The sequence below is a fragment of the Talpa europaea genome, assembly GCF_964194135.1.
Source record: "Talpa europaea genome assembly, chromosome: 2".
NCBI lineage: Eukaryota > Metazoa > Chordata > Mammalia > Eulipotyphla > Talpidae > Talpa > Talpa europaea.
The window spans coordinates 19,924,237-19,985,184 of record NC_140068.1 but is presented as its reverse complement, the minus strand read 5'-3'; the positions used below and the strand labels follow the sequence as shown (position 1 = coordinate 19,985,184).

At 40.2% G+C, this 60,948-nt stretch overlaps 1 protein-coding gene across 1 annotated transcript; it reads left to right on the top strand.

Moving 5' to 3' along the window:
- Positions 1 to 6,924: 6,924 nt before the first annotated feature.
- Positions 6,925 to 49,095, top strand: HECA (hdc homolog, cell cycle regulator; the record flags this gene model as incomplete). Its single annotated transcript, XM_084227899.1, has 4 exons — positions 6,925 to 7,195; positions 37,876 to 38,916; positions 45,803 to 45,957; positions 48,705 to 49,095. 4 exons carry the CDS (start codon positions 6,925 to 6,927, stop codon positions 48,867 to 48,869), a joined length of 1,632 nt encoding a protein of 543 aa, XP_084084025.1. The 3' UTR covers positions 48,870 to 49,095.
- Positions 49,096 to 60,948: the final 11,853 nt, after the last annotated feature.

Sequence of the window (60,948 nt, the reverse complement as noted above, 5' to 3'; positions counted from 1 at the left end):
ATTCATAAAATTTTATTCTACATTATCACCAAAGATTGATTGAAATAGTGAGAAAGGAAGAACTAGTGTAAATTCATACTTTTCCCTACTATTTTTTAACTCCCAACTTTATTGAGGTGTACCTAACAAAAAAGGTATATATGTACAAAGACCCCAATATTTTAATATACACATACACATTCTGGTATAAAGAGAAATGGCAATAAAATCTACCTTTCCTGTCCCTTAAACTAAACTAGAAACTCTTAGGCCTTAAAATTTAGATCTCAAGAAATGTTTCATGTAGGTGTCATAGGCAGTTTCTAAAATGGGCTTCAATGGGAATATCCAATCCCTCTCATGCTCCTGAATAATTTCCTCCCCTTGAACATAGTGACTTACTTCTAAGAAATAGAGTGTTGCAAAAGTGATGTTTGTTACTTCTGAGATTAGGTTACAAAAAAGGACTGGCTACTATTTTGCTTATCCTCTCCTGCTCGCTTCTTACTTGGGAGAAGCCACTTGCCCTTAGCAGATGCAAGGAGTTGAGGGAGGGAGGTCTAAGGCCAACAGACCTGAGGAAGGGAATCCTGTCAACAACATTAAGAGAGAGTTTGGAAATGGATTTTCCTCTCCCAGGTCATGACAGGACTTGACTGCAGCCCTGGCTGATGCCTTGACCTTGGTGTTGTGGGAGATCTTAAGCCTGATGACCCAGCAAAGCCATACCTAGATACCTGACTCACAGAAACCGTGCGATAATAAATGTTTGTTGTTATAAGCCACTAAAATTATGGGGTAATTTGTTAGGCAGAAGTAAATAATTAGTGCAGTAGTAAAAGAAGCATTTAGAGAAGGCCAATCCTGAATTATCTGGGTCAAACCCTGCAGACAGCTTAAGGAAGGACTGGTGAACTCATGCTTCGGAATGGTAGCATAGAAAAATACTGACTTAATTGGGAAGAAACACAGAGGATCTTGAAGAGGAAATCTAATAAAATATCTGAATTTTCAAGACCACTTTCAAAGAAGATATCAGAAATACAAGGTATAGAAATTGATAGTTGCATGACCACTGCAATTGCTGAGGAAAATATTGCTACTGTATTACTTCTTGATATTCAAAGCTGGCCTAGACTAGTATTATATAGTTCTGCTTAAATATTATGCTAGCCGTGGGGGAAGGATATTAAAGTAAATATACATAAAAGTAAAAAAAAAAGTAATTAAGTAGTATTGGGGAAAAAAGGAAGCAAGGAAGAGAGATAGGGAGGATGTGGTGAATTCTTGTTTCCTTACCTAGTTAAAGCAGTGTCTATGGCTTCCTTTATCTCACTCTATGCTCCATACTTATTCTTGTTCTCATGCCTTTTTAAAAAGCTGATCTTGAAGGCTTTCCCATGAAGTTGCTTTAACAAATTTGCCTCCACTCTTTATATTCTGTTCATCTGAGTGATCCACACCCAATACTTCCTTCCACCAAAAAAAGGGAAACAAAATGAAACACTCTCAACCCATTTTTTTATTTAATTTCAGGCTAGAAGCTGATTTTCATGTCTTTCATGTATGTGTGTTGTGTTTCTCCCTGCCCCCATTAGAATTTGGGTCTTTCAGTTTAGTTTGTTTTTTGCATATGCATGGAACTTGGAAGCAAAATCCTCTTTTTTTAATTGATTAAACTTTTTTATTTTCTTGCATTTTTGTTCATTTTTGTACAATATTTGATTTCTCCCCTCAGGTGTAATCCCCATAAATCTCCCACCACCATAGCAACTGTTAACTCATCACAATAGTTCCTTGTGCTCTCCCTCCCCTGTTTTGACCCCTCTCCCTCCTCTGCTGTCTGCCTCAGATCTATAGCTTGCCCGCAAGTGTTGTCTTTTTTTTTTGACCCTTTGTTTGTTTTCCCTATATTCCTCCTCTAAGTGAAACCATCTGATATTTTCTTTTTTTTTTTTTTTTTTAAATAGTTTTTTTTTTTTTTTTTTAAATAGAGGCATGCTTTATTTATTTGTTTGCTGGTTTGTTTGTTTGTTTTGTTTACACATGCACTGGGTACAGTCAGAAGCGCGGGAGGGTGAGAGAATTCACCAGAGCCAGAGCGGGGAGCAGAGCAGGCAGAAGGACCGAAGTACACTGCTGAGGGGAGCAGCGGGCGGCAGGAGAGGTCTGCACGCCATGTGGGACCCTCCTCTGGTGGCCGGGGAGCAGCCGGGGATCGAACCGGCGCCGCAGAGGCCGCGCGCAGTTTCGCAACCCAGCGCTCAACCGCTGCGCCACCGGGGAGGCCCTGATATTTTCTTTTTTCCTTCTGACTTATTTCACTGAGCATGATCCCTTCTAGCTCCATCCATGTTGCTGCAAATGGCATGAGTTTATCTTTTTTGATTGCTGAATAGTATTCCATTGTGTATATATACCACATCTTATTGATCCACTCATCTGTTTCCATATCTTAGCTATTATAAATGGTGCTGCAATAAACATAGAAGTAAAGGTTTCCTTTGAAATTAATGTTTTTGTGTCCTTTGGGTAGATTCCCTAGGAGTGGAATCTCTAGGTCATATGATAGATCCATTTTTAGTAATTTGAGGAACCTCCACAAGGCTTTCCATAGTGGTTGGACCAGTTAAGCAAAGCCCTCTTGATGCTAATGTCACAAGAAGATAAACAAAAGATGAGAGATATGATCCCTGTCTTTGGAGAATTTAAACTGTTCTCCCTGAGGTGAGAAGACAATAGAAAGATAACCTACATAAATCAGAAATATGTGTGTGTGCATTAACTGTATTTTACAAAATAAAATGGTTTATAAAGCAATACTTAATTTCTGTATGTAATGCATTCTGATACTTTAAATTTTGTTCCAGTTTTTAAAAAATGCTCATAGAAACTCTCTGAACTGACTTTACAACCTGCTAACCATGACCAATGGCTTGGAGAGTATTGAGTGGTACAAGTCCAGGGAAAGATGTCTCGGAAAAGATTAGACTTGATCTTTCCTTTATAAGAAACATCCTGTTTAGATTGGGGGACCAGGACAATGCTGATACTGAGTTGGGACAACCGTATAAACAAAGAAGACACAGATTGGAATAAGCCATAGCTCAGGACTCACAGAACAGAATTCCTGTCTTTTAAAATGACTACTTTTATAGATTATGGAAATAAGTTTAAAGTCACAACTAAAGGCCCAAAGGGAGATTTTTGAGAGCACATACCTAACATATATTGATAATATCTTGAAGGCACAATAAAAATACATTGATAATTGGGAATAGTGTAATGGTATTTAGTAATCTATGTTATTATTTGTGTTAGTATTCCATTTTCATCAAAGTTCTTTATATTAAACATGTGGGTATAGAAGATGCTATTTTCAGAAAAGAAAAACTTATGCATAGAGATAATACAGGTTGCTCAATTTACTTGAAATGACTTTAGCAGACCAGGCTAACTGTAGCCCAAATGACTTACCTACACTCAAAAATTCAGAAGACAGTCACAAATGTTAGCAAAAAAATCAATCAGAACAAGAGACCTGAAATAATGACCACTCATTTTGTTTGACCCATCTCTTAAGATTAACTTGTCCTTTTTCTCAAGCATGTTGTTTACCTTTGATGACCTTGATTTGTTGCTGTGCTTTATTTACTTTTTCAAAGACCTGACTGTTGAAGCCGGGGGAAAGCTTGGGTAGAGATATAATTTTATTGAAATTCATTTCAGAGAATGTGAGTTGATCAGGGAAATTAATAAAAGAGAAGCCAAGCACATTGACTAGTTCCGTTTCCTAGAGCTCTTCATATTTCTTTCTGGAAGCATCTGAGGGGAAGGCTTTGTGTTACTCTTTTACTATTTAGGCAGATTCGCCCTTTCTCTCTCCCTTTCTCTCTCTGGGGGCCTTCCCTTCTCCCCATTCCCTTTCCTACTCTTTCTTTCCATTCAGAAATTGTGAGAAAAAGGGAATGATAAAAAGGCTAAAACAGCAAAATTCCTGTGAAATTTTTGCAAGTCCTGTGGAAGTAGAAACTGAAGTCCTTTCACCTCACTTAAATTGTGTTTCTAACATCTTGATTTTAGTATATTTTTGGGTAGCATATAGTCAAAACTATTCCTCTGCATCAAATTTGAATAAGCCTAAAAATAGATTAGCATGGGCGAAGGGGCCCAGCTTCTTTTTCCTCCTTTTCATTTGGTTTCAGTTTGAATGAGAAAGAGGTAGCTTACACAATTAACAAGAACAGCAACTGGCTGAATGTCTGTGTGTATTGAGCCAAGTATGGTATTTTTGTGGGAAAGTTTCCAATTCTTAAGTCTCATTTATGGAGAGGTGGGAGGCAGCTGGTGTGAATGTCTGTCTGCAGGGTACATGCACACTTATTCTGATCCAATATGGCACGACAGCAATGTGTTTATTCAAGAAAATAATTACCTCAATTTTCTTGTACTCTAACTTACAGTTTCTTCATTCTCATCGCCTTAAAAAAAAAAAAAGAAAAGAAACAAGAAAGACCAATGCCAAGATCATCAAAATACTTTGCTATCTCTCATCACCTCTAGTGGGGATATCAATAATGAAGTTAAGTCTAAGTGGGCTATTAACTCAGTATCTTCATGGATAGCTTCTGAAATTTCCATTTAATTTATCATCGTCATAATTTCCTCCAGTTTTCAGAATGTCTTGACTGAATTCATGCTTTCTTTCATCCCTCATATCCAAGTAGGCAAACAGATCTCACTAGTTACCTTCAGAGCATTTATCCACTTATTTATTCATGCATTTGTCATACATTCATTATATACCTAGTGTGCACCATGTAACTGTACTAGGTACCGAGAATACAATGACTATGACAGACATAGCTCCCACCATCATTAGAGTTTATAGTCTAGTAGGGGCCCAGCCAAGAGACAAGGAATATATTGGCAATTTCACAATCAGGTGTACCAACTGTTAGGGAAGGTACAGGGAGCACAGGGGTGGGGGTGGGATTGGAAAAGGGGGTGAGTCTAGCTTTAGCTTGTCAGAGACAACTTCCTTGAAAACTGATGATTTAGTGGAGGCTTTTAGGTTCAGAAAAGTGCAACAAGATTAAGAGTGTTTTAAGCAAACACATGCTCTGGGTCAGGCTTTCTGTTAGACTCTAGAGTGAGCAAAATCCTTGCTCTCCTAGTGCTTAGAGGACACTAGGGTAGGGGAGAAATAGACACAAAAAATAGTCACAAATCCATCCATCCATCCATCCACCCATCCACTCATCCACCTATCCACCTATCCGTCCACTCATCCATCTATCAATTAGTACAGTCCTCTAAAGGGTCACTTTCCTCTAATGAATATCAGGGAATTAAAAGTTTCATCATTTTGTTAATGAGAAGTCCAACTAGCATTTGCTCCCAAGAATCAGGAACTTCTCCCTTCTGCTTCAAGCATTGTTGTGGACTCCACTGTGAATATCCAACACTCCTGGTCAAAAGCCTCCTGGTGAGCCTGGGAGGGCACTGTGCTTCCCTACCTACCTCTTTATGCTTCTCAGCACAGCTACAGAGTCTTTCCAAAGAGCTAGCTGGATTCATTACAGATTACACTAGAGAAGGGGAAAACTGTACATCACCAGCTAAAATAGTTTGGGGAAACCACTTATGGGGAAAAACCTAATTTATACATTCAACAAACAAATGTTAGCTGTTTCTTGAAGTTTCCAAGATTGATAAAATCTACCAATGGAAATTTCATTGAGTGTGCTTTCACTGAGTATTAGGAAATCAGCAATCATATAAATTGACACCATGATTAGAGCTGGATGAGGGAAATAAACGGGGTTATCCTTTTGATAACTCTTTGGGGAAGGTGTCTGTTATAGCTGCCTGAGGGAAATGAGATGCTGGGACCTGTGGATGTGAAGTCGCTGATCTGTGGAGAAGGTAGAATTCATTTTCAGGAAAAGACCTTATGAAACTTCTCGGGGTCTCCTGCCCTCAGATCATCGCCTCTCTTCACAGGTGTCTCCTTCTCATCTCCTGCTCACGGAGGGGGTCACCTATCTTTCAGGACAGCTCAGCTGTCTCCACCAAGGCTGGGTTTCCTCCAAGGCGGGGGGGGGGGGTGCTCCTCAGTCATGGCAACATTTAGTTTCATCCTGGGATGGCGAGCCCAGCTTGAAAGGGCAGTTTCACCCCTAGACCGTGTCCCCTTCCCATTCAGGGAACCTGCTGTTCATGCCCACAATCGCCCAATTTCACCTGCTCCCGAAGGGCAAAATCTTTCAAGGGATCATCGAGCCAAATCCTTTGTTTCGCATTCCTGTTCGACTACGTTTTTGAACCAGATTTCACGTCTCACTCGTGTTAAGGTGGGGGTCAGGGGTCGGGCGGGGGGCGGGGGGGCGGTCACAGAATAACTTCACCGGCCTCGGGTTGCCCTCAAGGCCGCCTCAGGCCCGGCAGCAGCGCGCAGACTCCGCGAGCTCCACGGGCCCGGGAGGAGGGGGCGCCCGAGGAATGACGTCACTCGGGGACGGCGCGGGTGGCTGGCTCTGCGCGTGGCGTGACGTCACGCGGGCTGGCCGGTTCGGCGTGAGGTCACCAGGTGGGCGCGGCCAGGCCGGCTCTCGAGTGACGTCACGGCCGGGGGCGGGGCCAGAGCGTGTCAGCGAAGCCGAATCAAAACAAGCCGGAGACCCGCCTTTTCCCTCCCGCTCGGGAGCTCCTCGCTCGCGCCCCGAGCCCGCGGCGCCCGCGCGGCTTCGAGCCTCGGGTGGCCGCGCGCCGGCCCCTGGAAGCCGGGGAGGGCGCGGCGGCCGGGATGGCGCGGCGCGGGCCGCGCGGCTAGACGGGCGCCGGGGGAGCCGCCGGCCCGCACCCCCATTCTCTCCCTCCGCAGCCGGCCCCGCGCCGCGGGGCTCCCCCTCCGCTGAGTCGGGACACCTGGAGGCTCGCGCCATGCCCAACCCCAAAAACAGTAAAGGCGGCCGCAAAAACAAACGCGCCAACAGCAGCGGGGACGAGCAGGAAAATGGAGCCGGGGCCCTGGCCGCGGCGGGCGCGGCTGGCGCGGCGGCCGGGGGGGCCCTGGCGACGGCGGCCGGCGGCGGAGCGGCGGCGGCGGGCGCGCCGGGCACCGGGGGCGCGGCGGGCACCGGAGGCGCGGGCGCTGGCGCCGCCCACGCCGCGGCCGCCGCGGGGGCTGCCGCCGCGGGCGACGCCAAGAACGGTAAGACGGGGACGCGGGGCGCGCGCCAACTTCCTCCCCGACGGGCACGGCGCGGCGGCGGGGCGCGGGGCGCGGGCGGCGCGGCCGCTGCGTGGACAATGCGAGTCAGGAAGTGCGCGCCCCGCCCCTCCGCCCCGCCGCGGCCGCCCCTGCCCCGAGCCCACGCCCGGCCGCGGGCAGGCGCGCGCGGCCCCCGCCGGGTGTCCCTGTCCGCCCCGGCCGCGCACCCTGGGCGCGCCCCGGCCTCGGGGCGGCTCTCGGGGGGCCGCGCCGCGGGAGCGCTGCCCTCGGGCCCGGCTCGCGGGGCCCGCGCTGCCAAAGCGCGCCGGGTGCCTGGTCCGGAGGGAAGGAGGGAAGAGGCAGGAAGGCAGGAAGGGAAGCGCTGCCCAAGTTGAGGAGAACGATCCGATTGAAACTTGGGCACCAGTTCATTCTGCTCTCTGCTCCGGTTACCCCCGCGTCCTGCCCCCCATGTGAGGAGGAACCTGAAATCCCTGCAAATCCAGGCTCGCTGTGTTGATTGTCACAGGTGTAGAGGCCCCGAGACATTTTTACTGTAGGGTGTGTGCGTCTCTGTGTGTGTGTGGAGGGGTGTTCTTAAATTCTCTTGCTTGCTTGAGGAAGGAAGAGAATCTGAACTTGACTTCCGTTCCCAGCCTGTACTTTCAAAAAATCATCCTCTGTGTAATTCTGCTGCACGTTTTAAGAAGGAGCCTAATAATCTTAGGTAGTGCCTGAATGCTGTTTTTGAGGGGACACCTAGGGAGTTAGTGCAGATGTGATAGATTGTCATTCTCACCGCAGAGACCTGGTTTTCATTATAGGGCCCTGGGCAAGCACTTTTTTCTTACTTGGACAATTTGAAATCTTCTGGGCAGGCAGTTTTTCAGGGAAGGGAGTATAGCTATATTTTAATGAAGGGAGCTTTATATCTGGCTTTTAACTTGTCTCTTTTAGTTTGGAAGCCATTCTATATGCAGATCAGTCACTTTTTAAACAGGGCACCTGCACTTAGAAGAACCCCACAGCGCTGTGAACACAGGCTATTGAAGTGTAGCCTATTAGACACAGAGCTGTAGGGCCCACTGGCTGTGTCTGCAATTTTGAAATAGGAAGGCTTTTTTCCCCCCAGGAGCAAACTTAACCCATTTGTGAATGTTTGATAATACGACTTTTGGCCAGACTGTATTTTCCATGTTCTTTTGTTTTCCTAGCTCTAAACTTCATTCTGGTATTGATGTGGCAGAGGGGAAGGAAGACAGACTCCTGGCTCAGCCATTTAGAGCTTTGTCATCTTGGGAAGGTCAGTCTTTCTGAGCCTCAATTTCCTCACTTGTAAAATGGAAAGAATTGTATTGGTGATATTTGTCCTCTCCTAGGGTTATTGTGAGGCTCAGTGTCCCTTCCCTACCCAGTCCCTGGGTCTTGTTTTAAAAGCTTATTACAATTGTAACAAGCTTAGGGAGTTCTTCAAGAAAAGTATGTGATTAATGAAAGATAGTTGTCTTATTCATGCATTCATTCAAAAATATTAAGCAGGAAATAGTGTTAAAAGTGCTGTCTTAGATATTAAAGCATATAGTCTTAGTCTAGAGAGGACATCCTGTCTGCATTGGGCTTGCATTCCTGTGCTGCTGATAGCTTTGGCTTACTGTGCTAATTTTTTTAAAAAATCTCTATGGAAGCTTAAGTTGACTGTTTCCTTTTCCCTTTCCTCCAAATGATTAGACTACTTTAAGGTAGTCTAGTTTTTAGGCTAGTGGTATCCCCTCATTTATAAACAGTAACCTGATTATGCTGTCCCTATTATTATTTTCCTCTGAAATGGCAAATTCAGGTATATTTAGCAGTTCTGTGAATCTTTATTTCTGAATTGGAGCTTTTTTTTTTTTAATGAATAGGGGGAAAAAGAAAAAAAAACCAAATGTTGTTATAATTGTGGCTAAAGAAGGTACAACTTAGAGCAGAGGGCTGAATTTTCTGATACCAAGTTCTTGGTTTTGATATGGTGTGAGGTGATCCACCTTAATCTGAAGAATCTCTCACTGTAGTTGATGATAACTGAATATGGATGCTGAGCCTTTCTATGTGCAAAATTGATAAATAAGAAAATTTCAGGTATTTTGCCACTTAAAGCTGTGCTTTATTAATTTGATTTATTTGATGTAATATTCGTTTATATAGTTGGTTGAATTTTGGGAGTATAAGACCCTCCCTGTCCCTTTCAAGTGTTATTATTACCACAGTGTACCCACCACCAAAGCAGTCATGGTCCACCACCTTAGTCACATGTGTTTTAAAGAGTGGTGACTTTGGTGAATTTTTTTTTTAAAGATTTATTTATTTATTTATATAAGAACTGGGGTACAGGCCAGATTCGCAGGAGGGTGAGAGGATTCACCAGAGACAAAGTGGGGAACAGAACAGGCAGACTGACGAAATACACTGCTGAGGAAGCAGCGGACCAGACAGGAGAGGTCTGCCGCACCATGTGGGACCCTGGCAGGTCAGCCGGCCGGAACTGGCCGGGATTGAACCTGCGCTGCAGAGGTTGCGGACAGCTTCACAGCGCAGCGCTCAACCGCCTGCGCCACCAGGGGAAGCCTGACTTTGGTGAATTTTTAAGGAATTGCAAGATATTCAAACTCTCAGATTCAACTGATAAGGCCCAATTATATTTGGTTTTTAAAATGACATTAATTGTTGACTTTCTAAGTATATTTCAATTTTTTACTTAACTGTGACATTACATTTTGTAGTCATGAATATTACAAATTGAGCAATTATGCCAGAGACCATAGTAAATCTACCTCTTATTAAATTTTTTGAATGGCTTGTTCTCAGTGTTCAAGCCAGTTGTGATCTACTGTGGCAGGCGTACAAACTGAATGACTTCACTTAAAGTTAATAGTATTGATTTGTAGTTGTTTAGTTTATAGAATGTTTTTATGTCTTGTACTTGTTGGGCAGTGTGGCCACCAGAGCAGTGTGGCCACCAGAGCAGTGTGGCCACCAGAGCAGTGTAATATTAGCTCTTAGTTTTCTGTTTGTCTGTGGGTATAAATAACTACTTATTCTATAAAAGAAGATTGCTTGCTAGGGAAAGCTTTGGGAAGCTCTGGTATGGTTGCAGTTGAAGGAGTTGAGCTGGTTGCCAGTTACGCCTCTTGAGTTAGTTGAACGTTAATTGTAAGAACTTTGTACCCATACTAAGAAATTTATTTGTACATTTTTAGGGTCTGGTTTATGAAGCTTTTTGCAAGGATTGGACTAAAAGGTGAGGAAGCACTGTCTTCCCCCTCCAGAGTAAACATCTGTCTATACTTATTGTAGCATTTTGATTGTAGGTGGGTAAGATTTGCCACTCATTTTTAGGATCTAGTAATCATGCAGTAGATTATAGCTATGTAATTTCATTCTAGAATTCTGCTTCCATTAGGCCTCCACTCTTTTGCTTCAGGCCTAAAAATATATAAACCCGTGATTACATTATCTAGTTTTCAGTGGACCTTGATCCCAAGTCTTTATAAATTCCTGCTTACCAATACACATAGTGAGATATCTGTATCATCTTTTGTATATTATATACATGACTATGTATATATACATGCATGTAATATATACAGTCATATGTAATATCTGTATATTTGAACTGTGTCTGATTTAAAATATGGGCTTTCTAAGTGTTGGCTATTTATCTTAGATCCTAGAAATAGTCTCTGAGATGGAGATTTACTTGCAGGAGGTTTATTGGGGATCCCTATGATACAGTGATACTGGGAGCTCTGGAGCTGGGATGGTATGGAACCCGGCCTTTGAAACCTCCCACCCCTCACTACCTGGTCTTTAGACATGGACCACAACGTGAAGAGGATATCACCTGGGAGGTGGCATCTTGCCAGCTGAAGAGCCTCTGTGGAGAGGAGGGACTCACATGAGAGTTTTGGCCCTCAGTGAGGAAGAGCCATTGGACAAGCATTGGACTAGCATTATCTTCACTTAAACTACCAGTACCATTCATGTAAAACATGGCTGTGGGATAAATAGTTGTCGCTGACAGCCTTATAGCCTTTGTGGACCAGGCTGGGAATTAATCACCATTACAACATTGTTTGTGAAAAAATATGTTCTGAATTCTGAAAAAAAATACATCTGTTTACAAATAGACTTTTGTAGTAGCGCTTGTTCCCTGTGAATAAGACTTGTATTTTTCTGCACATTTAGGCTAACACACTTTTTATAACCCCATGTTTGTAGTAATTTTAAAATAACTTCTCATCTATATTACTTACATTCATCAGGAAGAAAATGAAGAGTGTTTACTGGCTGTTTATATTCAAGTCAAGAATACTTAATTATGGTCTGAGGTATATAGAGCACCATTGTCTTTCTGAAAGAGATTTTTCTTATCTAGAAGTCACTTTTGTCAGATTTAAAAAAATATCTTTTGGCTTTTGAAATCCACCTTTGTATTGGGGATTGGTAGAAAATATTGCTTCATCCATCAAAGATTCATCTTGTGTGCTTCGTATACTAAACTAAGAATTATTCTGTGCTCTGATAATGGCATTTTATATATAGTTCTTATTCTCTGTCTTTCTTTTCTTGTTATAGGACCAGATCTTAAATTCTAGAAACTAAACCTTCAGTGTCATCTTTAGTAAGTCCAAGAATATATATTATTCGGTAGGGAATTGAAATTCGGGAGCCAAAACTGGGAAAACTCTTGAAGCTTAATCCTCCTAGAAATTTACTGCAGAGTTGTAGCTATAAACAATTTAAAGAACTTAAAGGTATCAAAAGAAGAAAAAAATCTGTCCTGATCTATTTGGGTCGCCAAGACTTTTGTCTTTTTAAGGGATTAATATTAAAAATATGTTGTCATTATTTTACTAGTAATATAATGGACATTGTGTGAAATTTTTATTTTTTTCTTTTAATATTAACATATATATTTTACATCATTGTTCCTTTTTGTACCATGTATGCTTGCTCCTCTCAGGTAAAATTCCCACCACCAATTCACCCGTGAACTATCTCCATAGTCCCTGCACTCTTCCCTCCCTTGTTTTGATTCCTCTGCTTTCTCCTCCCTTTCAGAATGTCTCTAATTTATAGTTGCCTGCTAATTTTGCTTTTTAAAAATTGTTACTGTTATTTTTTTTCTTGATTTCTTATTTGGTTCCCCTAGATTTCTCCTAAAAGTGAAGCCATCTGATATTTTTCTCTTTCCTTCTGGCTTATTTCACTGAGCATAATCCCTTCAAGCCCTATCCATGTTGCTGCAAATAGCATATGTTTATCATTTTTGATTGCTGGATAGTATTCCATTGTGTATATATACCACATATTCTTGATCCACTCATCTATTTTTGGGTATTTGGATTGTTTCCATATCTTACCTATTGTAAATAATACTACATTAAACATAGGGGTGCATAGGGTGAATTAATGTTTTTGTGTCTTTTGGGTAGATTCCTAGGAGTGGAATTTCTGGGTCATATGGTAGATCCATTTTTAGTAATTTGAGGAACCTCCTCACTGCTTTCCTATAGTGGTTGGACCAGTTTGTATTCCTTTGTGGGAAAATTTTAAATTAAAAGAAAAGAAGATAGGTAAAATTCTCTTCAATTTTTTTAGTCAAATGCATAATTCCACCATCGTTAACTGTTGGAGAATGTTGATATACCCCAAAATGTTTCAATAATAGGAGGGCCCCATTTAGATCAAGAACCTAGAGTAGATGCAACCAAACATAGGGGGACTTTCCAAGTCTGCATTTATTTCTACAGGGAACTTTTGTGATCTTTAGTGATGTCCTGACTCACAAGGATTTAACAAATATCTAATAATGGTAAATACTATTTTAGCAGCTGGTGGACGGTAAAGGTGAAAATATAAGCCTTTTAAATTCTCTGTACCATTTCTAATCTTAACAAGTAAGACCTAGAATTTTAGTAGTTTTAAAAAGCATGGGATTTAAACAAACTTGAACATAAATGCAGGTACCCAATCTAGCAGCAGAGTGGCTTTGGGGCAGGTTATTTAACCTTTCTCAGATTCCTTTTTTTTTTTTTTTTTTTTATAATTCTTTGGAGGTTTTTTTTTTTTTTTTGGTATCTTTTTTTTTTAATTTAATTTTTTTTAATTTTTATATTCCCCATACAATTGCAACCCCCTTATTTTGACCCCAGTCCCTGCTTCCCCCCACCCCAATAGTGTGTCTTTGGTTCATAGTTGTTTGTTGATTTTGATTTTTTCTTTCTTATAGTTATTCTTTTTCCTGGTCCCTTATTTAGGTTTTCTAGATTCCTGCTATGAGTGAGACCATCCGGTATTTTTCTTTTTCTTTCTGGCTTATTTCGCTGAGCATGATCCCTTCCAGCTCCATCCATATTGCTGCAAATTGCATGTGTTTATCTTTTTTGATTGCTGAGTAATATTCCATTGTGTATATGTACCACATTTTCTTGATCCAGTCATCTATTTTTGGGCATTTGGTTTGTTTCCATAGCTAAGCTATTGTAAATAGTGCTGCTATAAACATAGGGGTGCAGGTACTCTTTGGAATTAATGTTTCTGTGTCCTTTGGGTAAATACCTAGGAGTGGAATTGCTGGACCATATAGAAGCTCTATCTTTAGTAGGTTGAGGAATCTCCACACAGCTCTCCATAGTGGTTGGACCAGTTTGCACTCCCACCAGCAGTGCAGGAGAGTTCCTTTTTCTCCACAACCTTGCCAACATTTGTTGTTGCTAGTTTTTTTAATATGTGCCATTTTCACTGGTGTGAGATGGTATCTCATTGCAGTTTTGATTTGCATTTCCCTGATTACAAGTGACATTGAATATTTTTTCATATGCCTGTAGGCCATTTGCATTTCCTCTTTGGAGAAGTTTCTTTTTAGCTCTTCTGCCCATTTTTTGACTGGATTATTTTCTTTGTTTTTGTTGAGTGGAGTGTTTTTGAAGATTAAGAAAAAACACATGTGAAAGAGCTTGGCCTAGGGTCTGACAGATATGGGCACTATCGTCAGTAGCATTTTGAGTTTTGTGATTTTCCTGTTTTGCCCAATTTATAAACTTGTTCTACTGTTATGGTATGTATATTTTATTTCCATACTTATATATGAATATATACACACATGTATAACTATTATGCTATTGAGAACAGACACTGAAACAAATGAACAAAGCAAATGAACAAATGAATATTAATATAGAGAAAGACTGACCTCATAAATTTCTTTTCTCATTGCGATACTATTGGTTTACATTTTGTAAGTTTCAGGTATACAGATGTAATTTTATATCTGTATATAAAATATGTGATCTCCGACAAAATTTGTTTCCCTCTATTACCATACCATTGACCCCTTTTATCCTTTTCCCCACTTGTAACTACCTATCTGTTCTCTGTATCTGAGGAGTTTATTTTGTTTGTTCATTGTCTTTTTTATATTCCACATCTGAGTAAAATCATGGAGTATCTGCTTTCCCCTTCTGACTTATTTCACTTAGCATAATACCTTCAAAGTTTATCTACATTGTCACAAATGGCAAGATTCAAGAGTTCATTCCTTTTTCTGTAGCTGAATATTACTCCATTGTATGCATATGTTTGTGTAATCCATCGATGGATAGATAGGCTGTTAGCATATCTTGGCTGTTACAGATTTTTGTTTGAGCACTGATTTGATAATAAGTGATCTGTTCTTCTCTCATTATCTCTGATCATAGTTTTCTTGGGGAAAAAAAAGATGATTTAGCAAAAGAAAAGTAAATGGTAAAGTATGAAAACTATTACATCTTCATTTTTCTATACTTAATATTTCTCTTTTTTTAAAGATTGATTGATTGATTGATTGATTTATACAAGTACTGGGTATAGTCAGAAGCACAGGAGGGTGAGAGAATTCACCAGAGCCAGAGCGGGGAGCAGAGCAGGCAGAAGGACCAAAGTACACTGTTGAGGGGAGCAGCAGGTGTCAGGAGAGGTCTGCGCGCCATGTGGGACCCTCCTCCAGTGGCCCTGGAGCAGCCGGGGATCGAACCAGCGCTGCAGAGGCTGTGGGCAGCTTCACAACCCAGCGCTCAACCACTGCGCCATCGGGGAGGCCCTATACTTAATATTTCTAACAAAACATAAAGTTATTTATTTTGTTATAATATGTTAACTCAAGAAAACAGAACACAGGTAAAGTATAGGGTATCCCAGAATTCTTTATTTTTAATATTAACATTTTTTTAAAAAATGCAATAAAAGTATGTATTAAAAAACAAACAAACAAAAACAAGCCTTACCCTGAAATACTTTTATTTATTTATTTTTTTACCCTGAAATACTTTTAAAAGGTTCATCCCCAAACCCTCCAGGACTCCACACCATGATTATGCTTCTCTTCTCTGTAATAGTCCCTGCCTTATCCCCTCCTTATTTCTGACAGGAAAACACTCAAGGAAGACAAAGATCTTCTAAAAATCTTCCTTCATTCATCTAGTTCATATGCCTGATCTATTGAGTGCCTGAAGTATGTTAGGCTCTGGGATTACCAAGACAAAAGAATTGGGCCCTAGGGTATCATCTAGTTGGGAGCCTTTATAGAAACAAGTGCAAATAGGTTATTATATGTACTACAGAAGGGAAGCTATGAAATTGAAAACAGGAGGAACTTGGAGTTGGCAAAATATGGGAATAGGGTTTGAAGATGTAGAGTAGTGAAATGAGCATGTGGAATTGACGAATAGCTGAATGGAGGTAAAGAGCTCATAGTGTTCTTTGAGGCTCAGTCAGGGCTTAATAAGACTGAGAATTTTGCAAAAGAGCCTCCTGTCTCTCTAGGCAATAACTAGAAAGTGCAGTGTTTTGTTTGCTCTCTCACTGTTTGCCCATGTGTGCATGCATCCAGTCACTAAACATTTATTACGTGTCTACTTTCTTCTATGACTGGTATTATAATGTTGAATTATGTAAGGCATCAGAATCTAGGCCTACATGGGCTTATGGTGAAGCTGGGACAGAGACCTGTAAACACTGGGAGCCATGATTAGGGGCTGTGAGTGCCCAGTGGAAAAAATGATTTGTTTCCTGGAGGAGGGGACATTTGGGCTGTCTTGCAGGAAGAGAAGCAGTTAGCTTTGAAAATAGAGGAAGGATATTTCAAGAGAGGGAGGTAGAAAAGGGCCTTGAGTTCTGGTTGCTGCCAGGAATTTGAAACCGGTTTGAGGTACAGTGGTAGACACAAGGGCCAGAAAGGGAGTGGGCCTGACAATCAAATCTGGGTGTTTTGTAGCCATTGAGAACCAACTCTCAGGTTTGTTAGGAGAGGTGGTTCTCTGAGCCTGCAGAACATGTGGCCCTGCAATAACAATCACAAATTCTTGAAACACTTGTGAAGTTACTGTATATTTTAACAGAATGGGTATCTTCCAGCAGTTTTTCTTTTGATGCAATTTGCCCAGGATTGGAGGCTCAATTTTGTTGACTTATCAGTTAGTGGGTATACTAGACACACCACTTTTTTGCAAAGCAGGACAATAGTTTCTCAGCCCCCGAGGCTGCTGTATGGAAGGTCTGTCTTAATTGTAGACACCAGCATCCCTGTCTTTGTAAGCCATGGGAGGTTAGTTAATTGAGGTTAACTCCAGTGAACCAAATGCCAAGGGAGCTGTTGGGCCTTCTGAGCAGGAAGAATTTTCTCTGGAGGAAGGGGGTTTGTCCCTATGGTTTATTTTTCATACCTTGGTAGAATGTATATCTCTGTGCCAGGTTAGACTAATTATCTGGGTTTGTCATTTTATTTTTGTCATCATTGAAACAGGTTTCCAACAATAAACTCTGGCAAGAGGGGTTGCGGTTGTTTTGTACAAAGTGACTGTATGTGTTTTAATTCTGTGTACTTCAGAAAACTTCCAACTTTTAGTGCCTGGTGAAATTGCAACTTGCTTTATTTAATCGACAGGATGTTTTAGCCTGATTGTACTTGAGAGATTTTTATAAACTGGTAAAAAGTTGATAAGTGTTGCTAATACTTAAAAATTCTATGTTCTAATTTATCAAAAGTAAAAAAGGAAAACATTATTTCTGCCAACTTATACTTATGAGGATGATAAGAGTGAAAACTAAGAGTTAGACACCAGAAAGACATTGAAGATGTGTGAAGGGAGAGGAAGGCTGATACAGGAAGGATTAAGTGTTAATCAGATGAATGCTTAGACTGCACGCCCAATGAGAACGTTAGCATGCTTCTCATATATACTCATCATCCAGTGTAGTCCCTCAATTCAAATGGTCAGGAAAAGCGTTCCTTCTCTTCTCTTAGGGCCTGCAAAAATTGTTGACTTGTAAACTAATTGACAAGACAGCTTAGTAAGAGAAAAGACAGATACAGTCACAGAAAGGTGTGACTTAAAGGAGTGGTTATAATTTGTGACTTATATACCTTCTTAATAGGAGAGCACTTGTGGGGAAAGGAATGCCTTCTTAATAAGAGAAGGAGAGAAGGGACATGTATAGAAATGCAGATAACTTTTTGAAAGGTAAATGGACCCTTTTGAGAATAGCTGTTTTGTGATAAGTCCCTTAGGTATAGCGGAGACCTCTTATCTTTGATGATAAGAGTCAGTCTTCCCTGGAAAGGGATTTATGACTATTGAGTTCTTCTGGGAGGCTCTGCTTTTAGACTGATAAGAGACTTCTGGAACTCAAATACCTTCAGCTCAGAATAATTTTTAGGCCACTGTGGCATATTCTGAACCCTTTCAAAATATATTTTTGTTCAAATCACATCATATCTATAATAGCAATTACAAATAGAGAGCAAAAGATGGTGTCCTAATTCAGTATTTCTGTTTTTATTTTATCATAAATTTATTAGAAAAAGATGGCCTTTTATAAAGGTGAAATCGCCTTTATAAAATGGATGAGGAACATGGATCTGGGCAAATTAGTATGGTATTAAAGTTTATATAAGTAAGGGAGATATTTGCCAAATTTAAAATGCTTATTTTTCCCTAGGGTAAGCATTAGTTAGATGATACTTTAGATCATATTGCTTCAAGTCATAAAAGCATCTCAGGAGAGTCCCTTGACACTGATGTTGAAACTGAATTATAAACTCTCTTTTAGGTTTCTAAGCACTCCTGGATGTGGTGATTATTTCAGTACATTATTTAGTATAACTGTATTAAAATGCAACTTCCCGCTAAAATAATACACTGTTGTTATGCCCAGTAAAGTTCAGTGTCAAAGCAGAGAGGGCAACTGGGAAATGCACAGACTCAAATCCTGGGTATTTTTGATTAGCAGCAGGTGCAGTCTATAATCTGAGAGGCTGAGCCTGGAGTGGTTGGTGGATGGTGGTAAGGAACACAGTGCTGTCAGAAGCTGTGGAGAGACCCAGCACCAAGGAATAGACAGGGTCCTTCAGTGGTAGAGGCAGAAGCATGTGTGTCTAACACCCGGGGCAGCTGTGGGATTCTGCCAGATGAGATCTGTTCTTGTTGGGCAGCACTTACATGTTGCAGTGATGTTAGTCCCACGATGGTAGAGTCCACTGTATTAGAAGTCGACATTTTTGGCAGTACAGGAACAAATTAGGAAAGATTCCTGGGTGGCAGATTGTGTGGGCATCACAGAACTCATGGAATCCTCGGGAAGGAGAAACAGCCATTCTCTTGACAGGACAAGGATGCTACTACACCTGCCCTTTATTGTGTGCTTACTAGATGCCAGCAGTCTGCAGTCTACTGAGAGTGAGGATACTAAGCTCTAAAGACACCTCCTTCCCTTGTAGCAAAAAGGCATGCTTGGGTTAGGGAGATGTGCCTGACTCTGCCACAGCTGGATTCTATACGATACTGATCTGTCATGATTGACAATTACACATGTGCATAAACATGAACAAGGTTTTATGCAGGCCACTTAAACTCAGCCTAAAAACATCATGAAAGCAATGGAATTCTTTAAATTACTTTAAATGACCTCATGCTTATTCTGGTACTTGAAATTAAATTTGTAAAACACTTGACCAAGGAAGTACTTTACATTTGAACTGATGTTTGTTCTTACTGGATCAGAGTTTATAACTAGGCTTTGATTATCTTTTTTAGACAGAGTCCTAGAATCACAGTCACAAGTCGTGTGATTTTTAAGACTTTGATACCTGTTTCCAAGCTGTTCTCCAGAAAGTGTTGTAAACATACTGTAAAATGTTCTGGAAAATGACCCCTTCCTGCTGTCTGACAGGAGAGCAAGACTGTCTGACATAGACTTGAAGCCTGAAACAGCTATGCAATATCTGATGCCTGCAGGTAAAGCCAGTCTTTTTAAAGACCAATTCCCCCCCTCCCACCCCCCAGGCTTTGCATGTTCACAGTGCATTTTTTTTTTTTTTTTAAAGAAAGATTAAGTCTTGCATTGCTCTCCTCTGGGTTGACAGGTATCATCAGCATATCTTTAGGTCCAGACAATTCAGAGCTCCCCCCCCCCCACCCGCCCCCTATAGTAATACATTTTTAATGTCAGTAACTGATTGTTCCTATCTATATAAACTAAATTCAAACTTGTGTTTGTTGGAATAACTCTCAAAGAATACAATCTGTCTGACAGCTGCCTGGGTTCAAATGCTCACTTTGCTTATCCAATAAACTCTTTCTCTGCCATTCACATTTTATTCCCAGTTAACAGGGTTTAACCCTCTTTCCACTAACACTTGACCCTACATGGAGTGCTGCTGTCTTCATACCCTAGGCAGGGATTTTGTTAACCATTGTCGTCTTTGCCACCCTGATGAAAAGCCACATCTTATTTTCATTAACATTGTGGGATTGCCAGTAAGTGAATGTCTTTTTTACTTGTATACTGGTTATTTGTATTTTTTCCTGTTTGTGCTTTTTGTCTGTTTTACTAATGTGATATTTTTATTCTTATTGATTTGCACAATCTTTGTATATTCAGGATACTTTTCGGCATAAAATTTTCCTAGTTTGTTGTCTTTTCACCTCATTAAGGCATTCTCATTGTTAGAAATGTTAATTTTTTTGTATTATCACGGAACATTCTCACAGAGTTAGAAGTTCAGGAAGAAGATAGGGGAGAGTGAGGGAAGTTGTCTGTGAAACTACTTGTGGGCAGAGCATAAGGTTAGTGACTGAGTTCTTATGGATATTAGTGCATAGTAACATTGTTACATTTGTGAGGTTCTAGTTCCTTTTTTGTATTTAATAAGTAAGACTCTGTTTCACAGAATTGGTTGTTTTGGGGCACAAAAGAAATCATCACATACTCCTCTGGTATCCTCTGAAATCATCCCATACTCCTCCTGCTGGAGGAGTCATCAAAACAGCATCAGATGGGTGAACAAAGGAAAAACAATCAATTAATAACATAGGTGTGGAGAATGTACATGGTTGTACATTCTAAAGAATAATGTTGCTGACCAGAAGTAATTGTTGTGCATTTTGGGACATGGGGCCGTAGGGAAAGCAGGAGGAGACATCTCATGACAGACTAGGAGGGGTTGGCCGCATCCTTACTGAGAATAAAGAAGATATTCTGAGGGAGAACATGTTCACTGTTAAATCTAGAACTGAGATGAGACCCCCAGACTACATTCTTCTAGGACATAAAAAGAGCAGTAGCAGTCTCTTCTTTGATTAGGAAGCACAGAAGTTTAGAATGTGATGATCTCTTTTATTTGGGAGGATTGATGGTCTTAGACAAGACTAGGCTTAAGGGCCGTCACTGTGCTCAGGGCAAATCAATCTCCATTCTTTAAGAAATGGTCATAGACTGCTCAAGACCCACAGGCTATGATATGGGTCCTCTGCTTCTCCTAGCAAGGTGACAAGAGGCCTACTCTGGGCATAGGTTTGAGAAAAACCCTCTGACCCTTTTGGGGAGACTGACCCCACAGTTGCAACTCCTGCCACCTGTCCCTGGACTCTTCCTTGACCCTCAGCTTCCTTGACCACTACTGTGTAGTCAACAATTAAGTTCAGTACCCAACACTTGCCACTTCTTTTCTAACTAACCAGAACCTGAAACTTGTAGGTAAAAGTCTATTATTTACTAATCACCTCAAGAACCAAACTTAAACAGATGCCTCTTAAAGCTAGTAACTTCGTGTAATAACAAACTTAAATGCTGACGCACAAGAAAAGTTCTCATTTTTCCTCATTTTGGCACTTTAATTGAAATTGCATTTGTATTTTACTGTAGTGAGAACTTAGTGCTTACTTGAACCAAGAGTTTACTCACACACCAAGCAAGCATCATGCTGACTGATTCTGTCAGCCCTTGGGCTTTTTGAAGGTCTGTTATTTGGAAGAAGTTCCAGACTCATTGCTTGCTCCAAAATAGGAGATTTGAGTGAGACAAATCATAGTTTGAGATTTGCCACTTTGCAAGGCCAATGAACCCTTTTGGTCCCTAATTTTCTTATTTCTAGAAAGTGAGGATAACGTCATGCCATGTGACTCTTTGCAAATGAACTGTGGAGCTGGTTGAAAAAGCAAATAGTTATGTTATGATATGGGTTTTTATTGTTTTCTAGTTGAATTTTCAGGACTTAGTTTGTCATTTGCTAATGTGGCTGCTTCCCAACTAGTGATGAGTGCATGCTCCAGTTTGTTGGAAGAACCAGGGCTGACCTTGACTTTCACCCACAGAGTTTGCAGTTAATGTTACTTTTCCAAAGTCTTTATTCTGCTCCTTTGGGGGAACTTTAAGTTTTTCAACTAATTTAGATCTGGGAGCTCTTACTGTGTGATTTTCCCAGAGAAGCTGCCAGTAGTCCTGCTAACCCACTTCTTGACCAAGCTCCTCTGGAGTTTCTGCAGAACTTCTCTCTTTTTCACTCCTCTGTGGGGAAGTGATGTGGTGGCCAAAGCCTTGGGAGGATTCTTTCACCAAATGTAGCTGTTCTGTGGATTGTTTTGTGATCCTTGAATTATCCTGGCCCCTAGGTTTCATTATAACAGCATTTTCCACCATTTAAAACCATTTGATTAACAGAGGTGTTTTTTTTGTTTTGTTTTGTTTTGTTTTTTTGCCTCTTGTACTGTATGGATTATAGATTTATGGTGTGCCTTTGTATTTGTAATCATCTCTCACATAGTTTATATCTTGATTCACTTCAGGCCTTTCTGTTCTCTACCTGCCTCTAGGGTCTGTCTACTGGCAAGGTAAATGTTGTAAAAGCATTTGAAATGCTCACATACAACTTTGTTTCCTTACCTCCCTTTTAGATTTTAATTAGGTTAATGAATTGTGAATAAATCAATTCATGTTATGGATTTTTTTCCAAAATAGTTTCTATAGGCATATGATACTTGTACATATATGTATTAGTGTTTATGTATAAATATATCAACATGTTTCTATTGAATCATTGTATTTCTTGGGATTCAGTTGATTAAAAACAATTTGTTAGCTTCTATCCTTGATATACTGATATTTGAAATTTCTGACTTTGGAATAAGTCAGTTTTCCATATAACTTAATTTTTAATTTTAAAACAGTTATGTCTATTTCAGAGAATATATTTCTTCTTTTTTAAGGTAACATTGGTTTACAATCCTGTATATCATTTATGGGAAAATAGGGTCACACCTGCTCAGTATATGTTACTATGCCACCCCACCATCAAAGCACCCATAGTCTTTTACCCCAGGCCACTTTCCCCTTTGTTCCCTCTCTAACGGTAGCCTGAATTCAGTAGTCATGTTTATATAGAGAACTCTTTATATTTTAAATATGAATGAATTCATCCAGTATTTGTCTTTCTCCTTTGTGACTTATTTCACTTAATCCCCTCCAGTTCCATCCATATAAAAGTTAAGAGTTCATTTTTTATTTCTATTTTTTTATAGTTGACTAGTTGATGAGCATTTAGGTTGTTTCCACAAGTTGGCTATTGTAAATAGTGCCAAAATGAACAAAGGGTGCATATATCCCTTCAAATTTTGTATTCTTCAGATAGCTACTAGGAGTGAGTGGAATTGCTGGATTATATGGTGTATCTATTTTAAATATTTTGAGGAACCAATATAATGTTTTTTTGTAGGGCCTGGACCAGTTGTCATTCCCACTGACCAACTAGGAGTGTTCCTTTTTTCTCCACACCCTCACTGACTCTTGTTTCTGGTCTTTTTGATACAGGCCATTCTCACTGGAGTGAGGTGGTATCTCATTGTGACTTCGATTTGCATTTCCCTCATGACAAGTGATGTGGAACATTTTTTCATGCACCTTTTAGCCATCTCTCTATCTTCTTTAGAGAGGTGTCTGTTTAGCTGTTCTGCCCAGTTTTTAATTTTTTTTAAATTTTTTTAAAGATTTATTTATTTATGCATACAAGAGCTGGGGTACAGGACAGAGATGCAGGGGGTGAGAGGATTCGCCAGAGAAAGAGAGGGGAACAGAACAGATAGACTGACTGAAATACACTGCTGAGGAGAGCAGCAGGTGAGACAGGAGAGGTCTGCTGCGCCATGTGTGATGTTCCCTGGCCAGCCAGGGATTGAACTCATGCTGCAGAGGCTGCTATTGATTCATAGTGCGGTGCTTAACCTCTTGTGCCATCAGGGAGGCCCTACCCTGGTTTTTAATTGGGGTATTTTCTTTTTGTTGAGTTGCATGAGTTCTTTGTAGATCTTGGATATCAACCCTTTGTCACATGTATGATATGCAAGTATTTCCCATTTAATAGGGTGTCTTTCTGTTTTACTGATAAGTTTCTTTCATTGTATAGAAGCTTTTTAGCTTAATGTAGTCCCATTCATTTTTGCTTTTATATATAATCTCTTTTTTAATGTTCCGTGAGATATGGCATCTCAAGATAAATTTAGGGGAATTTTTAAACTATTAATTTGGAGTGTTTACTCTCAATATCCTTGGAATACTATTTAGGATTCATTTGGAATATAATCATGTGTGACTTTATGTATATTTCTTGATAAATTTTTATTTAATATAACAAATTCTCATGACAAAAATTTTTAGGTATTTTTGATAACTCTTTTATGAATGGTATATTACCCCCCTCCCCAGTTTTGAAATGAACAGTTTTGAGTCTTTGAGAATGGCCATGTTATAAATTATATCTATGCTCTGCAAAGTTACTATTTGCAAGAGGAATGAATGTCTAGTTGTAATTATTTCACTGCTTTATATGTTAATGGGGGTTTAAACTTTGAGTTTCCTTTGCAGTAGAACATTTTATGAAATATTCTTTTGAAAACAAGTCATATTATAGCAAACTATGTTGAGTGTGGTGAACTATGAGATCAGAGCAGACATGACTGATTCTTGAGTCTAGTTTTCATTTTTGCTGAGGTATGTATAAGATTTAGGCACACCCTCTCCTTTGACAAGTCTTGCCTTGTTGCAACAGATTCTATAACTTGCTTGTTGGTTGCTGATGCAGAATTTCAGAAATAGTCCAAGCAGTGTGGCCCTCAGGCAAAACCTTTGTCTTTTCTCCATATATCCCAGTAGAGTGGCAGCAAGGGTGGGAGGGATCACTGTAACGCATATTCCCACATTTATTTTGAAGGAAAGACAGGGTAGCACAAAGTGACTTTTTAGGGAGCTCAGCAGTTAAGAGAAGGTGCATGGAAAACAAAGGGAGTATAGGGATTTGATTAGGGTAGGGAAATAAATTTAGTGACATTGTGTTGGGATTTTACTGATATAAATACAGTAGTGTTAAAATCATCTTGGGAGCTGGTATGTTGTCCCAGTCTGTTGACCCAAACAGGGTTCAGGCAATGCAGATTGAGTATCTCAGTGTCATTGCTTTTTCTGCTGCTTCATTCTAGTCTCCACACTGATAGAATGATGTTTGATTACATGCTTTCCAAGGAAAATTGTTTTATTTTCATTGAATGACTAGTGAGCTTTTATTCATGACTTTTTTTTTTCAAATTTAGCAATTTTATTAGCGAGGGTAGATTTACCTCATTGTCTATCTTTGTTTTTAAAGGTTTTTGGGGCTCAGTAAACCTTTGTATTGTAGTTGGGTTTAAGCATTTGTCTGTAACATGGCTTTCCTTATATCTACTCTGAAAGTAAGTCTGAGGATTAATATGAATATTGAACAGTAAGCTTTTGTGTAACTAGATATAGTATCTATAATTTTGAATAAGGGACTATTCAAAATTATAGAATTACTTACTGTGATCTCACTGCACAAAACTATTTGTCACTGTCTTTCCTTATAAACTTGCTCTGTGTTCTTTTTTGACATTTGTGCAGCACAGGTGGGAATGGAAAATACAAGGCCACTTATTAGCTGAATGACCTTGGGCAGATTGCTAACGGATCTTCTGTAGGCTCAGGACCTATTTGGAGAATTAGAACTAAGGGATTGCCTTATTTTTGTCCTGTGGAATTTGGTATTTTTAACAAACATTCAGGAAAAACTGTGCAATTATTACCTTTATCTTAATATCCAGCCTAAACCAGGTATGTTTTGGATCTACATCTTTTTGGATCTTGACATGGTCTCCATTAGAAAGGGAAAATATCAGTCTTATACTCATAGGCAGAATTGTTATAGATTTCTTATTGATATCAGAGTGTAGAAGCTAGAATGGAAATAAAAAATAGGTAAAATAGAAGCCTGTAGCTTTATATTTAGCATGAACTTGAGGCTGTTTAGGCTTGTAAGTTTTAATTGGAAGCAGGAAAAAAGTGGGTTTAGGAGAATTAACTGAATATATTGAGAGAATGTTTAAAAAAACTCTCTCTCTTCCCCCCACCCTTCTCCTGTCTGACCTCTCTGTCCTCTCTCTCTCTTTTTTTTTGGTTCAGGCATTTAAGTTCAATTATAACTGACCACTAAGCTAACTGAGCAGAAACTTCAGTGACTCCACCTGACCAAAAAATACAGCCTGTACAGCAGGAGGCCAGAAAGTCCAGTAGTCACTAAGCAATCAAATGACAATAACAACAAACAGTAACAATAGCATATCTTGCAAGGGGAGGGAATCTGATATTCAGAGTTCCCACCTTACACTATCTAAGGTGTTCAGTTTTCAACAGAGGAAAAAATAGGAAAGTATGTCTTATAATCATTCACCATTTGCATAATCTGCACCAAACTCTGCATTGGGTGTATAACAGGTGTTCAACACAGTGCTTGAATTGACTTGCATAGATTGTCAGCTGATTATAGTAAGCTCATTTTTCAAGACCCCATGTGTTTTCTTCTTTTTTTTTTTTTTAAAGATTTATTTTTATTTATTTATACAAGCACTGGGTACAGTCAGAAGCGCGGGAGGGTGAGAGAATTCACCAGAGCAGGGAGCAGAGCAGGCAGAAGGACCGAAGTACACTGCTGAGGGGAGCAGCGGGCAGCAGGAGAGGTCTGCGTGCCATGTGTGTCCCTCCTCTGGTGGCCGGGGAGCAGCCAGGGATTGAACCCGGGCAACCCAGTGCTCAACCGCTGAGCCACCAGGGAGCCCCCCCCCCCATATGTTTTCTTTCTTCTCAAGTAAGTGTTTAATCCTAAGGCAAACCCTGGCATTTTTATATTTCCTAAAATAGGGTCCTCCTTAAGTGGTAACTGTTAAAAAACATAACACACATTTGCCCAAGTGGGTCTTTATTAGTATGCTTGAGAATTTGAAGACCCCCCTACTTCTTAAGAAAATTATGTACAATAAACCCTCTAAGAAAACTGACTTATTCAGAGACCAGTTCATTTTGAAATGTTTCTTATATGAAGTCTGACTATATTGTTTGAATTTTCAAAGCATTTTTAGAAATTACTTCTTGTTTTTTTAGTAGATGTATATATCTCTAGTGACCAAGAGTCAAGTATTCATATTACCATATATTTGACTTCTTCATTATAACAGTTGAATATCAGACCTAGTAAGTTGCTCTTAAGTCTGCTTATCAGCACATACTGATTAAAAAAATCTGGCCTCAAATCCATAATATTTGCAAATGATAAACTTTTTGTTTTCATGATCAGTTGTGATATTAGAAGAAATTCAAGGTTGTGATTACTGCATTGATATTCTGTGATTTATTCCAGGAGCAGAAACAGGGAAACTGGAAATGCTGATGGCATCACATCTGTGCAGGGTGTTAATCAGTGTTTTCTGGTTCCAGATACTTATTAGTATATATATATATATATTTATCGTTCTCTTTTACTTTAGTGCCTCAAAAAAAAAAGGGGGAAAACTTCTAGATTAACAAGCTCCAAAATCCATGGCAAGAAGATACTGAATTTGCATTGATGCCAAGCTGGGAGGGACTGATTAGCATCTTACAGAATGTGGTTAGAATTCCAAATGGTGATGACAGATTCCTGAAATTGCTAACACTGAGCTGGCCAACTTTCAGATTGTGACATGAAAAAGGGCAACCCATAAAGTAAACAATTGTTTACTGGCAATTACAAAAAGGCCAGAAATGACTAAGGTTCACAGTAGATCATGAGGTTAAAATATTACTACTAAAGAACTTGGCTAGAAAATCCGTAACTCCCTTTTGAGGATGAGTTTGGACTTTTAGTAAATTTAAGGCCCTGCCCTCTACTTTTTATTTCATGGTTTACTGTGTGCAAAAAGGATGAGAACATAATAAGCAGTTTTCCTCTGAAAGATCATTTTGGGTTTTCTGCAATAGAACAAGTGAAAGTAAAATGCAAGGTTTTTGGGGGCTTGATTTTCACTGTGGAAATAGTATTGCATCTAGAGCAGACAAGCATATAAAATTTACATGGATAAGGTTATATCCAGTTATTTATAGATAAGCTTATATACATATATGAATGTGTATGCCTTATCTCAATTGGCACCCACTACAAACTTATTTTTCTTTTAAATCTTATAGATGAGTATGTTTCTATGAGTAGTTTGCCAATGAATATGACTTTTCCTATTATTAAAGCAAGTTACCATTATGCTTGCTAATGGCATTAATCAAGGCTGTTACTCTCACTAGTCAGTTGTTACATGGACTTCTCTTAAGTAGCCACCCAAGAAGGTGGAGTCACTTGGACTCTAGTTGTTAGTGTCAGTTGTAATGTGATCCAGCAGCAGGTTCAGATTATGCAAAAATTACATCTTGTCATTTTTTAAATTCATTGCTCTTTTCTTTGCCTCTCCCCATAGATCTAGTCTCTGGGACTTGCTTTTTTATTTTTTACAGAAATGAATTCCCGGGTTTGATAAATGAGGGAGAAGGGGAGAAGAGGAAGTAAAGGGAATGTTTTGAGAAAAGTGAAGTGGCAAGAATACGGGACTCACATGAGGATGACAGCACGAGGAGGCTAGGCTTTAGGGGTTACAGCCAAGCAGAGCGGACCTAGTGGAAGAAGACAAGACAAGGATCCCAAATCCAATTCACTGTGTCTTGGATTCACCAGTGACACTGGAAACAGGAAGGGGAGGGGGTGGCACCTGGGAAGACCAGGTGAGCATCTAGGATTGAGGAGGCCAGACTGCCTGATATGCACTGAGGAACAGGAGTCTTAACTAAGTTGTGTCTGAGAGAAGAACTGAGAGCGAAACCAGGGGAGATGGGAAGAGGTAGAGACCCTGGATCTTGGTAGGATGAACAGCATTGTCTGAAACTGAGGGAGCTGAGCCAAAGGGAAGTGGAAGAGAGGTTGGGATGGGGGAGGTGAACAGCTCCAGGGCTGGGTGCTTGTGTCCCATGAAGCTTCCTGAGGAGTAGAGCAGGGGCGTGGCAAAGGGGGTATAGCCCTTCCTGAAAGTGCTGTGTGTATGGGGCTCCTGGGGCCTGTGCAGTCAGCTTTGGTCTCCACTTTCACTTTGCACCCTTCTCTGGCTGACTCTGGGAAGGAGGGAGAGGAGCACCTTGGTGTTAATCAAGTACAGACGTTAATATACTTTGGGCAAAATGGATTTGAAAATTAAAAGAAGAGGTGGAGAGTGGGTCTTTGGTTTGATTATTTATGCCCTTCTTATTCTAAAAATAAAGTGACTTTCAGAAATACATACAATAGTATAAGATAAATAATAAATAAGTGAGAATATTATTAATAGAGATAAAACTATTAGGAAAAGTAACAAATGTCCTGAGTCATTATAAGCATTAGGTCACAAATTTGAGTTTCAGATTACTAATGCATAAAGGGAAGAGCAAATGAAGTAGTGGTGTGCTCTTCAGTTTCCATAAGATTAAAAAAAAATCCAAAGTAGTCACTTAGCCATTCAGAAGACATTGTAAAATACTGTGAGCAGTATTTTATCTAGCACTAGATAAAATCTAGCACTAGAGCCACATACACAGACGCTGCCAGGGTCCTGGCATGTGAGTAAGTATAGTAGCCTCCCTCCCTGCCACACCTCATTTGCGGTTTCACTGCCTGCTCTTTCACTTACCATGGTCAACTGTGGTCCAAAGATGTTACGTACAATAAGATGTTTTAAAGGAGGGAGAGACCACACAAGGTAAAGGCAGCAGAATGCCCCACTCGAACCTTGATCTAGAAGAAATGTGTAGCCATCACCTATGAAATCTTTCTTAAAAATGGTTTCTCTTGGTTGAATGTTGGACAGTTTTGACCGGCCATGAGTTGAGTTGTATTTTCTGCTGGGTACCTGGTGTGCAGATGACCCATGGCTGGTTAATCATGCAGTCATGTGCTTTACCTGTTGGACAGATTAGGGAAGAGGTAAATGCATTCCTCTTTCTAGCTGAGACCCCTAAGAATCCAGAGGTCAGGGAAAGGGGGCAATTCACTATGATCCAGGTGCCATTCTGAGCCAACCAAGACAGAAGAAGCAGGCCAACATTTTGAGGATGTTGTGCTATACTTTGGTGATAAATGGGAATCATACACATTTAGCAGTTTTAGATTTAAGAGTTTTGATTATGGCCACATTTTGATGATCTGACCTGGTAAAGGAGAACATTGACAAGGATAACCAAAATCAAGTTCTATATTATTTCAGAAGAAGAAAGAAAAATGCTTTGAAACTGAAATACAGTACTAAAGGGCATTATATGAAGTATTTTTGAGAGTCTTTAAAAATGGAAGTTTAGGGCCTCCCTGGTGGCGCAAGGGGTTGAGACACAACCTATGAAGTTGTCCAAAGCCATTGCAGCATGAATTTGATCCTCAGCCAGGGAGATACCCACATGGTGCAGCAGACCTCTCCTGACTCGTCACCTGCTGCTCCCTTCAGCAGTGTATTTCTGTCAGTCTGCCTGTTCTGTTCCTCACTCTGTCTCTTGTGAATCCTCTCACCACCTCCCATACCTCTGGCCTGTACCCCAGTTCTTGTATGCATAAATAAAAAAATCTTTAAAAAATGGAAGTTTAACAGCTGGACAGTTTTCCTCAGTTACATGTATGCACATGTGTATGTACACACCCACTCATGCATGTTCATATATACTTAATGTGAGTTCTATTCCAATCATATGATACTGTGTCTTGGTCCCAGAGCTCCTGGACCTGCCTTTCCTTTAGGGCAAGTGTGTGCAGTAGTCCATGTGATGCTGCATGCTGTGGAGTTCTCAGTGACCCAGCACCCTCAAGATGAAATTTCTAAGCAAGAGAAAGGCAGTCTGCTAATTTATTTCCTAGTACAGTGTGATCCCATTATATGCAAATTTCAACTAATGATACATAAATAATATTAATAAAAGCTTCGCCTCGTGCAAAATTTCAATAAACATGTTCCCCCAAATTATGCATCAGGCCATCCCATATTTTCAAGCTAGCAGGTTGACTGAATTGTAAAAATGCTTTGCTACCTAGTAGCAGCACCTTCTCTTATAAAGAAAAATAATCTAGTCTGTGGCAATATTATGTGAACTCTTGTTTATAGAGCCTCTTCAAGGAATTTTGTGACAGTTGTGTTATTATTTAAAATTAACTGTAAAAGTTTAAGTCTTTATTATTGTTTTTAAAATATCATTCAAATGTTCTAATGCTGGTGCTGAAATCATCCTGAAAATCAGTAACTTTGGGATAAAAATGTGATAAAACATACTGTGCTATGCCATGCTGTCAATTTATGAGGTACAACTGAGAAATATTAAAGATTATGCTGACATTAAAAAGCATCAGTAAAGCAAAAATACAACACAATGACTGCAAATTTATGTGTTCTGAGGATGCATTACCCACACCCTTCCCCCAGACTGTAGGATAATCAGTCTTGAATTATGTAAGTTCTTCAGGAACATAGCCCATGAATCAGCTGCAGCCATACTTCATGAATCCCTGTTACCTAGTCTTGGGAAAGATCACTTAGGCTGAAAAATACATATAACAAGGTACTTATTTATTTGAGAGAGGGGAAACATCTTTAACGGGTTAGAAGAGAATTTTGAAGGTTACCGTTTCCTTGTATTTCTTTACAGTTGTCAGATATTTAAATATTTAATGTATTGTTTTATGCATGTCACCCTTTCTTGTTTGCTGTGGGGATAAAATACATTACTTGTAATTATTTACCTATGGAGAAGTGAGGATGGTCATCTCCTGGTTATAGCTTTGCTCTAAGCACATTCAAACTACCTTTGGTTTTTACATCAAGTAATATAAAATAATGGGGCTTTTAATAATAATTGCTTATATTTAAATGGTGCTTATTATGTGGCAGACACTGTTCAAACTACCTTAATAACTCCTTTATTTCTCATGACAAAACCTTTGAGGTGAGTGATATAATGTCTCTCTTTTTAAAGGTGAGAAAACAGAAGCACAGGGAGGTTAAGTGACTTGCCAAAGATCTTAAAACTAGTAAATTGCGGAACAGAGAGTCAAGTCAGGCTGGTTGGCTCCAGAGTCTGTATCAATCAGCATGTTCTGTGGCCTCTCAGGGAGCTGGAGTGGAGGACCCTGTGGTCAGAAACCTCATACCCTGAGGAAACTGAAGGAGGATGTGTTCCCATGTGAGAGGAGTTGCTATATGGAAAAGAGCCATATAGTAAAATAGTTGTTGAGAAATCCTAAAATTTTTATTTGGCAACAGGGTACTAGAAGGAGGGTAAAATATATTCAGGCCCATTTCAGGAAATGAGGGGGAGGCCAGATGCTGCCCCAGTGAGAGTCCTGGTCTGAGTCTAGATGACCTGCTGAGAGCTCTGCCCTCAGACCCTCCCCAACTGCGTCACCCTTCCTCCCTTCTCCCTTCAGCACTGTCACTGAGTGCTCTATCCAGTTGAGTCATATTTTTCTTCAACAAGATTAACATTTATTCAGCACTTAATGTGATTTGCAAAGTAGCAAAGTAGTGGGCTTATAAGAATGACTAGAACCGAGTCCTTGCCTTGCTTTTTACCTAGAAAGCTCTCAGACCTTCAGAAGGTCCTCCTGATCCCCCAACCCTGTCCAATGCCTCACCTGCATCAATGCTTAGAATTATTTAAGAGTAGAAACATTTAATTTCATATTTAACAAGCTGAACATGGCAATACCTGGTTTTTGGGGTCCTGTTAAGCGTGAGGAGTTTGTCAAGGGGTTTGGGTGTGCTGGCCAGCCAGTGTTCTTGCCTGCTGCCAGATCCTTCCCTTCCAGGGAGGAGGGGCTTGGAGCCCGGCAGTGGGAGAAGGGAGACAGGATGGCAAGGGTGGGGAGAGGCAGACTTTGCCTACATGACCTCAGTGGAGTTATTCTTTTGTCCAGACTTGAAACTAGTTGAGATTTTGCCCAGAGTGAGGTGAGCCCTGATTATTTTTACTTGGGTAGGAAGAAATATAAGTCGAGTCCTGAATATTTGACGAAGCTGCAGAAACAGGCATTGAAGTGTTTATATACATTTTTTAAGACAGTGCTGACCGCATAAAGGAACATTTTCTCATATTGCCTGATAGTCAAGTTATTAGAGTTAGGCTGACTTTGCAGTGTCTGTGATACAGGCAGGCTCACTGAATGTGGGATTCCCTTCACCCACCCCTCCCGTTGCAGGTTTAGTTGTATCAGATCAGTCTGTATTCCTACATTTTTTGCCTTAGTGGGATGGCTATTTTTTTTAAAGATTTATTTATTTATTTATACAAGAACTGGGGTACAGGCTAGATGCGTGGGAGGGTGAGAGGATTCACCAGAGACAGAGCGGGGACAGGCAGACTGATGAAATACACTGCTGAGGGGAGCAGCAGGTGAGACAGGAGAGGTCTGCTGCGCCATGCGGGAACCTCGCCTGCCGGGATCAGGATCGAATCAGTACTGCAGAGGCTTAGGACAGTTTCACAGTGCGATGCTCAACTGCCTACGCCACCAGGGGAGGCCCTGGGATGGCTATTCTTAAGAGCTAGGGATTTTGTAAGTTTAGAGACAGCGTTTAGGAAGCAATTAAATATGTTTCTATAATATTTCTAATTTGTTATAGGTATGATTTTGAATGCCAACAGTGCTGTTTCTTAGTTACAAAACCTTCTCCTATGTTTCAATTTTTAGGAAATTAAAAAGTACATGACATTCCTTATTACTGCCTAAATACCTATTGTGTTTCTAAAATATTAGTGAAAGCAGGAAATACATTGGAGCAACTTGCATTTAGTTATGGAGTTAAATACACACATAAAATTATAGAGGTAGTATAGAAGGATTTTTATAGAATTTTACAGTTTACAAAGTGCTTCCCTATGTATTTGAGGTGAACAGGGTAAGCATTTTCATCTTTACAGATGAGGAAACTGTCCCACATCAGACAGCTAGTTAGTAGCAGAACCCCTGGCACCCAACCAACCCCTTCATTCATTCTTTCTAGCTGCCTTTCTGGTGTGGAAAGTTCGGGGAGGGGTGGGACCTGGTGGTCAGAGAGTAATTATGGAGGGAGATAAATTTGCACCAAACCTTGAAAAAATCATGTCTGAATGTTGAGATCAGCCTACTGCAGTTCTGTGAAAAGACTGTGTGAGATGCAGAAGCCTTGTTAGAAGTTCTCAGTTATTTCCAAGGCTCTACCTATTCCTGAGTTTCCTGCATCCTTGGGAGTCTCACCTGCCAGTGGAAGGGTGAAATAGGGTAAGATGTCAGTTGCATATATTATATGCTGCGAAACAAGTCCTTGGCTTTATATTGTGTTTTTGAGGCCTAGCCACAAGGCCACATTGGAGTGACAGATGAAAACAAGAGGGACAGTGGGGTCTCTTTTTTGCTAAGTCTTGCATAGCAGAAGCCAATGAAAATGGCTGTGATATTACAGACAGTGTTATAGGAACAGGGGTGCATGGCTGTGCTGCCCCCCTCTGTAATCTGTGTATATACTTCTGTGAGTCCTCTTAGCACGACTTGCCAGTCTTTTCAGATGCACAGATCTGTTATGTAGGAAGTGCTCAGAACTGATTAAATGATACATTTGCAACATTTGGGAAAAGATATAAATAGAATTTTTTTCCCATCTTTTTTAATGTGAAACTACTTTGTAAAGAATTATCAAGTCACTCAGCATTTACATTTAAAAATTTTGGATATTGTGAATGCAAAGATATGGTTAGTCCGTTCTTTAGTTTTATTTCATTAGACCTGTGATAATACTGTGGTTACTGCCATTATTTTTCAGACATTCCCTTCAAGACTCTTCTTCTGAAGGATTGAAGATAAAAGCAACTGAACTTTGTTTAATTGACTAATTAACATTTTAAAGGACATTAAAGGTCACAGCCCAGGTGACTGCAGTTAATTTACTCAGCATTTTCAAACCAATCTTCTATTTCTTTTTCATGTGCTTTAGAACATTTAGGACTTTTTCTCTAGGATTACATCTCTCTCCGTCTGCTCTGCTTGTCATGTGTGGGCTTCATGTGCCAGTGTTCCTTTTTAATGCAACTTTATTCAGCACCAGATTTCTGCCAGGCCTGGGCCCAGTGGTACCAGGAACACAAAGATGAGTAAGAGGCATCCTCTCCTGAGTCCTCATCCAGTGGGGTTCAGACCAGACCATGCTGGGTGTTTGGGCCAGGATGCTGGTGAATCGGGTATCCCGGGAAAATTGGTGTCTAGAGGAGATCTTGAAGGAGCTCGAGGAAGGAGAGGAGGTTTACTCTGGCACTAGGTCCTGCTCTAAATGCCTCCTCTTTATTGGTGTATTTTTTTTTTTATCTTATAACAACCACAAATGTACATTGAATTATTTTCTGTATTTTATACAGAGGAAGTTGACACAAAGAGAAGTTAATTAACTTGTCCAAGAATACAGCTTACCAGTGATGATAGTGGGATTCCAATGCAGCTGTGGTGATTCCATGCTATGAATTAGTATAGTAGGCTGAATAGGATTTGGACAAATGAATATTAAGGATTGTGGAGGTAGAGGGGAAGCCACAACAATCAAGGGCATGGAGGTGGTTAGGATTGTTTTGCTGAGGCACTGAATCCCACACTGAAGGGGATGATTGTTAACCTATGAGTCTGGGTCTGTCACCTGCGTTGATTCAGGTGGTTGGAATGTGTTTGTAATTCAGGGGGCAGTAGTAAGGTTGTAAAGGTTTTTGAGTAGCAGAATCACATAGTTTGTTCCCGCTCCCATATCTTCCGTCTATCCTGAGTTCTTGGCATTCATCTCCTAGTTGATGAACATGACTAGTCTTGCCTTTGCTGTCCAGTGTTCTCTGCTCACTCTCTTTCCCACTACCATTGTACGTCTGGAAAGAGTTTTCTGGAGGGTCATCTGTATTCCTTTTTTTTTTTTTAAAGATTGATTTATTTATACAAGAACCAGGGTATAGGCCAGATGTACGGGAGGGTGAAAGGATTCACCAGAGACAGCGCAGGGAACAGAACAGGCAGATTGACCGAAATACACTGCTGGGGGGAGCAGTGGGTGAGACAGGAGAGGTCTGCTGTGCCATGTAGGTACCTCCACGGCTGGCAGTGATCGAACCGGCACTGCAGAGGCTGCGGACAGCTTCACAGTACGGTGCTCAACTCACTGTGCCACCAGGGAGGCCCTGTATTGCTTCTTTTTACCTCACCATCTACTCCTGACTATCCACCTCTGCCCATTTGCCCAAGGAAGCTATTGGCGTAGGTGTCTAAGACTGGCTCACTGCTCACTTGGTGAGGATTTCTCAATGTATCTTCCCCTTTGGCTCCCATTGGGGTGGGAACTACCAGGGGATATCTAGTAATGTCCAAGACATTTTGGATGTCTGTTGAGGGGGCATCTAGGAATGGTACCACTCACCTTCTCATAGTGCACGGGACCAGTCCCATAGCAAAGAATTAGCCAGCCCAGGTCAGTAGTGCAGAGATGACTCACACTGAACTCACTTGACTCTGGGACTCTTCTTAGCCTTCCATTCTTACAACTTTCTCCAGAGTGACTTGATACAATTCTCTCCTGATTTGTCTTGCCGTGAATTCTCAGTTCATTCCTTATCCCTCTCTGTTGAGTACTCTTCTCCTTCAGCCTTTTCACATTGTTTCCCAGGATTCTTTTCTGCACCTCACATCCCTCTTGAAGTAGCTCATAGTTCCAGGGATTTAACATCCACCTGGGGGTATGCAGTTCCACATCTATATTCACAGCTCTCTTGAGCTCCAGTCATGTCTCTACACCTTGGTGGTACATAGTCATGTGCAGCTCAGCAGTCCCCACATAGGGTCAACCCAGAGTCTTCTGTCCAAACCTCCCCTCCCAGGTTTGCTGTCCATAGCATCTGCCCATCTCCTGTACCCAGAGCTACCTTAACAATGGTGCGCCTAACCTGCCTCTAGCCTCCCACCCACACCACCCAGTGAGCTTTCTGAGAACATCTGTGATTGTGGAGCAGGATATATAGTTTTCATTTACTTTCTCAGCTACACCAGATGAAATTTATACTGAGCATGACATGTGATCAATCCCAGTGGTTCCCAACTGGGAGGGCTACTGCCCTCTAAGGGCTCTTTTGAAAATGTTTTGGACATTGAAGTAACAGGGACTCTAGTAGAACTCTAGTCTCTATAAATCCTATTTGCTAGTTAAGGAAATGACTTTGTGTTACTATGTTTTCCTTCCTTTGTGGGAACCCAGAAAGGCTTTTTGAAGCCCTCTGGGGCATGTATACAAGAAAGGGTAGAAATAATCTCATTTTCCCCACTTTCCTTCCTGATAGCTTTTGGAGAATTCTGTTTGTTTTTTTTTTTCCTTTATGACCTTACAGTATAATTTTGTGCAGACCAACAGTTTGACCAGACATCTCTGCCATTAGTTATCAGACCATTCTAGAATAGAAATGATGGTGAGGGAGATCTATTTTCTAACAGTCTGTGTAATTCAGGATAACTTAAACTCTATATCGAGTGTCCTTTTGGAGATACTGCCTGAAATGGTTGGTTAAGTAGCTTCCTCATATTTTCTAGTTCACTGGCATGATTCACTTTTAAAGGAACCCTGGAAGTGCCAGTCGTCGTGCCCACCTCTTAGGAAAATCTCATGCTACACTGTGTCCAGTGCTGACTCACAGCTAATTGCATGTAAAGAATTTGGACTTTTTGAAGTTTATTGGTTGTTTTTCAGCAGATAACCAATATCAGAAAATAAATTTCCTTGCACAACAGAGGACAGTGGTAAATGTTTTCTAACCCTGAGTGGTGTTATTCCAGTGACAGAAATCTTGACACCAGAAAAACTGTACCTTTGGCACGAAAGGGCTAATGTGGGGATCCAGCTTTGCCCTCTGACGTGGTGTCAGTGGAGTCTCCAGTCCCGTGAGCTGAATCTGTCTCGTTTTGTGTTCCCCTCCAGAAGCCCTTTGTGCCACACCATTGATCTGCAGCTTCGGGAGGCCCGTGGACCTGGAGAAGGACGACTACCAGAAGGTGGTGTGCAACAATGAGCACTGCCCGCACAGCAGCTGGATGCACCTGCAGTGTTTCTACGAGTGGGAGAGCAGCATCCTGGTCCAGTTCAACTGCATTGGCCGGGCGCGCAGCTGGAACGAGAAGCAGTGCCGCCAGAACATGTGGACAAAGAAGGGCTATGACCTGGCCTTCCGCTTCTGCTCCTGCCGCTGTGGGCAGGGCCACTTGAAGAAGGACACAGACTGGTACCCAGTGAAGCGCATGCAGGAGGAGAAAAAGAAGAAGTCCGCGGCGGAGAAGAACACTGGGCGACCGCCGGGAGAGGCTGCGGAGGAGGCCAAAAAGTGCCGGCCTCCCAACAAGCCCCAGAAGGGCCTGAATCCCGACCTGCCCCGCCGGCATTCCATGGACCGGCAGAACTCGCAGGAGAAGGGGGTCAGCGCCGCGGCCTATGGGGCCCGCTCGCCCTGTGGCTCCCCCGGCCAGTCCCCCCCCACGGGGTACTCCATCCTCTCCCCTGCCCACTTCAGCGGCCCCCGTGCCTCCAGATACCTGGGGGAATTCTTGAAGAACGCCATTCACCTGGAACCTCACAAAAAGGCCCTGGCCGGGGGGCACGTGTTTCGAAACGCCCACTTTGATTACAGCCCCGCGGGGTTATCGGTGCACCGGGGCGGACACTTTGAGGCGCCGGTGCAGTTCCTGCGGCGGCTGGACCTCTCCGAGCTCCTCACCCACATCCCCCGGCATAAGTTGAACACTTTCCACGTGCGCATGGAAGACGATGCCCAAATGGGCCAGGGCGAGGACCTGCGCAAGTTCATCCTCGCTGCGCTCAGCGCCAGTCACCGAAACGTGGTGAACTGTGCGCTGTGCCACCGGGCCCTCCCGGTGTTCGAACAGTTCCCACTGGTGGACGGAACGCTGTTCTTAAGCCCGTCGAGACACGACGAGATCGAATACGATGTTCCTTGTCACCTTCAAGGTACAGGTGTTAACTCACCTTGCCTGCTTTCTGTTAAAGGCTGAAAAACAACCCAGAATAAATGCCCCGTTCTGGCTTAATTTTGATGGATGGTGCTTTTTTGTTCCAGTCAGGTCCTAGGTGACATTTGAATGTTTCAGCTTTGTGCCAGGAGGAGGTAAAGGTGGTGGTGGTTTTTGTTCAGATGTTACTCCACCAAGTACAGTTATCCTGGTGGGTAATTTTATGTTTTTGTTGTGCTGTAATTTGAAGAGAGGATTGCTGGTGTACAGTTTTCCATAATTGGGAGGAAATTTAGAGAAGGGATCCCATAATTATGTCACTTGCTAAAGTAGTTGCCTTTGAAAACTCTGTTCATGTGCTCAGCAAGCTATGTAGTCTCTTTGATCCTGTTAACAACGGCGTGAGGGGAAGTGTGGGTCAGAGAGGCCCATGGTGTTTTAGATTAGTTGAATTAATCTTGAAATTTTTGAAAGATGAGACTTTCTTGATAGCCATAAAAGCTAAAGGGGAGGTTATTGAAAGCTCAAACATGACCCTGGTGCTGAGGGGTGGAGAGCTTGTTAGGGTTGGGATGACATACAAAGACTTGGGGATATTTCAGCCATAAATTGAATGACAGGGGCTTGGTTAGTCTAGGTGAGAAATGTGTCAATTCACAGAAAGCTATTGAATTTATACAAAGGTGTGATGCACGACAATAACTTTTATAACTTTAAAGTGTGCTAAAGAACCTAGTAATAAAAATGATATGTTCCCAGCTGTCTTCTTCCCACCAGCCCCTGCTGTCTCTGTTGTCAGAGACAGATACTTTCAAATCTGAACTGATTCTTCAGGTGTTTACCATCCTAACTGTAAAACTGCTACCTTTATTCTCCAATTTAGTTATTACCCATTGACTTATTTTTTAAGGTGGGTGACTGTGCTTTCTTGCATCTTCCCTTTTCACTTAGGATAATATATCACAATTTTTGGTCAGATCCTTACTATTTTCATTGTAGTATTATGAGTATGTACATATTTAGTGTTGAGCTAAGAAGTGTAGTTCTATTTCCTATATACCATATATTCTAGAACATATTTTGTTTTTATTAAAATGAGAAATTGCTGCACATTTTCATTTGCTTTCCCTTTTTTTTGAAGCCTTGGTTGGCTGTTTTTACTCTTTAGCAGTTCTGCAAATCACCTTGCAAAATTATTTCCACATTCCTGTCAGACATTTTATGAATTTTGTTTTCAAGAAATTTCTCTTTGGAGCCTTTGATGTCATTGTGCCTGTCTGTCCAGGTGTATTCAGACCTGCTCTCCTACTTAGGTGCCCTTCAGGAATTCCTTGATTGCGGTCCTATTTTTTGTCTTCTGTTAACTGGATCCCGTATTTTCTTTTCTCTTGCCTTATTCCCTCAATTTGTTAAAAACATTCCCAGAAGCTTTCTAAGAAAGGGAGCATGGGAATGGAGGCTTTGAGACTTTGAAAGTCTGATAATATCTTGATTCTATCTTCACACTTGATTGCTGTTTGGCTGGGGATAGTCATCCGGGAAATAATAATTATTTTTTCCCCTTGGACATTTGAAGGCATTTCTTCATTTTATTTTGTCTTTCAATGTTGCTGTTGAGAAGCCTAATATTACTCTTGTATCTGTTCCCTTATACCTCACCATTTTATAAGTTTTAAGATTTCCTCTTTAGCCCTAGTATTCAGAAGTTTCTCCACGGTGTGCATCTTTCTTCCCCTATTCATTGTGCCAGGTATTTTCTTGGCTTTTTTGATTTTGTGAACTTACGGTTTTCAGTTTGAGGAAATTTTCTTTTGTATTATTTCTTTGATAATTTCCTCCTATTTTTCTATTTTTAAACTATAAAAACTTTTCACAAATAGGCCTCTTAGATTGATGTATTATTTTTGAGGTGGGAAAATCCCTCATATATATCTGGTCCTATTGTTCCCCTCTTAGTTCTGCTTTTGGGGAGCTCTCCTTGATTTTATATACCAGTACTTTTACTTGTTACCAAGCAATGGACTTGCTACCAGATTATTATGACACTAGGGTTTTGAGAAAAGAAAAGCTTTATTGTAAATTGACAAGGAGATAGGAGATAAACTCAAATTTTTCTTCCTGATTAAGAAAGGGAATGATGTTACATAGATTTGGGGAACCGTAGTTGAGAACAAATGGATCAGGGCAAAGAAAGTGGACTTGGCTAAAAGTTCATTGGCTAATTGTAGGGTCACTCAAACATGAGGAAGTCTGGAGGGGCTTTTATTTAGGTAATTGGAGTCTTCTTGGTTTCTGTTGATGGTGAGACCCTTGCTTCTGGGTAACTATTCTCTAGCACCTGTGTCTCTAGCTGGTTTTGAAGTTCAACTCAGGGTTACTTGATAAACATATAGGCTCCGCTGTGTCAGTCAAAGGAAGTCTCAGAGAAAAGTGATTTTTGTTGTTTGGTTTTGTGCTCTAGTATCTGAAAGAAATTTGACCATTCAACCTCATTTATATCCTGGACTTAAGATTTTCTGTTCTCTTATTATAATTTCCAAGAACTCTTTTAAATCACATCCTGTTCTTGTTTCATGGATGTGCTTTCTTGTCTTTCTCAGCAAAAGGGAGATGACTTTGCAGGTGGTAGTTTCATTCATTTTCTGGGATTTCATTTAATACCCTATATGTTTAGCTTTTGTTAAAATGTAAACCATTCTAAAACTTAGTGGTTTAAAACAGTGATTTATAATTTCTCACAATTGTAAGCACTGGTTGTGTAGCATGACCTCTCACATGAATTTGGCAGTTGGTGGAATAGTTGGCATCAGTAGCTTCAGGTAGAATGACTCATCTTTGTTTCGATACAGTCTTTCATCTTTCAGTGGCCTCGCTTGGGCTTTTTCTCCTGGAATTCTTTTTTTTTTTTTTTTTTTTTTGTGGGACCCTGGCTGGTGGCCAGGGAATGAACCGGGGCTGCAGAGGCTGCGCCCAGCACTCAACCGCTGCGCCACCAGGGGAGGCCCTCTCCTGGCATTCTTAGGACAGTGTTCAGGAGGGTGACAGTAGGCACTGTAGGATATCTCTGTAGTGGCTTAAGGTTAAAATAAGTTATCAGTTCTGTCACATCCTGTTCTTCAAAATAAGTTGTAGGATTCAGGGGATGGTTGAATAGACCGCTTCTTGATGGAGAAAATTATATAGAATGTATGATTACGTGTTACTCCCACCATTTCATTTTCAGTGCCTCATCCCATCCTACCCTGTATCTGTTGTCCAGTGTCAGAGTTAAACCATTTACCATCCCTCCATCCAACTTCTGATCTCATGTTTTGGTTCCAGGTTGCAGGTGCCTTGTAGTTTCATGGAAGATGGAGTTTGTATTTTGTTTCTTGTTCTTCATAGTATTTGGGGATAACTTTAGAGGGAAATAGCTGGAATCAGTTTTACCTCACCAAATTAAGACTGGAAATAATTTCTTATGTGAACAAATGAAGCTACAGGGTACATATGAATAGTAGTAGTCTTTCTCTGTTCATGATGGGCAAATTCTTTCACTTAATCCATCAACAGATCGATTTAAGAATTCCATATGTGTGCTGGGTGTTATTAGTCCTAGTCTTAGATCAGTTTAAATCTTAGGATGTAAGATACTTTTATAAAAATGTAACTGACTTCACCAGGCCTAAGGTTCTTACAACACCTCTGGATTTAGTAACTTCTGAATATTATGTACATTAAACATCCTATAATTTCTAAGGAGGGACACCTTTGACTTGAGTAGTCGAAGGAGGCAATATGAAGGCAGATGTCAAAAGGTGGGTTGGATATTTGATAAGCAGAGGGGCTAGTCACCTTCTGTGTGTATTGATACAGAGATAGAGCAATAGTAGCAAGGGAATAGTGGTAAAACAGGTTAATTGGGAGATACTGAGAGAACTGGAGAGAAGAACTTGTTTGGAGCATAGGTTCTAGAAGGGAAAATGAGTAGGGTAGGTGGAAGACAGATTGTGGGTATCCTTCAAGCCATAATAAAGTACTTTGCTTTATTCTTTATGAATCATAGGGTCTAAAAAAATTCAAGCAGATAATTGCTTGAGTGAAAAGTTGTTTGAAAGGGGTAGAACTGATAATTGGAACTTATTTCTCCAATCTACATGAAAGGACTGCTGTGTAGTGATAGCAGGAAATGAAAGATGGGAATATCTGGAAGAGCTTTGGTACAGCTTGACTGCAGAAGATGAAGATGAATCCTTGTTGATTGATGTTGCTGTCATGGAAAGGAGTGGAAAAAGTTGGGAGAGCCTGATCTTAGCATGAAGGCATCTGTGTGTGTTAGGCTTGAGAGGATGTTGGGACTTTTGTACGGAGAGTCTAGCAACCATTAGTAGAAATTAGCGTTTGGGATGACACAGGGGAGCATGTTTTATGAGTGATGGTTAAAATCTTAAGCATGGAAGAGGTCTTGAATGGGGAGGAAAAAAGGAAGATAGTAGCAGCTAAGACAAAATACTGAGAGTACTCACCAAGGAGTGAATGGAAAAGAGTGAAAATAAGATGGCCTGAGAACTCTGTGTGCATGTGTGTATACATGTGAGTGTGCACAGAAATACATATAAATCCACAAATACATAAGTGGATGGGTAGGTGTGTACTATAAGGGTCTTGAGAAGTTTAAATATTAATGATAAAATCTAAAGGTAAGGGTGTTTTATCAGACAAGTCAGTGCCACAGGTGGAGCCTTGACACCTGTTAGTGATCTTACTGCCATGCCTTGGAGAAGTCCGTGCAATCTTTTTTAAAGCAAGTGAGTGTAAGTCATGTTTTCTCTCATCACGGAGTCCCAGCCATATGTTCCAGAAGCTGTTTTCAACTTCAACAAAACAGCCATATTCCAGGCCACAGAATACCAGTCTGTAGTTGATTATATGCTGCTGAAATAATGTGTTATTTCCAGTGGTGACGTGTGGATTCTTACATCCTTGCTTTGCCCTTTACCCCTCTCTGTCCTCCCCAGCCTCCAACTCCAGTCTCTGTTCTCTGACAATTCTCTGAGAAGATGCCTTCACTTGGTTTGAATAATTTGTTAGGATTAATCTAATTAGGAAGTTCTTTGTGCTTCATTATGGCCTACAACCACAGGTAACTATTCCCACAGGAATCTACTTTTTGTTTGACTTGATAACCCTAGCATTTAGAAATTTACAATTCTTTGGCTCTCTATAGGTCGAATATGTATAATAACTGAAAGCAATCTGGAGTATCAGTCCAGGCCAGGAGTTCCTATGAGCTTGTCTGGAGGTTATAAGTCAGACAGATAGATGAATTTTAGTCTGGACTTTATTTTTGTGAACTTCAGCAAGATACTCACGCCCTTGCTAGGCTCCGGGCCCGCCTATCTCAGTGGGAATAATAATGTCTATTTACAGTGTTGCTGGGAGGGTTAAATGAAATGATACACATAGCCTCAGAGCACAGTGCCAGACCCTTGGTAAAAGTTACCTCTTAACTTTCATCATGGTCTTTGCTACCAACACTTGACCTCTCTGTCTCCGCCCTCACCCTTCCCAGCAGCCTGATATCTTTGAATGTTTGAGAATTAGGAGGCAACATTTTCCATTGGCTCCCGGATACTAGAACTAAGGTCTAAAATGTCCCCAGGCCACTCCAAGTCGACCATGACATATGAGACCTTTTTAAAAAGTTGCACTGCTTTACAGCAGAGGTGAGCTGTATTTTGAGATGCTCCTGTCACCCTTCCCATTTTGGGTAGGGGGCCCCCAAGGTTATAATGTCTTTGGCTATTAATACGCCCCATTTATTCATCCAGCACACAATTAGGAAGTGCTTTCATATTCCAGACATTGTGCTAGGTGCTGAGCATACAGAGATGAATAAAACTTGGTCCCTGATCATGTAAAGTACAGCATTGGGAGGTTTCCCTGTAAGTACTGTATACCACTCTCCAGTAAGGAGCAGGCTAGCCCTTACCGCTGACAGGCGAAGAGCTGTGGCTGATGGCAGTGAACAGCAGTTTCTGAGTAAGATGAGAAGCCTCCTAGGAGTACGTGTTCTCCTGATGGTAGTTTTTAGTGCAGTGGAGCTCCCTGATCCCCACATGGAGGGCAAATGCTTGCCATTGCACATTGCCCAGGCAGATCCTGGAAACATTCCTACGCTTTCCCAGGTTTTCGCACTCTAACTCATCCTTATAAACCAGGGAAGCATTTTCATTTACAAGCATTATTTGTTGATAAATAATGGAGGACGGGGTTGTGACTTTTAAGAGCCCAGTAAATCACACGACAATGAATTCCTCTTAAAAAACCACTTCCCAATAAGTTGTAATTCTGGTTTCTAAATTAGATGTGGGAAGGCTGAGTAATTTTGGAGACAGTGACAGTTAAAATAGGAATTTTGACTGTGGTGTAATTCTGGGATAGCGGTACCCAGACAGACTTGGCTTTCTGTGTTGGGGGTTATTGGTGGACGAGTGCCTGTGACTGAAGGCCATCATTGTTGGTTCCGTGTCCATCCATCATGTCTCCCACACATAGACTTCCGAGCAGCAAGCCTGCGTGATCACAGGCTGGTTTGGTGCATGTGTTGTTTGGCCATTTACATTTGGATGTCCATATGGTAAATCTAGTAGTACTTTTCAGGAAAAGTGAAGCAAGTATTCAGTAAGATTGAACTTAGAGTACATGTCCCACTGACAATAGTTAATAATTCATTATTCTAAAAGGACGTCTTGGGGATGGGGAATAAATATCATCTATTTTGCTTTTTGTGTTTTTCCAAATGAGGAAATGTTTATTTATAATTGATATATGAACCATTTTTCCCTTTGGAGACTAAAGGTGTTTCCTCGATGGCCACTCAGCATTATGTCTTCTGTGCATAGGGAGACTCATGCACCTGTATGCCGTGTGCGTGGACTGCCTGGAAGGGGTTCACAAGATCATCTGCATCAAGTGTAAGTCCCGTTGGGATGGCAGCTGGCACCAGCTAGGCACCATGTACACCTACGACATCCTGGCTGCCTCTCCATGCTGTCAGGTTGGTATGGACCCCACTGAGCAAGCTCAGGGTGGTATCAGGCTTCTGTCCCCAAGTGGAGAAGTTAGAAGAAACACTGTAGTTACTGTGGGGGAGGGGTGAGGACATAGAGAAGATGTTTTAGTAGTGAGCAGTCAGAAAACTTGCCCCAAAGCCCAGGAGTGGTGGCTGATTTACCACAGTGTGGTGCAGCCATTGCTGGAGTACTGTGCAGTCATTAAAGGGGATAATGTAATGTATAATTACGTGAGGAATATTTTCAGTATATTTAGTCAGAAAGTCAGGTTATAAAACGGCCCAGTAGCATGCTTCCTTATTGTGGAAAAATATGAAGAGGAATCTGCTAACCTGTTACCAGGTGTTATCTTTGGACAGTGGGTGATAAGTGGTGTCTGTAGTTTGCTTTTTGTTTACTTCTGTTTTCTCATGTTTTGTGTGTTAACATATACCAAGTTTCTAGTAAGAAAAAGTAATTATTGAAAAGGAAGAAGAAACTTTGATTTCCTTTAGTAGACAGGGTTTTCCTTTTCTTTTTTCCCTATGGGATAGTACAGTTACCCAGGGACTGCCTGCTTAGAAGGTGTTTGAGGTTGACATGAAATATTTGTAATCCTTAAAGCGATAGTAAGAGGTGTTTTCTGATGCTAAGCAGTTAAAATTTAGCTGTCATCAGGAAAAGAAGGAACTATTAACGTGAAAGTGTATTAAGTATGTACATAGAAACAGGCAACAAACCAAAATCCTTGGAAATTTTGTGGTTTATTTCTAAGAAAGCTCTTGTTATATGATTCCTTGATATTTTGGGTGGGAGAGAAATTTTCCTTTGCTCTTCAGTGACCATATTAAAAAAAAAAAGCCTGACTTTTATTGTAAATATCTGATAAAAATTTTTTAAAATTAGTTATTACATATTTTTGTATCTGTAACATTGTGGTTTGGTTTTTGTAGTGAGACTATCCTTGCTATTATCAGTTTATTTGAAAGGTCACCTGTGTCAGTAAAATTGTAGAGTCACTATTTCAGCTAGTGACCTAAGGAGATAAATTTTTCCATGAGACGCCTAAGTGGCCATCCATGGCCTGTTGTTTGATTCCAGACAAGATTAACTTTGTTCATGCTGTTCTCACACATTGACCACATTTCCATTTCAAAACTTAACTTTGGGAAAGAGATATCACAGTCTTTTATTATTACTCACTGTGTCATCTTATAGTACTATACCTGTGTCAGCTCTTGACATGAGAGACACAAAAGGAAATGTTTCCCCTCTCTATCTCTACACACATACTCCTTTAAAGAAAAAAGGAAGTGAAAGAAAATTTGAACCTGTAACTCAGAATATTAGTGCCAGCAAAGACTGGGAATCTTGGTCAGACTCATTTTCCAAATACATTGGAGGTGTAAAAATTTGTATTATTTTACCCAGATCTACGCAAATATGTCACAGCCATGATGAAAACCTGTAATATCCTATCTGGTGTTCTTTCACAACCACTGAAAGGTTGTGGGATTATTTCTGTATCTTTAGGGAGAAATCAGAATGGCATCCTGCTTTAACCAGCCTCTTTATAGTCGCTATTTGGTTCTTCCTTATAAAGGCCAGACCTTTATTTTCTAGCCCCCTACTGAAATAGAAACCCTGTTTGATTACTGTTTGGCTTTAAAACAGTCAATTAGCTATATTTACTGTTAAGGAATCAAGGGAAGTCTTCCAGTGAAACTTAGAGTCAAAAATAAACAATGACTACTTTTTATTAAAAGAGGTAACAAGTTAAAGAGAGAGCTTTGCTCAGAATCTATCACTTTTAATATTGCTGAGAGAGATTAATCAGTTAAAAGGGGGGTTAAAATCAGATTCTGGAAAGATAGTCCCTGTAATTGCTAAGAGCTCTGGAGTAAGCAGTTGGTTTAAATCTCAACCTTTCTACCTCCTAACTACATCATCTTGGGTATTTTACTTTATTACACCATGCCTTGCTTTCATCATCTAAAAGTCACATGCTACTGTCTACTTCATCATTGTTTTAAGGACAAATGATCATTATACTTTTCTATTACACTTTTAGAATGAATTTAAAGTAAGAGTCTATTGTATTTATAAATTCTGATTATTCACCTGAGTCCTGGAACCTCTGCTTGAAAGCCTCTAGGAATGTGCTATTAGAGAAAGACCAGACATAAATGAAGGCAGAGTTTGCTAGTGGGTTCCAGAAGCCTCAGGGTAAACATACTACTTTTTCCTAAATTGCTAAATTTTACTTGAATAATTTAGGAAAATTTTACTATTACAGAAAACACCAATGTAGTAAGGAGTAGATTGGAAAAAAAATTGCACGAATTTTTAAAATAAACTCAGTCTCTTTAAAGAACTTTTACATACATTTGGGTGAGGGACGTGAATGTTACCATACATTGAAACCTAGGGGGTTGGACTTTCCCCTGGGGGACTTGAGTGAACAAATTTAGACAGTGCATGTTTTGGAATTTTCTTCCTACCAGAAGGAAACTACTAATGGTGCTGCACATCAGGACAGAGATTAGAAGCTGTTAGTCTTTCAAGCTGATGATGAATATATACTTTATGCTTATCCTATGCCTTGCAGATCTGGTTTTGTGTCAGAAAAGTGATGCTTTACTGAAAATTCTTTATCAGTTTCCCAGATGTCCCAGTTTTGCCTTTTGGTTTGGATGAGGTGTTGCAAAGCAGAAAGCCCACCGCGGCTCACATGTCTGTGTTTCCCCTCCAGGCCCGCCTGAACTGTAAGCACTGCGGGAAGCCTGTGATAGACGTGCGGATCGGGATGCAGTACTTCTCCGAGTACAGCAACGTCCAGCAGTGTCCACACTGTGGGAACCTGGACTACCATTTCGTGAAGCCATTTTCTTCCTTCAAAGTTCTCGAAGCTTATTGATGAAAGCTTTGCTTTAGTAATAGCTTATTTTATTGATATTATTACTTTATTACATATCTTTTATAGAGAAACATTCTGTGACATTAATTTCTTTTCTAATTTAAAGGAGAATTCCTTTGTGTATGTGTGCCACTGAAGTGGGGGCTGCCCCCAGCCTTCTCTTCACTCCCAAGTCTTAGTCTGTGGTCATGACCAGAGCCCAAGTGGGTAATCCTGTGAGTTTGGGGGTAATAGTTCACTATCGTTGAGAGTCTCTCATGCAGCTTTTAAGGTGGTGGGGAGGATGGGATAAATTTTGGAAAGGGGTTAGGTGGTCATTAATTAAGAGCGCAGTAGGAGTTGGGAGGAAACTCTTACTGAAATGTTAATTGTCTCAAGACCCACTTTTGATCTTGTCTGGGCCTTGGGAAAAACTTGTGACAAGTGAATGTAAGTGTTTGCCTGGAGAGCTGACAGTGTATTCGTCTCTCTGGGCTTAGCGTTTTGCAGTGCACACTGACCTGCCGTTTGCCCTCACTGACAGATTATTTGTAAATGAACATGAGTGCATTTTCTATCACTTGTAATTTAGCAGTCAGTTATCACACTGAAAGTAATGCCCAAATTATAAGACAGGTGAAAGCTATTGATGTTGCAAATATTTTTAGGCAAACTGACCTGTAACAGAGAGAATATGCTAAGTTTGGCATTGCTGATGCACACTGACTGAAGTGGGCAAGAAAGACAGAACCCTGCTAATTGAGTTGTGTCCATGATATTGGTCTTATTAGCTCTTAAGGAGAACCCAGGAATAACATGGTTTGGGAGGTGGTGATTTACATAGGTTGCACTGCTGAAATGCCATTTGATCCTTCTCACAGGTAAATATCAGGCATGCACCCTAACTGATGAGTTTCAGAACCAATCGTTGCCACACTTTCCTTCCCCCAAAATGATTATAGCCACGTTTTACCCATTGAATGCCAAGTTTCGAAAATCAGCTTTGACCCTAGGAAGGAAAGGAAAGATTACTTGTGAAGATAGGAGGAAAAGATAATATTCCTTTTTAGGGTGTGTTTTATTTTGGAAATCCAGTAATTATAATGTATAACAATGTGTTTAAAAAGAGATAATTCTAAAGATCCATATGTACCTTGCCATTGGTGAAAATAAAAAGGTAACTTTTATAACTTGATTAATCAGAGCATTGGGCTTTCCAAAATACAGCCTTTTTTCACTAGCTCGTGGTGACTTAAATAGATTGATGCCCTACATCCTTCTAGGATTAGATTGGAATATGTTTTCTGAAACAAAATTTGATGATTTCAAATATGAATATATGCTAAAAGAAAGCCGAAAATATACCATTTCATGGGCAGTTAAATTTGAGGCCGTGAACATTTTATGTAACTCATTGGTCGATACTACTTTTTATTCTCAAAAAACAATTGGTTTTCCTCTCAGAAGTGTTTAGGCATTATTGGAGTGGGTTTCAGTTCTGCTACATGAAATATTTGATGTTTTATTTGAAACAGCACACCATCAAAGCACCAGTATATTAACTAATATTTTTCATTATTCAGTTTAGATGATTATCACTTGGTTTAGAGCATCTAGTTTGGTGTTTGATGATCTGAAAAATATTTCACAGCTGTGGGCAAATGCTTAACGCTTCTAAGAAGCAGAAAATCATTATTGATCTGACAGTATTTGATGCAAGTTAAAGAGGTCTATAGGACATATCCCTTGCAAATTTGTCCTTACTGCATAAAGCTGTTAATTGTGAATTAACTATTTCCCTTTTGATTCTCTTACGTATCCAAGTAAAAAGATTAGTAAATTTCTCTTGTCTTCAGAGTACCATTGGGATTTTATTTCTGAAGTTAAATGAATAGTAAAGTATTTGTAATGCTATTCTTTAACCCACCTCAATTTTTGTAGTGAAACCTGCTTATATTATTGTTCTTAACCTTGAAATTATATGCAGATCATATCCAGCAAGCTTCTCAGTCTAAAACTGTTATGACTGTAGTGGCTGATGTGTTTAATAGTTTTCTTCATATTGTTTTTTACTCCCTGAAAATTAAGTATGATTTGGTTTCACTGTAATTGGGTAAAATTTGCATTTGGCCTTTATCTTGATGATAAAGGTAGGAGTCTGCAAAAGGTAGGATGCTGCAATTACATAAAAGGAGAGGCATAGGTATCATATCTGAGAGCATCTTTTGCCTTTAAGGCATTGCATTCTTGTCTAAAAGGGAAAATTTGGCTGATTTGAGGGTAAAATATAAATGGGTAAGCAACAATGTGAAGAATAAATCTTACTTTGGATATCTGCTGACCTTAATATTTTCCCTATACTTTCTCAAAGTACTTTGTTCTGAATACCTTGGTGGGAATTGGAATATGTCAAAGAAGATGATTATTTTTATTGTGGCTTGGATATTAAAGGATATTAAGGATATTAGTCACCCAAGAGATCCATTTTCTGCTTTTTTGATGAATAGTTTTCAATAACATGAACTACTCATAAATGACTAATAATTTCAAAGTGATTTTTCATCTCCTCTAACTTTTTAAGAAATCATTTGTTTTTAAGACATATACCTTGAACAAATAAAATTACCTGCTTTCGTGTAGTGAGATGCCTATTTCTGATGGTCTCATCATTTTCTCTTCAGGACAACTCTGCTTGTATCTGAAGCAGTTGATACATTGGGTTTATACTTTAAAAGATAAACATTGAAATTGGGAAGTGGGGTGAATTATCCCCTTCTAATTAAGAAAGAGCTTTTGCCACTCTTTAATTTCTAGATTTTGTAAAAGAAGTTCATTTTTAGAATAAAAAGAAGTATTTTCATATCTGCTTTGGGGATACTAACTCATCAGGAAGGAATTTTATTAGGTGTTTAAACTTTAAAACTAACAGATATACTGATACATAACTTACTAGACCACCAAAACTAATTTGCTAAAAGTCTTTCGTTTTGCAGTCAGTGTTTGACATAATGTTTGTTCTCCTGTGTCCAGGTCAGAAACTCCAGTTTGCTTTCCTGTTTAGCATCATGACACAAGCTGTTGAGTAATTTTATTGGGCAGTTGGGACAGAGGTGAGGAGAAAGTCCTCTTGTTCAGTGTTTTGGTTCCTATAGTAGGATGCTGCCTGACCCAGCTCGTCTCTGTGTCCTGTAAATTATTCTTCCAGGTCAATTGAAAGTAACTAAAATGGATGGGCAACATTAAAACCAGCTCAAAAATATATTCTTGTCAATAAAGATTTCTTGTCAAGATGTCTTGGATTGCACTTTTGTTGAAGGAAGACAGTGTAAATAGTTAAAGAATGTTGATAAAATTGCAACATTTGGTTATGGAATTGTGTGTGATGTTAGAAGGTTTCTGTTTGTGAAATGTATGTAATTAAAAACAATAAAATTTCAGAAACTAGCATCGTACTCTTTCTAGTGTGTCACTTTATTTTCTGGAATTCAGTGTTTCTGAACTTGTGATTGATCTGAAACGATAGTAGAGAAGATATTCTGAGGCTTTGATGACTATTCAGGCAGCCATTTCAAAGTCACTAGTGCAGCTAATAGAAACGAACTTTTTATGCTGTTTGAAAGCGATGTGTCAGATGTAAATCCTTTTGCAACAAAATAAGCATTCTTTATAAAAAAGCTGATTTGATATGGATAGTCCAAAATTATTGTTCTGGTTATAGGAAATAGGTAGATAATCTGAACAAGTGTTTTCTTTGATTCCTAGGCCCGTAACAATTTTCACAATGAAAAGATTTGATTATATGCTTGTTCATTTTAGGAAGATGAAAACTGAGTTGTAATTAAACTGTAGCTGACTTTACATACTGTGACCAAATAGATTTATCTCTCAAATCTCTTTGTCCCCTTCATTTCAAATTTTGGAAGAAAAAAGTTTGTTTTGAGCTTTTGTTCTTTTCATGTTCTCTTAGCTCTCTATATCAGAGATAAACCTTACCTAATCAATACGAGTATTTTCGAAGATAGTGAAGTGCTATACCCTTGTACTATATCAAATAAGGCACTTCTGAGGCATTTGTTTAAGGATACCCTTTAGCGTTGCAGTGCTTTTATATATATTAAACTCAGTCTAGTATTAACACCTCAAGGACAACAAAGATAAAAAGAAAAGGCTCTGTTTTAGGAAATTCTGTAGAACAGCACTGATTACGTGTCAGTGTTCAAATGGGATTGGCCATGTTACTCCTGTAGATATCATAACAAGTATTCTGATGCACCAGATTGAAAAGTTAGATTGTGTGTCCTCTCTGGTGGCACAGGGGGTTAAGTCTCAGCACTATGATTCTATCAGCAGCCACTTCAGTGCAAGTTCAATCCCCCACCAGGGAGCTGACCCACATGGTGCAGCAGACCTCTCCTGTCTTGGCTACTGCTCCCCTCAGCAGTGTGTTTCAGTCAGTCTGCTTGTTCTACTCCCCACTCTGTCTCTGGTGAATCTTCTCACCCTCTGCCCTGCACCACTGGTCTACACACCCAGCTCTTGTACGCATAAACAACTTTTTTTTTTTAAAAAAAAGATTGTACCTTTTTTTTTTAATTTATGTATGTATTTTTTTTTTACATGTGGTTTCTCGCAGGTGTAATCCCAATGGAATTCCACCACCATGTCACCCGTGAACCGTCACCATAGTCTCTTGTGCTCTTCCCGCCCCTGTTGTGATCCTTCTTCCTTCCCCTTCCCTGCTGAATGTCTTTGATTTATCTTTTGCCTGCTAGTTGTGTTTTTGTTTTTTCTATTAGATTGTATCCTAAAGTCTAGTTTAGAACAATCTAATTATATGCTTTATAAAACTAAAAGTGGAAAAATCATAGCTAGGACACAATTTATAGACAATGAAATTTACAGCAAGGACTGTTTTTCTTTGTATCCACATAGTACATGTTAAATTGCGTTGATTATTATACTCATTTTAGAGATAAATGGAAGCTCTGAGAACTTAAATCTAAATAGTTAAGTTCCCATAGTGAATGGAAAACTGGGTGTTTAGTCTGGACTCCCTTTCCTAGTCCTCAAAATGAGCTTTATAAGTAGGCATTTTGTTTTCCATTGAGAGAGACCTTTGGGGTTGTTTTGCCAACAAGTAGATTTAAAAAGTACTGCAGCGCTGGCTTCAGTAACATGGGGGTGAAAATAGAATTCCAAGAGGTCTTGCTGGAACCCTGCATATGGATGACAAGTACATTTGAAAGCATCTGGTTCTTAGGGAAAAGAACAAAGACGTTTTTTCTAAAGGGGAAAACAATATCTGAAATCAATAATTGCATGTCTTCTACCTCATTTTTTGTGAATTAATTTGTTGACATTCTGTTCCCGCTTGTCATTGCTTGAGGAGAACTATATCTGGTATAAGGTGACATTTTAATAGTCTCCACTAAGGATCTATCATTTTATTCACTTGGGAAACTGACTGGGAGATGTTTTTGGAATCAGACATGTCAGGCTGTTAGATTTGTTAGCACTGATGTATCCAATGTGGGCAGGGTTTTTCTTTTTGACTAATTTTTAAAACAGTTTCTCTTGATGTGGTTCATTTTCAGTTTTTCACCATCTTTTCTGAGGGTTCGGTATCTCAGACTTTAGGAATTGCCAAACCTTATCACTGCTTATTTGAATTTCACATAGCCTTATGGAGGAAAATGCTGGTTATATGGTTCCTTTAGAGAATTATTATTATTTTTTTTTTAGCTTAGGGCTCTTCTTGAGATAATCAATGCTTTCCAATTTATCGCAAAACCATACACTTTCTTGTTATTTTCATTAACAAGTTACACGTGTCTGAAGCGAGCAAGTGGTAGATGAAGGATTGCACCTGTGCGGTCAGGTGATGCTCTGAGGCTAGGGTTTCGCCCCTGGCTTTAAAAAGAGAGAAGTTCGGATAGGGAGCTGGATGGCGGCAGTCCCGGGGGTGTTTGCGGGGGTGGGTGCTATTGTGAATATTTCAAAAAGCTTAATGGAGATTATATCATTGCCCATGACAAGACTGCACAGGATATCTAAAAGGTCAGTTTATTTTTGGCAGGAATTATATCAACCTTGGCTATTTCATACTGCTCAGAAATACTGGCAGTGGCATATGCCTTTGATGAATTATACATGAGAACACAAATGAATTATTGCCTAATAAATGCTGTTTACTTTATACACATAACCTTTCAAAACAGGATGGGATTAATAGGTGGAGGGTCGTCTTTGAAGATAGCAGGGTTGAGAAAATGCCATTTTTTTAAAGTATCCACTTTTTCTAATCTCTTTCCTTTCACCTGTTGTGTTACATCTCTGCCTTATTGTTTCTGTGCCTGCCCATCTCTCCTTTCTATCTTGTCCTTTCTTGTTGCATCAAGTCTTATACAGTAAAAACCCTTCGACAATTCCAAACATAAGCTGGTCAATAAGTCAAAAAAAGTTATTCAAAAATTTTGTACCTGCATTGGCATAAAGATAATTGGCATAGGGATAGGCAAAGAAATCCAGGAAAGGATGGAATCCAGAAATAGACCCACACTTACATATAATTTATGCATGTACAATTTCTATTTGATTTTTTTATGAAGGTGTACAGAGAATTCAATGAAGAAAGGATAATGTAACAAATGGAGCTGGAACAAATTGTATTCATATGCAAAAGAGCAAAAACCAAGCCTGGATTCAATACTATGTGAAAAAAAAACCCAAAGTGGATCATAGATTTAAATGTAAAATCTAAAAATGAACAAATTAGATTTTATGAACATTAAGAACTTCTCTAAAAACATTTTGAGAGAATAAAAAGACCAACCAAAGAAAAGGACTTGTATCCAGACTATATAAAGAACTCCCAAAACCTAATAAGAAAACAAATGACCCACTTGGACAACATATTTGAACAGACACTTTGCAAAGGAAACACACGGCAAATGAACAGATGATAAAACAGTCAACATTATTACTCTTTCAGGAATCAAAATCACAATGAAATACCACTCCATACTCAAAGAAATGACATTAAAAAGACAGAATAGTAATTGCTGGCAATTAAGTGATGTAACAAACTCATACACTACTCATGGAACATAATTTGGCACTTTCTCAAAAAGTTAAACATGTATCTATCCTATGTCCAGCCATTCCACTTCTATGTATTTACCCAAAGGAAATGAAGCCATCTCCATACAAGACTTGTTCATGAATGCTTATAGCAGCTCTGTTAATAACCCAAAACAAAATAACCCAAGTGTGAACAGGAGAATGGAAGAAGAAAATGTAGAATATTTATTTTTATTATTTGGTACAAAATAATTGTTTTTTATTTTTTAATTTATGTAGTTTTACAACGTTGTTCATTTCTGTACAATGTTTGATTTCTCCTCTCAAGTGTTGTCCCCATAAAATTCCCACCACCAAGAGACCTGTGAACCATCACCATAGACTCTTGTGCTTTTTCCTCTCGTTTTGATCACTTTTCCACTCCCTCCCCTGATGAATGTCTCTAATTTACAGATTTACTGTTTTGTTTCATTTTTTCAAAATGTAGAATGTTTGTATGATAAAATACTACTTAGCAATAAATGGAACTTTTGATACATGCAACAACATGAATGAATCTCAAAATAATTACACTGAAGTGAAAAAAGCATGAGGGGGAAAAAGAGTAAATACCATATGATTCCATTTATGTAAAAGTCTAGAAAATGCAAATGGATCTACAGTGACAGATGAGTGGTTGACTAGGGATGGATGGAGAGATGTTAATGGGGAAGGGAAAGAAAATGATTACAAAGGGGCAGGAGGAAACTTGGGGTCACTGATGTATTCATTATCTTGATGGTTTTATAGATGTATATACATTTGTCAAAACTTCCTGCTTACTTTAAATACATGTAGCCTTTATGTTAATTATATCTCCATAAAGTGGAAAAATATCCCTCCTCCCACCACAGGGATAGCATATAGCATTAACATTTTATTTAAATTTAAATCAGGAATACACATTCATTGAACAGATTCAAGTCTTTTGTTTGTTTTAATGTGTGATTTTAGTCCTTTGAGGACCCTACTACCTTCCCCCCCAAATCTCCTTTTGTGATACATTCTCTAAGAATATTTCCCCCACTGGGCCTCCCCGGTGGCGCAGCGGTTGAGCGCTGGGTTGCAAAGCTGCCCGCAGCCTCTGCAGCGCCAGTTCGATCCCCGGCTGCCCCCCGGCCACTGGAGGAGGGTCCCACATGGCGCGCAGACCTCTTCTGCCGCCTGCTGCTCCACTCAGCAGTGTACTTCGGTCCTTCTGCCTGCTCTGCTCCCCGCTCTGGCTCTGGTGAATTCTCTCACCCTCCCGCGCTTCTGACTGTACCCAGTGCTTGTATAAATAAATAAATTTAAAAAAAAAGAATATTTCCCCTTTTGCTCTCTTTAAAATGGAATAAGAATTTAAAGACACACTAGAAACACTACAAAGAGGAAAACTCTGGGCTTTTGTTATTTCCATCCCTTAATCTTTTACTGTTTTATCTCCTACATTTAATTCAACATTTTTGTGTGTGAATGATTTGTCTTTTCAAAGCAATCTAATGAAATTTTTTGGAAGCAGTATTTTAAAATATATTTCATTGTTTATGTGTTACCTTTATTAAACTGCATTATTGCAGTGACAAGCATGTTCAAGTTTGGGAGTAAACATGACCAGCTTTTGGTAAGCACAAAATTTTGCTGGGAGCAAACTGTGTATGCAGAGCCTGCTTAGAAGAGAAGCTTCCATTCACCAGTTTTCATGGGATTGGGGTCATTCTTGGCAGTGCAGATTGAGGAACTGAACCAGTTAGTGCATTTGCTGGACTGGTTAAGTGAAGGTCAGTTGAGGGAGATTCTACTACTCAAACACGCTAATGCTCACATTCCCAAATCTGTAAATATTGAAGGACAGACATCCTGAAGATATGTGAGTTTATAGGTGGATTATTTTGAGCTGAGATCAATCAATAAAGGCTTTGCAGGCTCAAGTGAAATCTTCACCGCTCCCTTAATAGTGAGTGAAAAAAGAGAGGCGAGGAAAGGGTTTACCCAGATTTTTTATCTCTAGATATAACCATTCTATAGGAGAAGCCTATCTGTGCGCAGGGGGAACATGGAATAGTTACAGAGCATCTTTCCTGTCGTCATGTGAGTCCCCCCTTTCTCCTTGAAACCCCAGGCTCCTATCACATTCCTTAGTTCAGGATAAAAATCCTTGTTTTGACCCTATTTACTTTAGACTTTAAATCCATATAGATTCTCCACACGTAATTAAAATTGTTTTTTCTTACAGTCTGTCTGAGTTAATTTGATTACCCCACCAGTGGGAGAAGACCCTAAAGGGAAGGGGAAATTTCCCCTCTGCCCCTACAGTATTATAAGCCCCTATTAGGGGTGAGGGTGTTATTAAAGTCAGAGGGAAATAACTCATTTTTCAATCCCTGGCATGTAGTAAGTACTAAAAATATGCATTATGATCATTTGTTGTTTCAGAAAGGTTTTTTTTTTTACAGTAAATTTATTAGTTCTTATAGATTTTGTTTTTCTCATTAGATTCTCTTGGGCAGAAAGCATTCTTACAACAATGTTACATAGTGTTAAACAGTGACTTTCTCTTTTCAGATGAGGAAATGACCGAACAACACACACAAGAGCAGTTAGTCTCTTATATCACCAACCAGTTGTTACCCCTTAAAGAAACTCTCCAGGGGTTCTTACTAAGGGCCTCTGAAATCACCTCTGATCCTGGAAGAAGAATTCGCAGATCTATGTCAGATATCCAAAAGAAGTTTTTTTGAGAGGAAGCTTAAATATTCATAAGGTGATTATCTTCATTAGCTGTGAGTATCTTTTAAAAACTTTTGCTGAGCAAGTGTTGGTGAGGGTGTGGAGGAAAAGAAACCCTAATACACTGTTGGGAGGGTTGTAGACTGGCTCAGCCCCTAGGGAAAGCAGTATGGAAATTTCCCAAATTATTAAAATAGACCTGCCATATGATCCAGCAATTCCACTCCCTGGTGTTCATCTGAAGAAAGAAGAGGCACTGATTGGAAGGGATAAATGGACTCCTATGTTCATCGCAGCCCTGTTTATTATAGCTAATTACTCAGTGGCCGATAAGTGGGTTAAGATGTGGCCTACACACAATGGGATACTACACTAGTTACCTATTAAAAAAGAGGAAATCTTGCCATTTGATATAACATGGATGGGAGTGGAGGGGACTAAGCAAAATGAAATAAACCAGGACTAAGATAAATACTGGATGATTTCATTCATAATGTGGAACATAGAGAAATAAAGGATCAGACAAAACCAAATAAAAACAAATCCTAAAATTCTGACGGTAGGGTAAATGATTATTAGGCTTTTCTGCCCTCCTGCCATTAGCGTTGATGATGGATCCCTGCAGTCCTGATGCATGCCTGATGGCGGGTACCTGGAGTGGGGTGTGGGCATGCATAGGTGGGCACACCTGGGCTGAGACGTGGGCATCCAAGGGCGGCGTCATGGGGATGCCAGCGGAACAGAACCACCAGAGTGAGAATGAAAGAGAAGCAGAAGAGAGAGAATGAGACCACGAGAGAATGCCAGAGAGCCCAGGAAGAGTGAACATTCACCAGAGGTTAGAAGGCCTGGCAGCCTCCTGGACCCCCGGTACCCCTGCCCACTGTATACCCGGTAAAACGGCAAAAAGCCTAAAAAAGCCACCGAGGGCTCCAGGACTCTCCTTTACCCGTCTGCATAGGTGCATAGAGAACCTGCCCTGTGTCTTCTTGCCCCTACACTGACTGTCGCGTTGAGTCTACCAGGTGGAGAGAGGAGGGTGGGGGACAAAGCATGGTGGGGGCACAATACCTGCGGTAGAGGACTGTGGGTTCCTTGGTGGTGGGTGCAGAGTGGTGGTATATATCTGAAGAGATGTGATCCTATGCTTTGAATTATATAGACTGTCACTGTGGGGTAAGTAAATGACATCAGGCTATGCGGCTCTCCCACCATCAGGATAGATGATGGAACCCTGCGGTCCCAAATGCAGGCCTGATGGCGGGCACCTGGAGGAGGTGTGGGCATAGGTAGATGGGATTCACCGGGCTCGTACTTCACTTATAAGGACGGCGTCACGGGGATGCTAGAAGATCCATGAGAGCAGGAGAAACCACCAGAGAACGCCAGAGAGCCCAGATAGAGTGAAGGCTTGGTGGGGGCTGGGAGGCCTGCCAGCCTCCCAGCCCCCCAGCACCCCTGCCTGCCGTGTACCTGGTAAATCCCAATAAAAGCCTGAAAAGCCACCGAGGGCTCCAGGACTTCTCCTTTACCCTGTCTGCTCAGGTCATAGAAAACCTGCGCCGTGCCCATTCCTGCCACTACAGTCACCTACCAATGTTACCTCAATGAAAAAGAATACAATTAAAAAAATAAAATCTTCTGCTGAATTCTCCTTTTGAAGTGACGGCATTCTATGAGGTATGACAAGACTCCTTGAGGTACGTACCCCTAAAATAGTTCTTGCTGAGAATTACTGTGTTCCTCTGTGATCTTCTACCCTAACATTGAAATGAAATTTTAAATGTAGATCCCTTCTAAAATAACTAATAGAAATTCTAAAAAAGCATTTGACTTAGAAGGTTTGCATTTTTTAGATTAAAAAGAATTTCATCAGACTAAAAAAATTCTGAAACAGAAATTTCACTCCTGGTATTCCCTCATTTACATTTTTGTCAGGTTTATTAATGCCTATGTAACACTGTGTGCAGGGAAGCGGTTTTTTTTTTTTTTTTTTTTTTGAAGAATTGTGTTAGAAACTCAATCATTTTCTAGATGTCTTTAATCGGGTGTCTTTGTAGGCGGGATAGGGCTGTGGTTCTTAGTCTTCTGAAATTGGGATTTGAACATTAGGCATTTATATGATGCTTGGTGTAAGAAGTGCTAATATTTTATTATAGCTTTTGGGGTGAAATCATTGCAAAGGAGGTGACATATTCTGTTGCTAAAAACTTTGTAATTTCTCTTAAAACTGATGTGCATATTTGGATTTGCATTAGGTAAAAGTTTTAAG